General features: G+C 35.0%; 1 protein-coding gene across 1 annotated transcript; it reads right to left on the bottom strand.

Annotated features, from left to right (window-relative positions):
• Window positions 1–19866: 19866 nt before the first annotated feature.
• Window positions 19867–61694, bottom strand: nsmfa (NMDA receptor synaptonuclear signaling and neuronal migration factor a). Its single transcript, XM_084136954.1, has 14 exons — window positions 61262–61694; window positions 46948–47006; window positions 45875–46714; window positions 44121–44187; window positions 38274–38326; window positions 37824–37913; window positions 34181–34308; window positions 32850–32933; window positions 32380–32413; window positions 30613–30683; window positions 30286–30365; window positions 30085–30187; window positions 28193–28268; window positions 19867–26028 (listed from the first exon to the last, which is right to left on the bottom strand). Exons 1-14 carry the CDS (start codon window positions 61330–61332, stop codon window positions 25931–25933), a joined length of 1854 nt encoding a protein of 617 aa, XP_083993080.1. The 5' UTR covers window positions 61333–61694; the 3' UTR covers window positions 19867–25930.
• Window positions 61695–72089: the final 10395 nt, after the last annotated feature.

The raw sequence follows: 72089 nt of genomic DNA, 5'->3' as shown, positions 1-72089 counted from the left end.
CCACTGCAACCAGAATCATCCACTGACTGACATTACTACTTTCTTTTCAAGGACCTTGACAGAAATGTAGTGGAGTAAAAAGTACAATATTTGTCTTTCAAATTTAGTGAAGTTAAAGTAAATTGTTTCCAGAAAAAATAATACTCAAGTAAAAAACAGATACTCAAAAAGTGTACTTAAGTACAGTACTCAAGTAAATGTACTTTGTTACGGTCCACCTCTGATTTTATGATTGTGCTCATATTTTTTTCACAACTAATATATCGTTATTAGTTGATAAAATTATGAGCAGATAAAAAAATATTAATCTCACATAGCCCACGTGACCTTGAACTTATTTTTACGTTTTTCTTAGTTTTTCTCTTAGTGTGGCGTGCTCACCCTGTCCTCTGGGTGGCGTTACAGTCGAGCCTTCCATCAGACGGATTATTACTGAGCAGGACAGCTCTCAGATCTGGATAAGATAAAATAATGGACACAGGACTGTCTCATCTAGGTCAGTGTATGATGGAAGAGAAAACACATATATTACCACTAGTGTCACAGCTGAAGGTTTTACTGGCTCGTATGGCTGTATGGATTGATGTTCTCTGTGCAAGGCCAGTCTGTCCACTGCATCATTCTCAAGGTTCATGTGTGCTTTCACATAAACGAAGGCTTTTCCACACAATTTTACAGTAATTTAAACTTTTTCTTATTGCATAGGCCTTGGCTAGTTGTCACACTCTATATTTATTTATTTGATGTAGGCCTATCTTTAAAGTCTTGGCATTGACCCAACCCACTGTGCAATGTGACGTCGGAGTGACATCTTTTCTATGTAATTTTTGGACTTCCAATTTCGGTCCACTGAAGGGGTTGTTTTGTAATGCCAGGCGACGTCTTTTTTCGACGTCTACCGCACGTCTAATGTTGACGTCCGTGGGACCTCCGCGTAAGGGAGTGGTCGGTTGTGGACGTATTTTCAACATCAAATTTAGACTAATTTTAGACGTCGTTTTTATACACTTCTGTAACTGTAGTAAATAAAAAAATATTACATATTAATCATGTAAATTTCCTGCACCTGTCATAGACGTCCAAAAAAATTACCCAGTTCAAAAGTCAAATGTTGAACGTCAATATGACGTCATTTAGTTCACATTCAGGAAGTGTACAGTTTGCTAGAAAAGGGAGCGATAGAACCGGTTCCCCCGAGCGAACGGGAAAACGGCTTCTACAGCCGCTACTTTGTAGTGCTGAAGAAAGGAGAAGGTCTCCGCCCAATCCTGGACCTGAGACCCGTGAACAGGGCGCTTCACAAGCGCGCTTTCAAGATGACGACACTGAAACAGATCCTGGCACAAATTCGTCCCGGGGACTGGTTCGCTTCAGTGGACTTAAAGGACGTGTTATTATACATTTATTACAATGTAATAATACATTGTGTAATTATACCTTTATTACAGTGTAATAATACATTGTGTTATTACACATTTATTACAATGTAATAATACATTGTGTAATTATACCTTTATTACAGTGTAATAATACATTGTGTAATTATACCTTTATTACAGTGTAATAATACATTGTGTTATTATACATTTATTACAATGTAATAATACATTGTGTTATTATACATTTATTACAGTGTAATAATACATTGTGTTATACATTTATTACAATGTAATAATACATTGTGTTATACATTTATTACAATGTAATAATACATTGTGTAATTATACCTTTATTACAGTGTAATAATACATTGTGTAATTATACCTTTATTACAGTGTAATAATACATTGTGTTATTATACATTTATTACAATGTAATAATACATTGTGTAATTATACCTTTATTACAGTGTAATAATACATTGTGTAATTATACCTTTATTACAGTGTAATAATACATTGTTATTATACATTTATTACAGTGTAATAATACATTGTGTTATACATTTATTACAATGTAATAATACATTGTGTTATTATACATTTATTACAGTGTAATAATACATTGTGTTATACATTTATTACAATGTAATACTACATTGTGTTATTATACATTTATTACAGTGTAATAATACATTGTGTTATACCTTTATTACAGTGTAATAATACATTGTGTTATTATACATTTATTACAATGTATTAATACATTGTGTTATTATACATTTATTACAGTGTAATAATACATTGTGTTATTATACATTTATTACAATATAATAATACATTGTGTAATTATACCTTTATTACAGTGTAATAATACATTGTGTCATTATACCTTTATTACAGTGTAATAATACATTGTGTTATTATACATTTATTACAGTATAATAATACATTGTGTAATTATACCTTTATTACAGTGTAATAATACATTGTGTTATTATACATTTATTACATTGTGTTATTATACATTGTGTTATTATACATTACAGTATAATAATACATTGTGTTATTATACATTTATTACAGTGTAATAATACATTGTGTTATTATACATTTATTACATTGTGTTATTATACATTACAATGTATTAATACATTGTGTAATTATACCTTTATTACAGTGTAATAATACATTGTGTTATTATACATGTATTTCAGTATAATAATACATTGTGTTATTATACATTTATTACAGTGTAATAATACATTGTGTTATTATACATTTATTACATTGTGTTATTATACATTTATTACAATGTATTAATACATTGTGTAATTATACCTTTATTACAGTGTAATAATACATTGTGTTATTATACATTTATTATAGTATAATAATACATTGTGTTATTATACCTTATTACATTGTGTTATTATACATTTATTACAATGTATTAATACATTGTGTAATTATACCTTTATTACAGTGTAATAATACATTGTGTTATTATACATTTATTATAGTGTAATAATACATTGTGTTATTATACATTTATTACAATGTATTAATACATTGTGTAATTATACCTTTATTGCAGTGTAATAATAATTTGTGTTATTATACATTTATTATAGTGTAATAATACATTGTGTTATTATACATTTATTACAATGTATTAATACATTGTGTAATTATACCTTTATTACAGTGCAATAATACATTGTGTTATTATACATTTATTACAGTGCAATAATACATTGTGTTATTATACATTTATTACAGTATAATAATACATTGTGTTATTATACTTTTATTACATTGTGTTATTATACATTTATTACAGTGCAATACTACATTGTGTTATTATACATTTATTACAATGTAATAATACATTGTGTTATTATACATTTATTATAGTGTAATAATAAATTGTGTAATTATACCTTTATTACAGTGTAATAATAAATTGTGTAATAATACATTGTGTTATTATACATTTATTACAGTGTAATAATACATTGTGTAATTATACCTTTATTACAGTGTAATAATACATTGTGTTATTATACATTTATTATAGTGTAATAATACATTGTGTAATTATACCTTTATTACAGTGTAATAATACATTGTGTAATTATACCTTTATTACAGTGTAATAATACATTTTGTTATTATACATTTATTATAGTGTAATAATACATTGTTATTATACCTTTATTACAGTGTAATAATACATTGTGTTATTATACATTTATTATAGTGTAATAATACATTGTGTAATTATACCTTTATTACAGTGTAATAATACATTGTGTAATTATACCTTTATTACAGTGTAATAATACATTGTGTTATTATACATTTATTATAGTGTAATAATACATTGTGTTATTATACATTTATTACAGTATAATAATACATTGTGTTATTATACCTTTATTACATTGTGTTATTATACATTTATTACAATGTATTAATACATTGTGTATTATACCTTTATTAGTGTAATAATACATTGTGTTATTATACCTTTATTACAGTGTAATAATACATTGTGTTATTATACCTTTATTACATTGTGTTATTATACATTACAATGTATTAATACATTGTGTATTATACCTTTATTAGTGTAATAATACATTGTGTTATTATACCTTTATTATAGTGTAATAATACATTGTGTAATTATACCTTTATTACAGTGTAATAATACATTGTGTAATTATACCTTTATTACAGTGTAATAATACATTGTGTTATTATACATTTATTATAGTGTAATAATACATTGTGTTATTATACATTTATTACAGTATAATAATACATTGTGTTATTATACCTTTATTACATTGTGTTATTATACATTTATTACAATGTATTAATACATTGTGTATTATACCTTTATTAGTGTAATAATACATTGTGTTATTATACATTTATTACAATGTAATAATACATTGTGTTATTATACATTTATTACAGTATAATAATACATTGTGTTATTATACCTTTATTACAGTGTAATAATACATTGTGTTATTATACCTTTATTACATTGTGTTATTATACATTTATTACAATGTATTAATACATTGTGTAATTATACCTTTATTACAGTGTAATAATACATTGTGTTATTATACATTTATTACAGTGTAATAATACATTGTGCTATTATACATTTATTACAATGTATTAATACATTGTGTTATTATACCTTTATTATAGTGTAATAATACATTGTGTTATTATACATTTATTACAGTGTAATAATACATTGTGTTATTATACATTTATTACAATGTAATAATACATTGTGTAATTATACCTTTATTACAGTGTAATAATACGTTGTGTTATTATACATTTATTACAATGTAATAATACATTGTGTAATTATACCTTTATTAGTGTAATAATACATTGTGTTATTATACATTTATTATAGTGTAATAATACATTGTGTAATTATACCTTTATTACAGTGTAATAATACATTGTGTAATTATACCTTTATTACAGTGTAATAATACATTTTGTTATTATACATTTATTATAGTGTAATAATACATTGTTATTATACCTTTATTACAGTGTAATAATACATTGTGTTATTATACATTTATTATAGTGTAATAATACATTGTGTAATTATACCTTTATTACAGTGTAATAATACATTGTGTAAGTATACCTTTATTACAGTGTAATAATACATTGTGTTATTATACATTTATTATAGTGTAATAATACATTGTGTTATTATACATTTATTACAGTATAATAATACATTGTGTTATTATACCTTTATTACATTGTGTTATTATACATTTATTACAATGTATTAATACATTGTGTATTATACCTTTATTAGTGTAATAATACATTGTGTTATTATACCTTTATTACAGTGTAATAATACATTATGTTATTATACCTTTATTACAGTGTAATAATACATTGTGTTATTATACATTTATTACAATGTAATAATACATTGTGTTATTATACATTTATTACAGTATAATAATACATTGTGTTATTATACCTTTATTACAGTGTAATAATACATTGTGTTATTATACCTTTATTACATTGTGTTATTATACATTTATTACAATGTATTAATACATTGTGTAATTATACCTTTATTACAGTGTAATAATACATTGTGTTATTATACATTTATTACAGTGTAATAATACATTGTGCTATTATACATTTATTACAATGTATTAATACATTGTGTTATTATACCTTTATTATAGTGTAATAATACATTGTTATTATACATTTATTACAGTGTAATAATACATTGTGTTATTATACATTTATTACAATGTAATAATACATTGTGTAATTATACCTTTATTACAGTGTATTAATACGTTGTGTTATTATACATTTATTACAATGTAATAATACATTGTGTAATTATACCTTTATTACAGTGTAATAATACATTGTGTAATTATACCTTTATTACAGTGTAATAATACATTGTGTTATTATACATTTATTACAGTGTAATAATACATTGTGTAATTATACCTTTATTAGGCTACCGTGTAATAATACATTGTGTAATTATACCTTTATTACAGTGTAATAATACATTGTGTTATTATACATTTATTACAGTGTAATAATACATTGTGTTATTATACATTTATTACAATGTAATAATACATTGTGTAATTATACCTTTATTACAATGTAATAATACATTGTGTAATTATACATTTATTACAGTGTAATAATACATTGTGTTATTATACATTTATTACAATGTAATAATACATTGTGTAATTATACCTTTATTACAGTGTAATAATACATTGTGTTATTATACATTTATTACAGTGTAATAATACATTGTGTAATTATACCTTTATTACAGCGTAATAATACATTGTGTTATTATACATTTATTACAGTGTAATAATACATTGTGTTATTATACATTTATTACAATGTAATAATACATTGTGTAATTATAACTTTATTACAGTGTAATAATACATTGTGTTATTATACATTTATTACAATGTAATAATACATTGTGTAATTATAACTTTATTACAGTGTAATAATACATTGTGTCAATATATAACTTATTACAGTGTAATAATACATTGTGTTATTATACATTTATTACAGTATAATAATACATTGTGTAATTATACCTTTATTACAGTGTAATAATACATTGTGTTATTATACATTTATTACATTGTGTTATTATACATTGTGTTATTATACATTTATTACAGTATAATAATACATTGTGTTATTATACATTTATTACAGTGTAATAATACATTGTGTTATTATACATTTATTACATTGTGTTATTATACATTACAATGTATTAATACATTGTGTAATTATACCTTTATTACAGTGTAATAATACATTGTGTTATTATACATGTATTACAGTATAATAATACATTGTGTTATTATACATTTATTACAGTGTAATAATACATTGTGTTATTATACATTTATTACATTGTGTTATTATACATTTATTACAATGTATTAATACATTGTGTAATTATACCTTTATTACAGTGTAATAATACATTGTGTTATTATACATTTATTATAGTATAATAATACATTGTGTTATTATACCTTATTACATTGTGTTATTATACATTTATTACAATGTATTAATACATTGTGTAATTATACCTTTATTACAGTGTAATAATACATTGTGTTATTATACATTTATTATAGTGTAATAATACATTGTGTTATTATACATTTATTACAATGTATTAATACATTGTGTAATTATACCTTTATTGCAGTGTAATAATAATTTGTGTTATTATACATTTATTATAGTGTAATAATACATTGTGTTATTATACATTTATTACAATGTATTAATACATTGTGTAATTATACCTTTATTACAGTGCAATAATACATTGTGTTATTATACATTTATTACAGTGCAATAATACATTGTGTTATTATACATTTATTACAGTATAATAATACATTGTGTTATTATACTTTTATTACATTGTGTTATTATACATTTATTACAATGTAATAATACATTGTGTTATTATACATTTATTATAGTGTAATAATAAATTGTGTAATTATACCTTTATTACAGTGTAATAATACATTGTGTATTATTATACATTTATTACAGTGTAATAATACATTGTGTTATTATACATTTATTACAGTGTAATAATACATTGTGTTATTATACATTTATTACAGTGTAATAATACATTGTGTTATTATACATTTATTACAGTGTAATACATTGTGTTATTATACATTTATTACAGTGTAATAATTCATTGTGTTATTATACATTTATTACAGTGTAATAATTTATTGTGTTATTATACATTTATTACAGTGTAATAATTCATTGTGTTATTATATATTTATTACAGTGTAATAATACATTGTGTTATTATACATTTATTACAGTGTAATAATACATTGTGTTATTATACCTTTATTACAGTGTAATAATACATTGTGTTATTATACATTTATTAAAGTGTAATAATACATTGTGTTATTATACATTTATTACAGTGTAATAATACATTGTGTAATTATACCTTTATTACAGTGTAATAATACATTGTGTTATTATACATTTATTACAGTGTAATAATACATTGTGTTATTATACATTTATTACAATGTAATAATACATTGTGTAATTATACCTTTATTACAATGTAATAATACATTGTGTAATTATACCTTTATTACAGTGTAATAATACATTGTATTATACATTTATTACAGTGTAATAATACATTGTGTTATTATACATTTATTACAGTGTAATAATACATTGTGTAATTATACCTTTATTACAGTGTAATAATACATTGTGTTATTATACATTTATTACAGTGTAATAATACATTGTGTAATTATACCTTTATTACAGTGTAATAATACATTGTGTTATTATACATTTATTACAGTGTAATAATACATTGTGTTATTATACATTTATTACAATGTAATAATACATTGTGTAATTATACCTTTATTACAATGTAATAATACATTGTGTAATTATACCTTTATTACAGTGTAATAATACATTGTATTATACATTTATTACAGTGTAATAATACATTGTGTTATTATACATTTATTACAGTGTAATAATACATTGTGTAATTATACCTTTATTACAGTGTAATAATACATTGTGTAATTATACATTTATTACAGTGTAATAATACATTGTGTTATTATACATTTATTACAATGTAATAATACATTGTGTAATTATACCTTTATTACAGTGTAATAATACATTGTGTTATTATACATTTATTACAGTGTAATAATACATTGTGTAATTATACCTTTATTACAGCGTAATAATACATTGTGTTATTATACATTTATTACAGTGTAATAATACATTGTGTTATTATACATTTATTACAATGTAATAATACATTGTGTAATTATAACTTTATTACAGTGTAATAATACATTGTGTTATTATACATTTATTACAATGTAATAATACATTGTGTAATTATAACTTTATTACAGTGTAATAATACATTGTGTTATACCTTTATTACAGTGTAATAATACATTGTGTTATTATACATTTATTACAATGTATTAATACATTGTGTTATTATACATTTATTACAGTGTAATAATACATTGTGTTATTATACATTTATTACAATATAATAATACATTGTGTAATTATACCTTTATTACAGTGTAATAATACATTGTGTCATTATACCTTTATTACAGTGTAATAATACATTGTGTTATTATACATTTATTACAGTATAATAATACATTGTGTAATTATACCTTTATTACAGTGTAATAATACATTGTGTTATTATACATTTATTACATTGTGTTATTATACATTGTGTTATTATACATTTATTACAGTATAATAATACATTGTGTTATTATACATTTATTACAGTGTGTTATTATACATTGTGTTATTATACATTTATTACAGTATAATAATACATTGTGTAATTATACCTTTATTACAGTGTAATAATACATTGTGTTATTATACATTTATTACAGTATAATAATACATTGTGTAATTATACCTTTATTACAGTGTAATAATACATTGTGTTATTATACATTTATTACATTGTGTTATTATACATTGTGTTATTATACATTTATTACAGTATAATAATACATTGTGTTATTATACATTTATTACATTGTGTTATTATACATTGTGTTATTATACATTTATTACAGTGTAATAATACATTGTGTTATTATACATTTATTACATTGTGTTATTATACATTACAATGTATTAATACATTGTGTAATTATACCTTTATTACAGTGTAATAATACATTGTGTTATTATACATTTATTATAGTATAATAATACATTGTGTTATTATACCTTATTACATTGTGTTATTATACATTTATTACAATGTATTAATACATTGTGTAATTATACCTTTATTACAGTGTAATAATACATTGTGTTATTATACATTTATTATAGTGTAATAATACATTGTGTTATTATACATTTATTACAATGTATTAATACATTGTGTAATTATACCTTTATTGCAGTGTAATAATAATTTGTGTTATTATACATTTATTATAGTGTAATAATACATTGTGTTATTATACATTTATTACAATGTATTAATACATTGTGTAATTATACCTTTATTACAGTGCAATAATACATTGTGTTATTATACATTTATTACAGTGCAATAATACATTGTGTTATTATACATTTATTACAGTATAATAATACATTGTGTTATTATACTTTTATTACATTGTGTTATTATACATTTATTACAGTGCAATACTACATTGTGTTATTATACATTTATTACAATGTAATAATACATTGTGTTATTATACATTTATTATAGTGTAATAATAAATTGTGTAATTATACCTTTATTACAGTGTAATAATACATTGTGTATTATTATACATTTATTACAGTGTAATAATACATTGTGTTATTATACATTTATTACAGTGTAATAATACATTGTGTTATTATACATTTATTACAGTGTAATAATACATTGTGTTATTATACATTTATTACAGTGTAATAATACATTGTGTAATTATACATTTATTACAGTGTAATAATACATTGTGTTATTATACATTTATTACAGTGTAATAATACATTGTGTAATTATACCTTTATTACAGTGTAATACATTGTGTTATTATACATTTATTACAGTGTAATAATTCATTGTGTTATTATACATTTATTACAGTGTAATAATTTATTGTGTTATTATACATTTATTACAGTGTAATAATTCATTGTGTTATTATATATTTATTACAGTGTAATAATACATTGTGTTATTATACATTTATTACAGTGTAATAATACATTGTGTTATTATACCTTTATTACAGTGTAATAATACATTGTGTTATTATACATTTATTACAGTGTAATAATACATTGTGTAATTATACCTTTATTACAGTGTAATAATACATTGTGTTATTATACCTTTATTACAGTGTAATAATACATTGTGTTATTATACATTTATTACAGTGTAATAATACATTGTGTAATTATACCTTTATTACAGTGTAATAATACATTGTGTTATTATACATTTATTACAGTGTAATAATACATTGTGTTATTATACATTTATTACAATGTAATAATACATTGTGTAATTATACCTTTATTACAATGTAATAATACATTGTGTAATTATACCTTTATTACAGTGTAATAATACATTGTATTATACATTTATTACAGTGTAATAATACATTGTGTTATTATACATTTATTACAGTGTAATAATACATTGTGTAATTATACCTTTATTACAGTGTAATAATACATTGTGTTATTATACATTTATTACAGTGTAATAATATATTGTGTTATTATACCTTTATTACAGTGTAATAATATATTGTGTTATTATACATTTATTACAGTGTAATATACATTGTGTTATTATACCTTTATTACAGTGTAATAATACATTGCGTTATTATACCTTTATTACAGTGTAATAATACATTGTGTTATTATACATTTATTACAATGTAATAATACATTGTGTTATTATACCTTTATTACAGTGTAATAATACATTGTGTTATTATACCTTTATTACAGTGTAATAATACATTGTGTTATTATACCTTTATTAGTGTAATATACATTGTGTTATTATACCTTTATTACAGTGTAATAATACATTGTGTTATTATACATTTATTACAATGTAATAATACATTGTGTAATTATACCTTTATTACAGTGTAATAATACATTGTGTAATTATACCTTTATTACAGTGTAATAATACATTGTGTTATTATACATTTATTACAGTGTAATAATACATTGTGTTATTATACATTTATTACAGTGTAATAATACATTGTGTACTTATACCTTTATTACAGTGTAATAATACATTGTGTTATTATACATTTATTACAATGTAATAATACATTGTGTAATTATACCTTTATTACAGTGTAATAATACATTGTGTAATTATACCTTTATTACAGTGTAATAATACATTGTGTTATTATACCTTTATTACAATGTAATAATACATTGTGTAATTATACCTTTATTACAGTGTAATAATACATTGTGTTATTATACCTTTATTACAATGTAATACATTGTGTAATAATACATTGTGTTATTATACCTTTATTACAATGTAATAATACATTGTGTAATTATACCTTTATTACAATGTAATAATACATTGTGTAATTATACCTTTATTACAATGTAATACATTGTGTAATTATACCTTTATTACAATGTAATAATACATTGTGTTATTATACCTTTATTACAATGTAATAATACATTGTGTAATTATACCTTTATTACAATGTAATAATACATTGTGTTATTATACCTTTATACCTTTATTACAATGTAATAATACATTGTGTAATTATACCTTTATTACAGTGTAATAATACATTGTGTTATTATACCTTTATTACAATGTAATAATACATTGTGTAATTATACCTTTATTACAATGTAATAATACATTGTGTTATTATACCTTTATACCTTTATTACAATGTAATAATACATTGTGTAATTATACCTTTATTACAGTGTAATAATACATAGTGTAATTATACCTTTATTACAGTGTAATAATACATTGTGTTATACATTTATTACAGTGTAATAATACATTGTGTAATTATACCTTTATTAGGCTACAGTGTAATAATACATTGTGCAATTATACCTTTATTACAGTGTGTTATTATACCTTTATTACAGTGTGTTATTATACCTTTATTACAGTGTAATAATACATTGTGTTATTATACATTTATTACAGTGTAATAATACATTGTGTAATTATACCTTTATTAGGCTACAGTGTAATAATACATTGTGCAATTATACCTTTATTACAGTGTGTTATTATACCTTTATTACAGTGTGTTATTATACCTTTATTACAGTGTAATAATACATTGTGTATTTATACATTTATTACAGTATAATAATACATTGAGTTATTATACCTTTATTACAGTATAATAGTGTTTTTATACATTTATTACAGTGCAATAATACATTGTGTAATTATACATTTATTACAGTGCAATAATACATTGTGTTATTATACATTTATTACAGTGCAATAATACATTGTGTAATTATACCTTTATTACAGTGCAATAATACATTGTGTTATTATACATTTATTACAGTGCAATAATACATTGTGTAATTATACCTTTATTACAGTGCAATAATACATTGTGTTATTATACATTTATTACAGTGCAATAATACATTGTGTAATTATACCTTTATTACAGTGTAATAATACATTGTGTTATTATACATTTATTACAGTTTAATAATACATTGAGTTATTATACCTTTATTACAGTGTGTTATTATACCTTTATTACAGTGTGTTATTATACCTTTATTACAGTGCAATAATACATTGTGTTATTATACATTTATTACAGTGCAATAATACATTGTGTAATTATACCTTTATTACAGTGTAATAATACATTGTGTATTTATACATTTATTACAGTGTTATTATACCTTTATTACAGTGTGTTATTATACCTTTATTACAGTGTGTTATTATACCTTTATTACAGTGTAATAATACATTGTGTATTTATACATTTATTACAGTATAATAATACATTGAGTTATTATACCTTTATTACAGTATAATAATACAGTGTTTTTATACATTTATTACAGTGCAATAATACATTGTGTTATTATACATTTATTACAGTGCAATAATACATTGTGTTATTATACCTTTATTACAGTGTAATAATACATTGTGTTATTATACATTTATTACAATGTAATAATACATAGTGTAATTATACCTTTATTACAGTGTAATAATACATTGTGAAATTATATTTTTATTACAATGTAATAATACACTGTGTTATTATACCTTGAAATTATACCTTTATTATAATGTAATAATACATTGTTATTATACCTTTATTACAGTGTAATAATACATTGTGAAATTATACCTTTATTACAATGTAATAATACATGTGTAATTATACCTTTATTACAGTGTTAGTATACCTTTATTATATACCTTTATTACAGTGTTATTATACCTTTATTACAGTGTTATAATACATTGTGCAAGTATACCTTTATTACAGTGTTTTAAATACATTTATTTCAGTGTAATAATGCATTGTGTAATTATAGCTTTATTGCAGTGTAATAATACATTGTGTTATTATTAGTGCTGTCAAAGTTAGCGCGTTAATAACGCGTTAACGCAAAATCATATTAACGGCACAAATTTTTTTAACAGCCGATTAAGGTATTATTAAAAGGTATTTTCTGTTTGACCCGTGGCCCAACCCCTAGTTGGAGAAATGGAGATACACAGTGTTGCCAACTTAGCGACATTGCAGACCCCTTTAGCCATTTTTTTCCATCAAAAAAGCGCCCAAACCTTATTTAGTTTCTGAGAATCGCCGGTACTGCTCTCCCAGCACGCGCGCGCACCCCTCTCTCTCTCTCTCTCTCTCTCTCTCTCTGGTTATGTTTATTGGGTCGCATTTTAGTCACTATTTCAAATTCATTCCGTTGTTTGACAAAAGAAACAGTAAAATATACCAATGAAAACAGTTTTATTCAGAATTTAGCTTCATTAAAATGGGCACAGAGAGAGACAGACTAATGTAATAATAAATAATAAATGTACATTTAGCATTTTCAGAAGAGCTGCCCTGTCATGCAAAAATCTAAGCATGTTTGTGTTAATAAATTGCTCAGTGCAAAGAAAGAGAATGAGAATCTGGTATTTTTTTGTTCTTTCTACATGTGTCTAATAGACATGAACAAGTTCTTTGAAAAACATCTATGACCTTTGAAACATGTCTCGTCTTCATGCTCTATGTTGACTATGGTTTCAATAATAAACATACATTTGCATAAAGCATCCATATTTATCCATGCCCATGTTGATTTAGAGTATTACAAACTTGAAAAGTTTTCATTTAAGGTACATTTAGAACAAATAAAAAATGTGCGATGAATTGCGATTAATCGCGAGTTAACTCATGACAATCATGCGATTAATCGCGATTAAATTTTTTAATCGATTGACAGCCCTAGTTATTATACCTTTATTACAATGTAATACATTGTGTAATTATACCTTTATTACAGTGTAATATAAATGTGTAATTATACCTTTATTAAAGTGTGATAATATCTTTATTACAGTGAAATTATACATTGATCACCACATTTCTCAACACATTAAGTAATTTTACGATGCGATAAGGGCTCCCCCTCCCTACAAAAGCCAGTTTAACCACTGGTACGCATGGTAACTCGGCAACTACGCATGATTTGTTGTAGTATGATTGCGTAAAGGGAACAGGAATTCCGATAGGGAACAGAATCGACTGCTTCACCGGCAGCGTAATATTCTGTGTGATTAATGTTAATCCAACAACAAAAGAAAATAGACAGTCACCCAATGCTTGAATGAATAAATTTAATCTATTTATGTCACGGTGTGGGTTGTGTCTTGTTCTTGTCTGTCATGTGTTCCCCTGTCTTTGCATGTTTAGCTGTCTCCTGTTATGTTGATTAGTCTTCCCAGGTGTTTCTTATTTACCACACCCCCTTGTTATCTTGTTTAGCTTGGTTGTCTGTGTATTTAAGCCCTGTGTGTTAGTTCAGTCATTGTGAGTTATTGATGTTGTGAGGTTGCATGTTCTTTGTTCTGTTCTGAAGTCTGAGTTTATGTCAAAGTTCTAGTTAATTTAATAAAAACACCGTTGCACTTGGATCCTGCTTCTTGCTTCCTGCTCTGCATCGTAACAGAATAACTCACCAAGAAATGGATCCAGCAACTGTGAGCAACCAGGCCCTAAGGAGTTTCCTTGCTACTTTATTTCAAGATGGCCAGCCCATTGAAAGGTATGTGAAGGACTTCTGGGCTTGCTGCCATTTAGCGTCACTAGATGACGTTCAGCTCATGGATCTGTTCTGGAGCGGTCTGGACGAGGATATCGCTCAAATGATGCCAGAGGACTATACCGGCTGGACGCTAGAAAGGTATATCGACCTGGCCCTTTTCCTGGGTAATTCGTCGTTTGCTGTGGGTGTGGAGGAGACGCTTCGTGGACCCGCAGTGTCCCTTCAGCCTGTTCTTCACGTCACGCCAGCCATCAAGCTAGTCACCGGATCGGTCTATTATCGTCCAGGACTGGTATCCAGTGTGGCCGATTCCCCGCTGAGGTCAGTACGTGTTGCCATAAGGGCCATTGTGCAGGAGTCTTGTCCCGCCGAGACTATCCTGCATAAATCATGTTTCACCGAGACCTTCCTGCCTGAGTATCTTCCTGCCGAGCCTGCACTTCACGCCAGTCCAGCCGAGCCTGCACTTCACGCCAGTCCAGAGCTGTGTTCACCGCTGGTCCTGCCCAGCACAAAGCCTTCACCGCTGGTCCTGCCCAGCACAAAGCCTTCACCGCTGGTCCTGCCCAGCACAAAGCCTTCACCGCTGGTCCTGCCGCCCAGCACAGAGCCCTCTTCGTCGCTGGTCCTGCCCAGCTCAAAGCCTTCTTCGCCGCTGGTCCTGCCCAGCCCAAAGCCCTCTTCGCCGCTGGTCCTGCCCAGCTCAAAGCCCTCTTCATCGCTGGTCTTAACCAGCTCAGAGTCCTCTTCGCCGCTGGTCCTACCCAGCTCAAAGCCCTCGCTGCCGCTGGTCCCGTCAAGCTCAGAGCGCGCTGATCCTGATCCAGAGCCAGAGCTTCACGTCAGTCCTGCCGAGCCAGAGCCAGAGTTTCACGTCAGTCCTGCCGAGCCAGAGCCAGAGCTTCACGTCAGTCCTGCCGAGCCAGAGCCAGAGCTTCACGTCAGTCCTGCCGAGCCAGAGCCAGAGCTTCACGTCACGTCCGCCCGTCCAGAGTCTCGTCCCGCCGAGACTGAATCTGATCCTGAGCCTGAATCTGTTCCTCTTCCTCTTTCTGCGCCTGTGTCTTCGGACAAGATGGCCGACTCCACGCCTGTGTCTTCGGACAAGATGGCCGGCTCCACGCCTGTGTCTTCGGACAAGATGGCCGACTCCACGCCTGTGTCTCCGGACAAGATGGCCGAAACCACGCCTGTGTCTCAGGACAAGATGGTCTCCGCCGAGCCAGTGTCTTCGGACAAGATGGCCGCCGCTGAGCCGGTTCCTGTCCCTGAGCCGGTGTCTGTTCCTGTCCCTGAGCCGGTGTCTGTTCCTGTCTCTGTGTCTGTTCCTGTTCCTGAGCCAGTGTCTGTTCCTGTGCCATGGTCACCTCCGTGGCCGCCTGAAGGGTCGTCTCCTCCCTGGCCTCCCGAAGGGTCGTCGCCTCCCGAAGGGTCGTCGCCTCCCAAGTGGTCGTCGCCTCCCTGGCCGCCTGAAGGGTCGTCTCCGCCCTGGCCGCCTGCACAGCCTGCTCCGCCCTGGCCGCCTGCACAGCCTGCTCCGCCCTGGCCGCCTGCACAGCCTGCTCTGCCCTTGGCCGCCTGCATGTCCTGCTCCACCCTTGTCGCCCACGCTCCACGGCCCAGGCCCGCCTTGCCTATATCCTGTTCCCAGTGCGGGCCTGGCCCTCAGGCCCTCCCCCAAGACCGCCTCCGCTTCACCGCCCTCCTGAACTTTTTGTTTTTATGGGCGTCGGGAGCCGCCCATGGGGGGGGGGCTATGTCACGGTGTGGGTTGTGTCTTGTTCTTGTCTGTCATGTGTTCCCCTGTCTTTGCATGTTTAGCTGTCTCCTGTTATGTTGATTAGTCTTCCCAGGTGTTTCTTATTTACCACACCCCCTTGTTATCTTGTTTAGCTTGGTTGTCTGTGTATTTAAGCCCTGTGTGTTAGTTCAGTCATTGTGAGTTATTGATGTTGTGAGGTTGCATGTTCTTTGTTCTGTTCTGAAGTCTGAGTTTATGTCAAAGTTCTAGTTAATTTAATAAAAACACCGTTGCACTTGGATCCTGCTTCTTGCTTCCTGCTCTGCATCGTAACAATTTATTAAGAATCAGTCTATAGTTAATTTATAGAGTGAAGACCTTGTTTCAGCTACAGAAGGTCTATAGCTTTCAAAAAAGAAATTAAGCACTGTTTATTTTATTTGTATCTTATAGTATTTGTCATATTGTTTGTAATTTGCTTTTTTGCTTATTTTTAATTACAAAGATACAATTAAATTATATATCTATATTATAATTATAAAATTACATTTAAAAAATATGAAATGACTCGTATCATGAAATAAGATTTTGGTCATCCCAATCTGTTCAGAGTTGTGAAAGGTTTGTAAATGTTAGCATGATTGATAATAATGTGAATGTTGCAAACATCTTGGTAAGGACGTTCACACTGACATGTAATTATTATTATTTTTAATTAAGGGGAGGGAATGGTCATAAAGCAGGGCAGGATCATACTGGTCATGTGAGTTTTTAGCTTTTTAAAATTAATTTATAAAACAATGATTAAGTTCTGTCATATTTTTCAATTACTTTTACTGTTTTAGTTTTTTTGCCGTGGTATCGATTCAGTATCGGTATTGAGGTATTTTGGTCTGTTATCGTATCGAAGTCAAAATTTTGGTATCGTGACGACACTAGAATAAAGTGATAAATAGGGAGAGAGGAGAGTTCCAAACCTCTCGCGGTCCACTGCCATGCAGACACACACGGTATAAATGATAAGTCTCAAGACGCATGTTGTGTTCTGACAGGCCATCTCCGTCCTCACCTCAGCCTTGAGCTCAGCAAGGTCAGTAGACCAAGGCCCTCTCTTCTCATGATCCTGTCCGCTCTCACCTCGCCTGTCCAGATGGCCTTCTGGGGAAGAGTAAACATGGTGCACTGTATATTTAGTGTTGAATAAACAAAAGATTTTCTTTCAGAGAAAAAGTTTAATCATCCCAACTAACAGGGAACTCGCTCAGAACTTTGATTAACGTTGTGGCAAAGTTATCTGGTCATCAAATTATCATCGTTCATAGAACATAGAACACACTGGCACTCTGAAACCGGTTTTCAAAAGGTTGAGTTTCCAGGCCCCCAAACCACTGTTGTTGTGTAAATGAAAGACCAAAATACATAAAAAAAATTCAGTTTTTAGTTGAAAAATATAGTGTAAACAGCCCATTAGTTTCCTCTTTTAATATTTATTGTTCACTTCCAACAATTCCTGTTTCCACATATCAAAATATTAAATCTTTCAAATATTTTTCATTCAAGAATAATCAAGATTTTAAAATCAAACATAGGGACACTTTTTGCCATTGAGATGACTTGGAAAAAGTGTCAGAATCATCCTGAATTCACGCCTATTACAAACATAATACATATTCATTTGTCATTCCTAATTGTAAATGATTCATCCGTGCACAGTACAACAAATAATATTTTCCAAATTGTTTGTTTTTATAATTTTTAATCAAAATGTAGTAACTTGCTATTTCTATGAAATTACTTTCCTTTTTTACAGACGTCTTATATCAGCCATGGAAGCTAGTTGTGTTCAGAGGAAGAGGAAAATGAAGGTTAGAAAATATTGATTTTCATTTTAGGGAACACTATCCATTTAATGAATTAAACTAACAAAACGACATTTGTAATATTAATAATATTTAATGTTATTAATTAATTGTAGTATTTTTGTATGATGCAAAAGGTATGTTACCATGGCAATACCATCATAACCCCATTGTACTTGTTGCCTAACAATTCTCATACTTTATTGCTTAAGCATATAAACCTTTAATTGTTGCCTCATGCACTCCAATGCAAAATGCAATCAAATTAAAAAGGAAGAAAAGGGAATAGCATTCATTTATTCAGAAAACAATTTTAGGAACAAAGGAAAGGGTCCACAAAGACTGGTCGAAACAACATTTTATTAGAAAAGAAAAGCATTAGAAACACTTTGCACCCGTTCAGTGCCAGCATGTTGGAATATCTCGTATTTAAGACGCTGCGGGCCCAGCGACCGCATGAGTTTCATCTCCAGCACAATGATTCAGTTACACCATGAAATGCACAAGACACAAATCTGCAGATGTAGATATCTCAATGACATAATCAACACCAGATATATCTGTTATGTAATTTATATCTACAATATCTACCTCATACAAAAAATAGCATGTCATCATTATTCACGGGAGCATCAAAAAAAACAAATCAATTATCATCGATGGTGCGCGCTCTCCACCTCTCCAGTGGCACAGAGAACATTTTCATTCTCTTTACTGAATAACGGACGATAAAGGATGTATTTTTGCTGAATATTCATTCTCTTTAATTATAAAACACAATCTCATATGATGTGAAGAGGGTTGGAGTGTAATGCTCTGAAAACCAAACCATCCATCAAGTCTCTCATAAAGCTAATGAGCTCTTGTGCACCTGCGCTCCAGCTCACGTGAACGGGACGTGGTGAAAGAGACAAAACGTGAGCGGGTGAAAGTTTATGGAGAGATTGTGAGATAATTATGCTACTCAAGAGCATTTAGAGTGAGCTGAAAGGCCGGTCTGCAACTGCACCCTCACTTGAAATTAATTCGGTACATCGTCGACCAGAGAACCATTAAACTTCGTTAATAAGCATATTGCATGATCACAAAGGGTTTAAATATATGCACAAGATATAAAATAATACTGTTTATACCATATCTCATTATACACCAATGGTTTTCATTTTTATTTGTGCTCTCACTGGAAGCACCAGCTTGATTTGGTCATTGTAGCCGACCAATGCAAGATTTATGTGTGTAAATACTGTACTCAAGAGGTCAGGGTTAAGCTAGTTGGCATGACCAGGTTAGTTCTAGATGGTAGATGCTATTTCATTCCATAATTTTTTAGCGTAGCGATGAATGGAAATGCTAACAGACAGCTTTCTCAAGGTAGATTTACTTGACTGTAATGCCTGATAAAGGCTACTAATATTGTGAATAAAAACAAATACCAACATACTGTTGTCCATAAAGTCTCATAAAAATACCTTGTATGTTTGAATAAATAAATCATTTATCTAAAAAAAAAAAAAAAAAAAAAAAAAAATCACAGCACCACTCCTTTAATACTTTTTTTTTTTTTTTACACATAATTAGTTTAGGCCCAACAACAAAGGGAATACATTAGATGGCTAAACACTGTTAAAGCTGAGGGAATCTTCTGATCATGTAGAGCGACGGCTGAAACCGCACATTCATGCACGTCAAACATTGTCAACAAACAATGCTGATTTAAACATATGCAAATTCTGTTGGTTAGCTGGTTTAGAATCAAACTCTACAACCAATTTTTTAGGGGTTGGGTCATAGTTGACATTTGGGCGGGAGTTTTTTCTCGTCAGCCTTCGATCAGCCATCTCTGTTTACATCAAGTACAAGCAAGCTGGCATTAAATGTGATCGGTAACACTTTACAATAAGGCTGAATTTATTAACATTACTATAGTTAATGCAGGCCCTATTATGAAAGTAAGATCAAGCGTAGGACAGTTTCTTCGAAACATTTCATAAATGAACCCTTTATGCCAAAAAGCTTGTATATAAGAAGAAATTCTTAAATGATTGCATATTTTCATGTTTAACAGGCTATTCCAGTTTTTCCTACTGATACAGTATGTTTACGAGCTGCATTGTATTTAATTTAAAATGTATTAAAATTAATATAATTAAGCTAGATTTATAACAAGGTTTTTAATGTTATCTAAACCTATTAAAATCATTTTCATTCATTAAAAAAAGTTTAAATAAAATATAAATATTACGCCTAGATGAAAACAAAATGTTAAAATGGCTAATGTCATGTTGCGTTGGCAAATAACTGAAAAAGGGGCATTAAATGAAGCTAAAACTGAAAAAAATAAAATACAAAACAAAAAATACAAAATCTTAAACTAAAATGAAAACGAAATATACAAATATTAATAAATACTAAAATAATATATAAATAATACTGAAATAACACTGATTAATAAATGCTGTAAAAATGTTGTTTATTGTGCATATTGCATTAACTAATGTTAACAAATTTACCCTTTTCATAAAGTGTTACTTGTAGATCATTTTTGAGGCTAATATAATACAAAGATCAATTTAAAGACATTGCCAAAGCTTTGTGTTCAGAAGAAGCTGAGATTCTTCCATAATTAAAAGAAAGCTTTGCACAAACTGCTATTACTGTCCAGCACAAGTACAAAATAAATAGCATAAATATATAATAAATATAATAAATTAGTAAAAAGATCAAAACATTAACATTTACATCATAGAGGAGTTACATATATTGCTACATTGACAAACCGTTTTAAAACACTATTTATTAAAAGTAAATTAATAAATGTGCAAAGATTCTTACAGGACGGTGGTTATAAGTGATACGAGTGATACATGTGATATGACTGCCCTCCATTTGATGCATTCTGTTCATATTGGACATCCCAAGACGACATTCACTCTCGCCACCAAATGTTCCCGTTAACGTGATGTTGGCGTCTGTAGAATAGTGAATGTGGATTCGTTCTCGTTCCCTCTGACATGCCAGGCTCTCTGACACCTACTGCGAGTCACAGATGGCCCCATAATGACTGGAATTGCTAGAGGATCAGTCCAATTCATTTGCAGCCTATTTTCTGGCTGGGGTGCAAACCTTTAGGGGAAATGGTCTGCTTATCTGACTGCACCAACCACCGGCAATGTCCCCTATGATAAGACAACCCCACTCTATTCTATATCCAGACACACACCAGTGGAAGTGGAAACTTTGAAGACTATTTAAAGGTTTTTGTGTATGTCCGCCATATTGGATCACTTTATGTGCCTTTAAAACTGGGGTATGAATGGATATATATCTTGATAGTACATGTACGTTTCCAAGATGTCCATTCAATGTGTGCATTTTCATCTAAGGTTACGTTTACACGATAACGATGTACAACAACGTTCCCAATACCCATTGACGAAAACGAAAAAAAGCGCTGCATTATGCTGTCAGGCCAGTAGTTGACAATGTCACTTTGTAAAGAAACACTACACGCCATAGACTGAACACGTTATATGCATGAGCATGAAGGCATCGTTTTCACAAATTCACGTTTTTTGTAGTTTACACGGAGACAATAACGGTATAGTTTTCAAAAAATTGCACTCTGAAACCCGTTTTCAAAAGTTTGCGTTGTCAGGTCCCCAAAACACTGTTGTCGTGTAAATGAACGACCAAAATGTTCTTTCTTTTCTCCATTACGGTTTTAGTTGAAAACGGTGTTGTGTGAACGGCCCCTCAGATGCAAAATAAATGTTTTAACATTTAAATATGTTGCTAAAATTTTCCCTGTCAGATGCTAAAATATTTTGCAACATTTGTGATTAAGAATGTATCCTACATGACCAAAAGTATGTCGACAACACTTTCTAATTCCCTCCATTTGGCAAGGCCCAAACTGATTAGTCCCGCCCCCAACCCCAACAGTGTTTACACTTTTCTAGGAAATAAACCTTATTTTTAGTTGTGTCACCACATTAAATTATAGTAAGAGAAGGCATTTTAACATTAAACACCCTTTAATCACCTCTAAATTTGAATGTCATGCATTCCAGATGATGCACATCTTGGCAAGGTAACGTTCTAATAGCATGATGGAGTTCCTTTCCTCTCATTCTCATATCTTGCACAGAGTACTGACTGCTTCACTTATTTCCATGGGGCAAGACCTCATTCTGTCTATCAGTTAAGTTAAAGATTGCCTGAACAACACCAAAGGAGTTGCCAATTAGCATTGTGGATGATGCTATAAGCAAGACAATAGAAGATTCCATCACTCAACTAGCTGGAAGTTCATCATGAGTGCCTGAAGCCATCCACATCAAAGAGCCATCAGTCTGAGCAGCTTGCTAAAGAGTGTATGGCTTATTAGCTGAGTACAATAGAACATTCATAAAGATACACATGAAAATCAACTCCCGAGTTGCTCAAAACCTTTGAAAGCTACTAATGGAAGAAGAAGAATGCATAGAGTTTACACCTGCAAGCTGCCATAAAACGGTCTAAATCGCTCTATTATCCAGGTATGGCCATCAAATACCATCCCGCCCCATAAGGCAATAGTGACCTTCAGAATAATGCCTGTTCCTGACCCACTACACCAATGGCTTCAGACTAAATGTAGAGGAAAAAATAAGGCTATTTTCACACAAGAGCTGATGATGTGAACCCAAGTCCATTTGCTTGGATCTTGGAATTAAGTTTCTGACATCATGAAAACACAGAAGTAAAAAAAAAAATGGGTCACATGCAGTCAAGTGTGATTCAGATTTGCTCTAAAAGCAACCTAGCCTCATTTGTAGATTCGAACAGCTATCCTTTACATATTATTTAGTAAACATAAACTACCATTCAAAAATGTGGGGTCGGTAAGATTCTTTAATGTATCTGAAAGAAATTTCTTATGCTCACGAGGCTGCATTTATTTGATCAAAAATACAGTTAAAAAAGTGAAATATTATTACAATTTAAAAGAACAGTTTTCTATTTTCAAATATTTTCAAATGAAATTTATTCCTGTGATGGCAAAGCTGAATTTTCAGCAGTCTTCAATACTTCAGTCTTCAGTGTCACATGATCCTTCAGAAATCATTATAATTTGGTGCTCATGAAACGTCTTACATCAATCAATCAACATTGATCAAACATCAATGTTGTGCTACTTAAGATTTATTTGTAGAAACTGTGGTATTTTTTTGTCTTTACTGTCACTTTTGATCGATTTAAAGTGTTAATTTCTTTAAAGAAAATCGTATTGACCCAAACCTTGTAATGGTAGTGTATCTTTAATACAGAAGAAAGTGGCACAAAAAATTTGGTGCTAAAACCAAAACATGAGTAAAAAAAGTGAACTAGACATCAATTTTCCTTTTTTTGACAGCTACCGCATGTACTGTACTAATGGAGGTACACGATGATGGCTTAAGTATACTGCCATTTGGAGGCAAATAATATGTTTAAAGACTGACAGGTTCAGACTTAGCAATCAAACCGAGCATGAAAACAGCTTAATTGTTATGAACACATTGACACAAGCGCTTATTATTGTTGTTATTATTATAGTGTTTTGCAATGAGTCTATATTTTCAATGGAGGGACAGATACTAGCATATAATGAGGAGACACAAGTTATGCCGAAAACGAAAAGTGATGAAAGATTCCTTAACCCTATGAAACAAGCACATATAAATATGTTGGCAGAATGTACATTCTTTCCACCTAAATGACTTCCACACATCTGGATAGGGGAGTAATTAACATATTCGTAAAGGCTAAAACCTGAGTTATTCAGAATAGTTCATTAGAAAGACCACAACAATAAACACTGAAAAAGTAATTTGTGTACCATTGACATTTAGATTATTTGCATGACTATTATAGCTACTCTATTTACTCATGAGATGTATCCTGTATGTATATTAATATATTAGCTGTTATTTCATATATAACAATTTTTGTGTTCTGGTAGGTAAGTTTCAGCGCGGCTTGATATCGCACACTGTCATAAGCACAACTGTCTCGGCTAGTGATTGATAGCATTTGGCGATATGTTAGTTAAAAAAAAAAGAAAACAGTCGACAACTTGTTTGTCAACCAGAGAAACCACTTTTCTCCATTAGAGAACCGAAACATCCATGTATCCGGATTTCTCTTGCATTCTGAACCATTTGCTATTTGTTTTTGCCCCTTGTGTGTTACCGTTCGGGGGTGGTTGAAGTCCGCAGAGACGAGCTGAAATAAACAATACTCGACACGCAGCGATGCCAGAGAAGTGGCTGTGACCGTCTCCACTCGTTTACCTCTTCCTCCTGTTCTCCGAAATGAAAGCTGGTAGAATGGAGTTTTACAGTGGGACGTCCTGCCCGCAATGCTACAGGCTGACCCGCGCGGGGTCACAAGAGATCTTCGTAGTCGAGGAGTTTTGAGTGCTGCCTGGTTTTCCAAAGTCGAAACAGACGGAAGTCGAAGTACATCTCAATCATCTCTTTGCCTAAAGGAGTGGAATAGAGAGGAAATATGATTCTGGAATACATTGGCGAATTCGATGTGAGCATGTCTCTCTATGATGAACAGACACTTCCATATAGATTCTCTCAGGCAGTAATTGGAAAACAGCGTGCAGAGAGAAACAATATAGATAAAGAGAGATGACAGAGAAGTGGTAGAGAATGAAGAGTGGAAATTGAGAGCATGATTCCATCCACCTATTTTTATGTGGATTTGAGATATCACATAAAAAACGCTGGATGGAAACACCAAGACGCGCATTCATTCTAAAAATGTGCATGAAAATGCGCTCAATTGAGTCGGATAATTTTCTGATAACAAAACATGCGCATAAACTATAATGGAAACACATTTGCAGAATAAATTCCCAAATGTGCATCAAAAAAGTTGTGTGACTGAGCGATGGGACGGCATGAATTAACTAGCGGACCGATCTCGTTGCACAGCATCTGAAATGCGGTTTTGGTCATTCTGAAATGCCTGAGCAAAGTCTGTCGTTAAAATGGTTCGGTATAATGACCTCCCAGAACTGTGTTCCCAAACAGCAGGCATCCCAGACAACAACATAGTGTCGGCCCAGATCCGGGCCACATCTGGTACATGTGGATTCAACACAGATGTGGGCCGGATCTGGGCCGACACTATGTTGCTGTTTGGGATCTGAAAGCAAGATAACATGACCACCTTTATTGCATTCCGTCTGCACACTCTGACGCTAAAGTAATTTTATATATATATATAGTGTTATATACAGTGGCTTCTCCTACTTTTCTTAGTGATATTTAGCGCCAGTTTAATAGGAAGTGTCGTTTTCTTCGACTCATTGGATGGAAACGTTGCTTTTTTCGCAAATGTTTTATGCGATATTCCAATTTTGCACATAAGTTAAATTCGCAACTTTGGATGGAAACATAGCTATTGAAAGAGAGGGGTGGCGTGGCCAGCCCAGGACAGGTAAAAAAAAAAGACCTGTAAACTTATTTTTTTATGAAAGGCATGCCAGTGAAGATAAACATTAAAGACACACAGTTCACCCAAAAAGGGAAAATCTGTCATCATGCCATTCCAAACCTTTCATACAGGTAATCTACAACATGAGGGTGAGTAAATGACAAAATAGCTATACAATAGTTTTTATATGAAAAAAAGAACAGTGTACAAGTTTCGACAGACATGAAGATTTCGCATTTTTGGGTGAAAAATCCCTTTAAATAACATGCAGTGCATCTATATCAGTATACCTGTATGTTTCCTCCATTAAAGGGATTGTTCACCCAAAAATTAAAATTATCCCATGATTTACTCACCCCGAAGCCATCCTAGGTGTATATGACATTCTTTTTTAGACGAATACAATTGGAGTTATATTAAAAAATGTCCTCCTGGCTCTTCCAAGCTTTGTAATGGCAGTGAATGGGCACCTTTTTTTTGAAGTCCATTCAAGTGCATCTATCCACCATAAAAGTGTCCCAAACGGTTAATAAAGGCCTTCTGAAGCGAAGTCATGCGTTCTTGTAAGAAAAATGTCCATATTCAAAACTTTATCGACTAAAATAACTAGCTTCCGACAGACGGTCGTTCGCAAGTCGACTTACTCCAAAAGAGTAACACTTGACGATGTATGACGTAGGATGTAGGAGTAGTGTAAGCTTTGACGCCTCTCGCGGTTCAAACACACAGGGCTGGTCAACCGCGTTCGTCATTACGTTGTGCGTCAAGTTCAAGTCTTTTGCCGGAAATTGTTGCGTATGGCCGTCTGCCGGAAAGCTAGTTATTTTAGTCGATAAAGTTTTAAATATGGGTATTTTGCCTTTATTAACCCCTCGGAGCCGTTTGGGACACTTTTATGATGGATAGATGCACTTGTATGGACTTCAAAAAAATGGTGCCCATTCACTCCCATTATAAAGCTTGGAAGAGCCAGGACATTTTTTTAAATAACTCAGATTGTATTCGTCTGAAAGAAGAATGTCATATACACCTAGGATGACTTCAGGGTGAGTAAATCATTTCAGTTTTGGGTGAACTATCCCTTTAACAACCACTAGATTTCAAATCATGCCAGAAAGAGTCTGTTTGTGTGCGTTTATCCGTGTAGGAGTGTGAGCATAAGCACATTTCAGCAGTTTCATGCAAACGGGTCTCACCCTGAGCAGAGAGCTCCAGCGGTGACTCAAACTTGACAGAATAAGGCCTCATCAGGTTCTTCAGTTTCTGGAACAGCTGTTGGCACATGATAAGCCAAGACATTAATAATCCCCTTTTTTTCCTCCCCCTCACACAGCTCTCTCACTCTCTCCTTCACTCGCTCTTTGACTCGAGGAGGTTAGTTAGGGATAATGGCAGTCTCTGTCTTTATGGCCCTGGATAAATCTCACACGAGCGACAGGAAGGGCAAACAGGAACCTTCAAAAGAACCCAGTTAAGATCTTAAGATCCATGCACTGCTCCGAGAGGCTTCAGAGCCCAGACAGAGATTAAAGATGAATTTACAGATGCAGATTTTCTCTTCTGGCTCACCCCGAGAAGGAAGCCAGTGCCTTACAGAGCGAATAAAGATAAGAACGTGACCACAACGCTAAGGAGGATGCCATAAACAAATGGTGCAAGATTCAGAGAGTTCTCGTTTGGGATCAACATACATAGATATGCTCTTGCCAAGACCACATTCTGTTGGCAGATAACCCAGCATGCATTCACGGACTCACACAAGTCAATCACCCGTGTGTCAATCACAAGCACGCGCAAACGCAATTCTCAGGAACGGTGGCGCCTTTTGCCCAATGACGCATGGCGAATGAGATTTAGAACCCGTCTCCATAGAAACGCATTTGTACATTAGGTTCCAAGGGTGACATGAATGTGTCATTGGGGCGTAATCTCCGGGCTCCTGTCATATAACACCAAACAGACGGAATGAGCTGAAAGTCAAGGCCGGCACTAAAGGAAAGACGCAGACTTGCGTTCAAATCACAACTCCAAGAGTGTTTCAGATCAGATGTTAGTGATCACAGCAACTAGTCTGCGTGATACATGTACTATCGTTTAAAAGTTTGGAGTTGGTAAGATAGTCTCTTACACTCATCAAGGCTGCATTTATTTGATCAATTATACAGTAATATTGTTTTTCTATTTTAATATATTTTAAAATATAATTTATTCCTGTGACGTCAAGGCAATGATCCTTCAGAAATCATTCTAATATGCTGATTTGGTGCTCAAGAAATATTTCTTATTATAATCAGTGTTATTTTAGTATCATTGATATACTATTACAGTTTTTATTAATAATATTGAATTGTTTTTATTTTTATATTTTCAGTTTTCATTTCATTTTAGTTACAGTTTTAGTAATTTTGTAATTAAAAAAAAAAGTCTGTATAGTTCTTATTCATTTTTGTTTTAGTTTTAGTTATTTTAGTTATTTTATTAAACTAAAAGAAAATGAGAAATGAGGGCTTGACAACTAGCTCAAAAGAACAGCATTTATTTGATATAGAAAACTTTTGCAATATTATTAAAGTCTTTACTGTCACTTTTGACCAATTTAATAGGTCCTTCCTGAATAAAAGTTTTATTAAAAAAATAAAAACCTAACCTGACAGATAACAAACTTTTCAACATTCAAAATTGGGTTTATTCATTCCATTGCAGAAGATAAAATGAAGTGTTTCCAGAAACGAAAGTGTATTTAGCCAGAAATAGTAAAAACACTGTCAATGTATTGTAATTTATGTAAATTACAGACTGTTAATGCTTAAACATAGCTCTAGATCTTTAAAAGATACTGGACAGGAAAGAGTTATTTTAAGTTACATAACTGAGGGGAAAAGGCTGTCAGGCATGATGGTGACAGACGGAGAGGTGTTATATAGAAAAATGGAGAGATGGAGTTGGTGCATGTGTGTGTCTTAAGAGATGAGAGCTGGAACCTGGCCACGACAGGCCCCAGAGGGACCATTTCTAAATATAATGCAGAAACTCAAGGCACAAGCATTAAGTCAACACTACGAACTTGCTGCTTCAGAACTTGACGCACCTTCTCTCCGTTCGGATTGCCCAGGACATAGCAGCCCATGATGTGGATCAGGTTTGGCTCTGGATTCACTTTACTCATAAACCGGCTCAGTCGTTTCCAAAACCTGCATGTACACCACAAACACACAAGCAAATCCCTCTGATGATAGTTCTGTCATTGAAGGAATATTGTGACAGAAATAAAAGTGTGGATCTCACTAACTGGCTCATGTCTTCTTCTTTCTCGACCTTGGCAAAAGTGGCCACTTTATTCTTCAGCAGGTACAGGTGTCCTGGGCCACCCTGAGACAGAAAATGACACATTTGAAACCTTACATAACATCAAACTCAAAGAAACAGGAGATCAGTACTGCCCTCTGAACTGAGAGAGAGAAACCTGTGAATTCCTGTCCATCTGAACACACAACATCAAACTGAAGAGGCAGTAGTGCAGTATTATTCCTCCAGACACTGCTGATTCGCTCGGGTGCACTTGCAGTCTCATTTCTTGTCATTTTGTCTATGTTTGTTGGCCTTGTTTTTCTCTTACCTGACAGAAGATCATCATCCGCCAGATCTTTGAGCCCTTCCTATAGGCTGTCAGTCTCTTCTCAATCTCCTCTGCACAAAAAACAAACACACTATCAGGATGACCAGCACTGCTAGTCACATTTACATGCATGATCATAAGCTGACAATGTCTAAGGCCTTAAAAATGTTCTCTTATTGGGGAAAGGTCATGGCAATTTAAACGAAACCAGATCTAACCCTAAGATTTGACTATTACCCTGGGTTTACTTTAAATGTAAAAGTCACCGTTCTGTCATCTTATTCAATATATAACAGCTTCGACATCAAGACTGAAGAAAATTAGCAAAATCTCATGTAACCACAATTTTCTTGCAAACCCTTAAATTAAAATGATCAAGTCAAGAATGGACACTTTCAAACATTTTTTGTTCAAAAAACTTATTTCGTCTGGCTTTTGGCGTTTGATTAGGTCTGATAAATGTGAGTGATTTGTTGTAAGATGGATGACTTGATTGTTGTTGTGATTTATTATTTTATGTTTGAAATCATTTTAGAGTTCTATGCTATTTATTTAAAGCACGTTGGGCCATTCTTATGGTTTTGAAAGTGCTTTATGAATAAAATTTGAGTTGAGTCGATTATTTTAATGATTTATTTTATTCCCGAGGTTCACATTTTTATTATATTATATTACATTATATTACATCATATTATATTATATTCCCTTTCATCTTAAATATTAGTTTACAATAAGGTTCCATTTGTTAACATAAGGTAAAAATAACTTACAATGAAAAACATTTCTAACACATTTATTAACCTTAGTTCGTTTTAATTTCAAAATTTACCAATACATTATTAAAATCAAAAGTTGTATCTGTTAATATTATTAAATGGACCTGAGCTAACACAAACTAACAATGTATTTTTATTAAATAATATTAACAAAGATTATTATATGGCTTGGTTGAATTCTAATGTAGAATGCGGTCTGTTATTTCTTGATAACAGACCACTGCGAAGTATATCACACAGTTGCCATGAAAAACAGAGCGTTGCTATGGACGCAGGATTCTAACCGTAGAGACGGAACGGACTATTTTCTTTAGCGGAAGCAATACAATCGTTTTTAAATCAATAAACTCTTTTTTAAATCAATATTTTGTGTCAAATTATTGATTCATTTGGTAGGTAGCCATGTAATAAGCGGGATAATGTAGAGCGAGGCGGTTGTTATGGCGAATACAACCCCTTCAGGCTGATTCAAGACCCCTCCGCGACTGTCGGGGTTGTATTCGCTATAACAACCGCCTCGCTCTACATTATCCCTTACTTAATAAATACTGTAAAAATAACTAACAATGAGCGATACATTTGTTAGTTAATGCATTAAATGACGTTAACCAATGGGACCTTAAGTTTTTTTTTAATAATGAGCAAATTTTTTATATATGTTGCATGCACAAACAAATAGACAAAGATCAACAATATAATTAACATAATTATTCACTTTCACAGTTTGATTTATGATTCATTATATGACTTTATGTGACTTGAAAACTTGATCCCTACACTGTTATAAAACAGTCACTAAAAAATATTGCTGCTTCTCTGATCCAGTGTCATTTATCAGGAATCCAATTGTTTTTGTGTTCCTCATGCTGGCCGGTGCAAAAATCAATACAGAACCCACCGTCATTCCACACTGAAACCACCAGGCAAGGGGTAAAGTGCTCAAATACACAAAAAAGTACACAACAAACAATACACACATGAAGCTACATACCCAGAATATCATCAAATGTGGCATGCTCGTGATCCTGGAGATAAAAATAATAAAAGCAATCAATACAAATGCACAGATAAGGCTTAACGACATTGCAGGACTAATTGTAAAGGGAAAATGTTCTTTGTATAATGCTTAATTTCACTAATCTCTAATATGCACTCGTCCGGTCTAGATAACATTACTGGCTCCTGCTTTTCTTTGTGCAGTTGAGGACGTGTTGTCGTTTGCTCTTCACTTGTTTGTCTAAACCTCCGGACAGTATTTTGCGACGTGTCCAGCTATATCTCATCCTACACAGTACCTTGTCTTTATTGCACAGGGCATTATCCATATGTTTCAAGTGCGAAAATCCGTAACCTTTAAATTGATATCTAGTGTTTGACATAAAAACTTGATGTTACCTGTAATATTTGGATGATGTGTCATGTCATACTAAGTGATGCAGCGTAAAAACAGGTTTGACTTACATAGAGTATGGGTATAATAGAAGGATCCTCCTTTCGAATAATATTGGGAACATATTCTGCTTTGGGCACTTTTGATGAGATCAGCTAAAAGATACAAAATCACAGAAATTAAAATGATCAATTACATGAAGGATTTTTAATTAAATGTAATTAAAGGAATAGTTCAGCCAAAAATGAAAATTTCCAGATTATTTAATTCAAGACCATCCAAGATGTACATGACTTTCTTTCCTCAGCCAAAGAGATATTAAGGTTTTGAAGGAAAACATTCCAGGATTTAATGCAAGTGAACGGTGCTCAACGCAGATCATTTTTGGCAGGCCAAAATCCATATTTAGGCAGCTTCAAAGGGCTCCACATGACCCCAGTGAAGAATAAAGTGAAATGATGAGTCATTTTCGGTGTTGGGGAAAGTTACGTTTAAAAGTAATGTTACAATTTTGCATTACTCCCTAAAAAGGTTACTAGTTGCATTACTTAATTACTTTTTATGTAAAGTAATGTTACATTACTTTTCCATTACTTTTTCTCACCTGGGCTAATCTTGCTTGTTTGTTTTTTAATAACAAAAAAAGCTATATTTTCAGCAAATGTAAAGGCCATTTCAGACCAAAAGTGTAATGAATAAGCCTCAGGTCGAAGGAAATGTAAATTCACACCTGTACAGTAGAGGGCGCAGCTCAAACAAAACTTTCAGCTGTGCTGCCATTCTGGATTGAAGAAGAATAGGACGCAGGAGAAAGTTTAAAACTCTTACTTCAGCAATGAAAAATGAAATAAAAAATAAAAGGAAAAAAGGAAACAAATGTGATGTTGATCTAATAAAGTCAGATTAAAAACACAATATATTTGTGATATTCAACATTTAAATATTGTAGGTTTGAGTTTGCATTTCACTGTTTTTCATTCATTTGGAGGAATACTAACTCTGCTTTTGTGCAAGTGAGATGAGCCTAGAACTACAATAGCCATCCGGTTTAAACAGCGCACACAACGCCTCAGCACTTAAACAAGAGTTTCTCAAAAAACAAATTTCTCTCAACATGTGGACAGGAGAACTGTCAGTCAATAAATGGGAAAACAAAGTAACTAGCATTACTTATTTGAGAAGTAATGCAAGTTACAAGAAGATATTTTGTTGTAAATTTTTAAGTAATGAGTTACTTTACAAGTTCATATACATCTTGGATGGTCTTGAGGTGAGTAAATAATCAGGATATTTTCATTTTTGGGAAACTATTCCTTTAAGTTAAATTAAGTAAAAATAAAAACTATAATACTTTTAATAAAAACTAAACTACAATAAAACATTTAAAAACAATAATGTATACCATAATTTTAGGAGGGATGAAGTCGTCCCCCTCACATGCCAGTCTCTCCATCTCTCTCTCCTCCTCCCAGTCCATGTCTTCACATCCTCCCTCGTCCGGAGTACAGCAGGTGGTCTGCAGATCCCCACCTGTGGCACCACACAACACAGCAGAGATGGACAGTTCAATGATGGACACAGGCAAAGCAGAATAAACACAAAGAGGAGAAATGAACGAAATGACAAGAGAGGAATGAGAAGATGATAATAGTGGTGGAGAAAGAGAAAGGTTGAGATAAAGAGACAAAGATAAGATAGATACAGTAAATATATATATATATATATATTACATGGACTGCAGTAATTGAGAAGTGAACTTTCACTCTTAGTTTTGTTTCCATGTTAGGAGTCATATTCTGTTAAAGAAAAAGTTCACCCAAAAATGTTATTCCAAACCTTTATACTGTTATATTTTTATGTGGAACATATAAAGAGAATTTTTGAGGACATCCCACAGAAGGATAATAGTGAACACTGCTGTCAAGCTCCAAAAAAACATCAAAAACAAACCCCACAAAAAGTATTTTTTACTTTTACATCATAAAAGTAGTTCATGTGACATTATCTACATTTCATATTGCTTAATATTTCAAGTCAAGTAAAATTTCAAGTAAAATATTGAAAATCATTTTTGCTAATTGAAATGAAATAAGACAAATATTAGATGAAAAAAAAACTTTACAAACTTAAACAAAACAAAATAAGTTTAAATAAAACTTAAACTGTATTAATAAATAGAAATGTACTGGAAAGCTGTATGTAGAAATAAATTTAAGACAAAAAAAAAAAATACATATACATATACATAAATACATTTAATTGCAATTAAAAAGGTAATTCAAATGAAAATAAAAACTGAAAATATAAAAATAAAAGCCAATTCAAAATATTGATGAATACTATAATAGTAAATAATACTAAAATAACTCTGGTCTGAATTCATATGATAACTTTGTGTGAACAGATCAAAATTCCTTAATTTTCCACCAAAAAATTAACAAATTGTGGGTTTGAAATGACATGAGGGTGAGAAAATGATGACAGTATTTTCATTTTTGGGTGAACTATTCCTTTAACAGCCAAAAAGGCAAGAAGGTAAGATGCTTTTCATGAATTTACTGTGAAAGCCTCTTCACACTAAGTATGATTAAAAACATAAAAAAATTAAATCCTGAATCACTTGTTTGACTGCAGTCCATTTAAATATACAGTACACCTAATTAGAGTTACAAATATAAAACTGTAAATGACTGACAGTAATGTCAGAAGTATGAAAGACAGTAAAAGGGAGAGAAAAAAAAAACTCCATTAGAAAACCAGCACCACAGAAAACCAGGCAGCTATAGAGAGAGAAAATGGACAGAGAAAAGCAAACATACAAATATTACAACTTTAAGTCAAATGTTTGCAATCGTTCATCAGGCTCCCCAAAGACACAGGTGTAAAGAAAAAAATAAGTCCAAAGACAAACTACACACAGAGTTAACATGCTAACACAGAATTCTAGTGTGCACACACATACATCTCCAGAGTTCAGACGCTCCAGGCAGGACATATACTCACAGAGAGAGAAAGAGAGGAGCACATATTCGGGACAGAACCACGCTCAAGGGAAGACAGACAAACAGGATCAGCATCAAGAGCAGGGGAGGCACGTCACTGCGAGACTGTGTATGTGAGGGTTATAGAAGTGTTCCATAGGGTCTGCAAGAACTTCCAAGAAGGCTTCTGAGGATTTTTTGTGCACTAACATTCAAAAGTTTGGTGTCAGTAAGATTGATTTTAAGAAATAATACCTTTATTCAGCAAGTATGCATTAAATAGATCAAAAGTGACGGTAAAAGATGTTTGCAGTGCAACAAAAAATTATATTTCAAATAAAAGCTGTTTTTTTGTACTTTCCATTCATCCAAAAATCCTGAAAAAATGATCATGGTTTCCATAAAAATATTAAGCAGCACGACCATTTGCAACATTGATAATAATAAGAAATGTGCATAGGATGATTTCTGAAGGATCATGGGACACTGAAGACTGGAGTAATGATGCTGAAAAATCAGCTTTGCCATCACAGGAATAAAGTACATTTTAAAATATATAACACAGAAAACTTAAAAAATTTAAAATTGTAATAATATTTTAGAATATTAGTATAATTTACGGTGGCCGAGAGAGCTCAACGCGCTGCAACTGAAGAAAACACATGCAAATAGAAAAACACCTGCAAATTAAGAAAACATCTTCATCAGTTTCACAACACATGTGTGCTCCAAATACTCACAACACAACCAAATACAGAAACGCGCTGCAAAAGTTCACAACACAAACAAATACAGAAACGCGCTGCAAATAGGACAGAACACAACGGAAATGTTTCTGGGGAACCCAATAAGTGACGGACCCGGCTGGGACGTGCTTACAGCTGTCTACTTTTATTATTATTTAAATTTTTTTGCAAAACATACAGAGATGACACGTTTATGACATACAACTTTGTATACAATATACAAAATGTATTTACAATATGTTCAATGTCATAAGAATACTAAAAAGAACAATGAAATTGAAGACTAAAATAAATAAATAAATAAAGATAGAGAAAAAGAACATGAGGGAAAGACATTAATCTATACATCAGTTACATTGTACACATTTTGTCATGTTATGTTAAAATAAGTTTCATAAGAAATGTTAGAATGCAGCTAGGGTCCAAATATGACACGGCAAGTTTTAAAGTTGAGACACTCACAGATATAACGCATATTTTAAAAACTTTGTTGTATAAAATCATTTTTATTAAAATGTATATTTATTTGCAACAGTTATGTTAACAGCAATAATACTATATTTCTGGTAAGAACAGCTATTCAGCTGATGGACACGGGCTGCGTTGTCATGGGAACATCCCAGGTGAAAATAATGAGGAAATTACGTTGTCTTTCGTTGCTTAGACATTCTCTGGTTGCTCCCTTCATCAACATGGCGCACAAGTGCCCTGCTCCCTCCAAAGTGCCCAATTCAAGGGCTCTGCCGTCTGCCCTTTTGAGAGAGTAGGGTCAAAGAATTACTTCTATACTCTTTGGTAGGGTATAGGTAAAGCTCACGAGCAATAAGCACGTCCCAGCCGTCCGTCCGTCACTTATTGGGTTCCCCGGAAACATTTCCGTTGTGTTCTGTCCTATTTGCAGCGCGTTTCTGTATTTGGTTGTGTTGTGAACTTTTGCAGAGCGTTTCTGTATTTGGTTGTGTTGTGAGTATTTGGAGCACACATGTGTTGTGAAACTGATGAAGATGTGTTCTTAATTTGCGGGTGTTTTTTTCTATTTGCATGTGTTTTCTTCAGTTGCAGCGCGTTGAGCTCTCTCGGCCACCGTAATAATTACTGTATTTTTGATCAAATAAATGCAGCCTTTGTGAGAATAAAAGACTTCTTTCAAAAACATAAAAAAAAAATCTTACTGACGCCAAGCTTTTGAACGGTAATATAAGTATTCACTGGTTCTGTCAATCATTTTATATAGTGATCTTGACATATGGGAACGCTAAGTGTGTCAAAGTGGCATGTAGGTGTCCGTGTGTGTTTGTGTGTGTACAGGTGGACTCACTGTCTTTTGAGTCGTGTAGGGAGTCTGGTTTGACAGGGGTCGGATCGCTCCAGGATCGGTTGAAACTCTTCGCCCTGCGCTCTGCAAATGCTAGTGAAGTGGAGAGATGGTCACACGCACACGCACGCAACGCCCCATGATCCTCACACGCTGTGGGCCGCAGCACATTCAGTACACTCAAACACACCAACAACCATTTGTCCTTTGCTGCACTTGAATCACACACACAGAAGCAAAATCGACCAATCCTCAATTGTTGTTTTATTGGTTACAATGACGCACAACTGTCAATCATCCTCCATACAAACACACAAGCATTCCCAATATACACATGCACATGCTAACCTACATTCGCAAAGCAATCTATCACATGCGCAAACAAAAACACATGAAACAAACACAAATGGAGCTGTGCGTTCATTCATACTGCATATTCACACATAGACTCACTTTGTGCTTTCATTCTTCTGCTGCCCACCATTCTTAAATGCTTCCGGAAATTCCTAGAAATTAGTCGAAGACAGAAAAAAGTGGAAGAAGGATAAATCAGGTCATCAAGACCACATGAAAACATCAACAGCATGTGTGTGACATTACACCAAAACCCTTCGTCAGTCAATAAATCATATCATATCCGCGCTTGAAGACGTGAAGAGATTTCCCTGGGGTTATTTAAAAGAGCAAACATATTTTGAAGGCCATATGAAACCCTAGCGCTTCGCTAAATATTTGCACCACGTAGGCTGACGCAGACTCGAGCAGACGTCCTTGCTTGTGTGCACTACTGTGCAATATTGAACCAGCAAGCGTGTATTTCTTTGAGCCATTTGGCATCTCTCCAGCTGACTAAGAAAGCAGACAGGGAAAAATGCCACTGCAGTAGAGTCTGTCCCACACCTCCAACATGTCTGTTACTCCATGACAACTGTACGTCTATACCCATGACAACTCTACACAACTGTACACAACTACACACACATGTACTGCTATACCCATGACAACTGTACACTTAATTGTAATGGTTGAAACACTAGTGGACAACAGGGACAGAGACAACGACAGACAGAAGACAGAAGCATTATAAACTGCCTTCAAACACATTTCAGAACATTTCCATTTACACATGAATTCAAGCACTTGCGTTCATTGCGTATTTATGCACTATTCTAAGCAATTTTGTAGTATAAACAGTGTAAGTAGTGTGTTCACACTGAAAATTCCAACAAGAAAAAGGGCACTTTATACCGGTTGATGCACTTATTTAACTGAACAAAAAATGAATTGTGAAATGTTGGACCTCATGCACTCAACAGTTGCAGCATTAAATAGCCAAATGGGAAGGGCTTACCTATCAGACTCCGATGGATGACAAAGTAACCTTTTATACCACATATATACAGTAAGTGCATAGTACGTCATTTGGGACGCAACTTAAAATTTGGGCCTTATAGTCCTTGTTCAAACAAAAACAACACTCTTGGCAGAAATGCAATTCTACACATGGCTAGCGCACTGGGGAAGCAGATCCTCATTAGCCAGTGCATTGTGTTGGAAAATGTAATTTTATTGAGTCTGTTCTGTTTTTATCAAAGTGTCCTGTTTTGTGACATAATTACACTGTAGATCATCACTAATTGGAAGGGAAGTAATGAGAGGACAGGAAGAGTGAAGCAGAAACAGGAGAGGAAGAGAGCTCTGTTTACACATGTGACAGAGCTGTGCCCACCTGTGAGAGGAGGGAGATATGGAGAAATCTCCTTTTCTGTCTGTCTTACGGCTTATTTACACCCACGTGCATTAGAGAGAGAGAGAGAGAGAAACCTCCCTCGCCCCCGCAGCTGAGGATGAGTCAGAGCCTTTCTTCACCATTGTCTCTTTTCATTCTCTCACTCTCTCTGTCCCATGTCTGCAATCACTGCTCCTCTATTAGCTCTTTAATTTCATCACCCCCTCTCTCACGCTGTTAAATAATTATATTTCCTCAATCATGCCCATTTTATTTTTTTAAAGAAATATTTCACCAAAAATGAAAATTCTGTCATCATTTCCTCACCCTCTTGTTGTTCCAAACCCATATGACTTTCTTTTTGGAGAGGCTGCTCAATGCAAAGCCAATGAGTGGAGCTTGACGTCCAGCTTCCTCTTGCTGGATGTGATGGGTGGAGCTAAATTGTCCAACTACACCATAACCCTATCCATAACCTTATCGCTAAACATAACTCCACTCATTAGGTCAACTACACCCTAACCCTATCCATAACCTTATCGCTAAATATAACTTCACCCATTAAGTCAACTACACCCTAACCCTATCCATAACCTTATCGCTAAACATAACTCCACTCATTAGGTCAGCTACACCCTATCCATAACCTTATCGCTAAACATAACTCCACCCATTATGTCAACTACACCCTAACCCTATCCATAACATTATCGCTAAACATAACTCCACCCATTAGGTCCAGAGAGGTGGAGCTGGACGTTATTTGGATCTGCAATGAGCACCGCTTGTTATTTTGTGGATCATAGAAAGTAATATTTCGCTATTTAAACCAATATTAGGATTTATTTAAATACATTTAAATTTATTGTATTATTATCATCTTGGGTGCTCTTCTATATACTCTATAATGGAGCGATCGCACTTCAAAAATCATAAAAAGCACCATAAATTTGCCATAAAGTTGTCCTCTGGTATAAAATATATTTAAAGAATTGAAATATAGTGAGAAAGTTTCATGAGTTAATTTTATTGTGCTTTCCATTTTTGGAGCTTGACAGCTCTAGTCCCCATTCACTTTTATAGAATGAAAACGAGCAGCTGGACATTCCGCAAAGTATTTTTATTTAAGTTCTACGGAAGTAAGTCATTCAGGTTTCGAATGACATGAGGACATAAGGTTATTGATGACAAATTTCAATTTCACGTGAACGATGTGTTTTTTCTGGTCACCTCAGCTTTCAGCTATTACTTCCATACCACATTGTCTTTCCCCTACAGCAGCTGTGCATTGTGGGAGACATCTGGCTGGCTGCTCTAGACTGCTGTTCAATATGACCTTTCCGGCTCCTATTCGTCCCCACCCACAGGAGCAATTCTGATTATATAATCGTATGCTAGCCTTGTCTTCCACTCATTTAGATTCTCACTCTCCTCCTTTCATCTCTCTCCCTTTCATTATCTCTCTGTCCTTCCCTCCTTCTCCTGAATGTATGATTGCAGTCTATCATTTGTCTCATAGGGTTGACTTTCCAGAGACGCATCACACCACCCCTGTCCAACAATATACTCCTGAATCATCTGTTACTGTGATACTATGACCATCTGGTCCTGTTTCAATTATCCCTGATCCTTAGAGAGGACTTTGAATGAAACATAGTGGCTAAAAAACAAAGGCCACATAATCTATTTAAAAAAAACAACAACAACTTTATTGATTATATGAAGAATATGCTAATAGATCAGATCAATATACTTTATGATAATCTGTACTATTATGCAATATATGCCGTTTTCCCTGTGGCTTTAAAGAGGCTTAGAAATGATAAAATGTGTGTGTGGATGGGATTATAAACCTTATCAGCATGGCTCATGAATATTAATTAGTTGACGTAATGCTCATCCAGTAGTCATAACCGATTTGCTGAAAACCAGGTAACAAGCCAAATTAGGATTACAGTTTACTAATTCAATTGAATGCTGATATAACCGGTTGGCAGAAGCTGCACTATGGTGTAGTTCGAAAAACATTTTAAAAAGGGAACATCAATAATCACTGTAAAAAAAACTTTTTGTACATTTATTTGCACTTTAACATGTTTATTTCAATTCCATTTGTTTTACTGAATTAACCTGAACATCAGAGACATTGTTTAGTATTGGGAATGTCTATTATATCTCTTGTGGTCATGTTCATAGTGGCTTGGTTATTTTTAATAACCCCCTATTTCTGAGATTAAAGCAGCTGCATTTTCCTTTCAACTTGCATTATTCAGTCAACACCTCAGTTACACAACACTAAAAAGGTGGTTTATGACTGCGAAACAAAAAGCAATGCTAAGGTTTGTTGTAACCATTCGAATCTGAGTCTCATCTCAACCCAACAACACAGCAAATTAGGGGCTAGAGTGCTTAAGGTGGTTCTCGCCAAAGAATAAGGAAAGAAAGAAGATGGATGAATGGATGGATGGATGAACACCTCCTTTTATGTAATGGATGGATGGATGAACACCTCCTTTTATGTAATGGATGGATGGATGATGGATGGATAAAAACCTCCTTTTATGTAATGGATGGATGGATGGATGAATGATGGATGGATAAACAACTCTTTTTATGTAATGGATGGGTGGATGGATGAATAAACACCTCCTTTTATGTAATGGATAGATGGATGGATAAACACCTCCTTTTATGTAATGGCTGGATGGATGGATGATGGATGGATAAACATCTCCTTTTATGTAATGGATGGATGGGTGGATGGATAAATAAACACCTCCTTTTATGTAATGGATGGGTGGATGGATGGATAAACACCTCCTTTTATGTAATGGATGGATGGATGATGGATGGATAAAAACCTCCTTTTATGTAATGGATGGATGGGTGGATGGATGAATAAACACCTCCTTTTATGTAATGGATGGATGGGCGGATGGATGAATAAACACCTTTTATGTAATGGATGGATGGATGGATGGATGGATGGAGATAGATAGATAGATAGATAGATAGATAGATAGATAGATAGATAGATAGATAGATAGATAGATAGATAGATAGATAGATAGATAGATAGATAGATAGGGCTGTACTGCCAAAGCTCTTTCTCTGTCTGACAGGAATAAAGGCAGCGATAAATGACAGGGCTTCAACAAAGTACCTCTGGATGGTGGCGGCTGACTCCACCTCACTCTTTCTCCTCTTTCTCTCTGCTAGACTCCGGAAAACCCTGGCAGGAGGTGACACAGCTTTAATGGCAGAAGGCAAGGCTCGCTTGAGTGCGGTTAGAGGTTAGAGCCATGCTCATGAAGGGGCAGTGTTAGCCTGGGGTTAATCAGGAAGAGCTCCTTCTGGGCAAATAAATCCACGAGCGGAGCCTCGGATTGGATTAAAGTATAAATGAACGGGACTCTTGTCGACACAGGCTTGCACAGAAAATCAAAAGACTGAGTATTTATTGTTGATGTGTTGATAAGAAAATATCTTGACCTTCTTCCTGATAACATAACTAACTGCATCACCTACGGATTGAAATTCAATCCAGAGCCTCAATTTCTCCTTAAAATTAAATAAAAGATGTAATTAAGAAAACGAAATATAAGCAAATAAATAAATTTCACACACCTGCAATCCAACATGCTGTTTTATGATTCACAAAACCAAATTATCCCGTGGGGCACTTAACATTTCTAGATTATCAACTCAAGTCAAAAGATGATCGGCATCAGCATCTGTCAGCATTTCTAAACCATCCAAGACAACCACATCTCTGTCTCTTACCTCTTGCTGAGGTAATCAGAATTATCCAGACCAGCCTATCAAATGTTTCTCGCAGCTATTTCCTGAATCAAAATGCATCGCTGCATCACACACCACTAAAGCAACATCATCAATCATTCCCTCAGGTTTTCAAACCAAGCGCGATGTAATTCTTTCATACATCAAGGTAAAATCATTTTACTTCAGTTTCATCATATTGACGGCACTGAAATGGCAGTTTCCTCTGAGCTACCCTGAGAAGATTCAATATATGTTTGTTTCATAGACGTAATGTGTGATTTTAAACAGGTTGGTGTTTTTCTCACACAATTTGAAATTATAGAGCGATTACAGAAAAAAATACCTCAGAGATCCTCAGAAAAATCGAATCCTGTTCAGATAGAAATGCTTCTTTTCATTTATTTCAAAGATTGAGAATTGTAAATAAAGCTGAAGAGGTGGGACTGGAGGGATGGTGGTGCAGAAGCTAGCGTTTGATATCACACACTGTCATTTTGTGACATTTAAAGGGTACAAAAGGGATACTCACGAAATCCTGTAGAGCAGAGTGGCGAGGCAGACAAAAAGGAGAGAGAAAGACAGACAGAATGCTTAGATAACAACCACATTTGAAGAAAGTGTGTGTGGTCATCGCGTACTTGTCGGCTCTCTGAGTCAGTTTGACAGTAAATGTCACAAATGAATGAGTGTTAGTGGCGATACACCTGTTGTGCCATCTGTACTTGAGGTCAATATGGGCTTCAAACTTCAGTGTGTGTGTGTGTGTGTGCACTGAAGTGAGTACTCACGCCTGCATGGTCGTGGTAGCAGTCTGAAAGCTGAACATGTTGTCTTTAGGGAACCAACTGTTATCGTCTGGTTAGAAACAGACATATAGGGACCACATTAGTATGGTTGAAATGATGCATCTGAATGTATGAATTGTGTCAAACTGAACAAACATATGCAGTGGCCCCAGAAAGTATTTGGATGCGTAAGCCACACTCACTCAGTAGGAATGTAGGAATTTCACTGCACTAGACAACACAATATCAAAGCAAATTAGCACCCAAATTATGCTAGCTTTACTATTCTCAGCTATTTTTGTTATTAAATTTAACTATATAATAGTATATATAAATATATAAAGTGACACTGTGCTACTTTACAAAAAAAATAATGTCACTTGGTTTGATAATTTTGTCATCTAATGACACTTCTATATTTTTAAATAAACGTTTTCAAAACAAGCTCAATTCAGTCGATTAGAACAGAAAATCATGTTGACTTGCAATAGAAATAATAGTGCCAGTAAAAGATGTGAAGCTCCAATTTTTAACAGATCTACAAAATTGTGTTTTATTCGAGCTGTAAAGCTGTCTAAATTGTCATTTTTGTGATATGTCTGCTGTTCTAGACTACTGAACTTCTAGTTATTCATCCACGATTCATCTGTGGGTTGTTGCCAGTACATCAAGAGCAAGTCATCCAGGTAAAGACAGACAGTAGCAGATGACTTGTTTGTGTCAGGTTTTCAATTGTCAGACCTTGTACAATGTACGCAAACAAGAAAGAGACGTTTATGTCTATCTGCTGATTCAAGGCTATTGGAAAACTACCTGCTTAAGTGGAAGATGAAAGTTTCTGACTTTGCTCAAAGTTGGTAAGCGATTCCTTCACATAGTCTCATGTTAACATGTATAATATTTAAGTAGCATGGCCGTACCATTGAGGTATTTTTAAGTGTATATAATAAGATGCATATAATAAAGGATGTGAAATAATTGCCTAATATTAACTCTACTTTGGTGCTGCAAGAATATTGCACAATGCCACGATAACCAAATCAAATAGCTCTTATCAGTGTAAAAATGTTTGAGATGACTAATCAAATTAGGCAGGTTTTATGTTCACAGAAGCTGCTGTGCTAAGAGTGAATTCCAGCACGACGCTTCAGTTAATGGACATAAAGATGAAATTAGCTAAAACTAAACATTCCATTTCACCATTTTGAATTGAAAAGCTGTTTTCATCATACTTGAGACAGAAAGAGATAGAAAGACAAAAAGTGATGGAGATGAGAGAGGAAGAGCAGGAATTGACAAATAATTTATGCTACTGCCCACTGACATGGTTTTAGAGCTATTATTATCCTATTTTTTGACCTTGAAATGTCTTAAAATGGGTGGCATGTCCCCGAACCCCATTGTCAAGCTCAATTTTGGGACCTCTGTATTTATAAAACTCTGCATTCAAACATTCATTTAAGTGTAGTTTAAGTGTCCAAATACTTTTTGGGGCCACTGTGTGCAGATTCACCAGCAACAACATACACACACACACACACACACACACACACACACACACACATGGTCCACTCCACAGAGGGAGAGAGCACAAAAGAGACACACAGGAGAGAGGAGAGAGACACAGGAGAGTGGGAAAAATACAGACCACGGCACATCGAACACATCGACGCCCCCCGTTGTTGGCTGAAACCCACCCCTTCCCCTCGGCCAGAGCCTCTCTCTCTTTCTCTCTCCTGCCTTTCTCCCCCTCTCACCTCTCTCCAGCCCAGTCACGCGGTCCACACTGCACATCCGCTCTAGTGGTGGCCGGCGCTGCTTGCCTGCCTCTCGGGTGCTGCTTTCCAGGTCCAGGGAGCCCTGGCTGCGTGAAGGAGCCCCGGGACAGGACTCACACGCCAGGCCACAGTCCTTTCCCTCCCCCCAGCCGCGAATATTGTGCGCGCTGACTGAGCTCTGCAGAGGCTGGGAAAGGTGGTGGTGGTGATGGGATGCCCCGTGTTGATGGTGCGACGTTCCTGCACCAGAGATGTGCTGGTGGGGGCTGCTTCCACTAGTCCCGCCATTTCCACCATGTTGGTGGTTGCCATGATGGTGGTTGCCGTGATGGTGGTTTCCGCTTCCGCTTCCGCTTCCACTTCCACTTCCACTTCCGCCTCCGCTTCCATGGTGGTGGTGGCGCTGAGTCGGAGATGACGAGTTGGAGGACGTAGAGGGCTGGGCAAGTACTTGGGCATGACACGCCTCCCGCCCCTCTTTCAAGACCTCAAGCTCCAGGTTCTCCTTGCTTCCCCGGTTGGTTCCCAGCATGCCGCTCTCTCCAGTGATAGTATAGACCCGGGCAGGCTGCAGGGAGCACTCCACACACTTCTGCTGGTCCTCCTCTGCCGAGAAGCTGCGCTCTAGGGAGAGTCGGCTCTTGGAGGAAGTCGTCGGAGGTGGCGGTTCCAGGAGGCCCACGGCGGGGTTGATCAAGCTGGGGTCGTCGCTGATGGAGGAGCCCTGGAGGGTGCAGCTGTGGAAGTTGTTGTTCTGTGCACACAGGCAGTCTGGGAAATCAGAGTCGTGGCCAACGAGGGTGTCAGACAGTAAGTGATCTTCAAATCAAACATTAGGACAGATGCAGAGAGAAATAAAGAGGGACAAGTGAGAAACAGCAAGAGATGCACAGAGAAAAAGACAGATGCGACAACACAAACTACATCAAGAAGTGGCTCATGAAACATGAACGAGCCTGGAGTCTGAGAACACCACAGGCTCTAAATGGACCAGATAAAAAAGAACAGTTGAGAGAAACCGCAAGAAAGAAAGAGGAATGGAGATATCTGACCTGATCCGTTGCGGTTCTCAGGATGGGTGTGAAGGTACTCTCCAAATGCACGAGCTGCTCTGCAAAAAAACACACATGCATTGGTCATTGGCAGGCCCACATTGTGAATACAGTCACAGCTGAAGGATGGTGTTAGGCACGACGTACTGCGAAGTCACGAGCAAATAACCCGTTCTATTAATGAATCGTTCAAAAAGACTCCAAAACCAAGTACAGGATTAAATCAGTCTGAAGAATCTTCCAACAAATGAACTCACTAAATCAGACAGAAGAGTTTTGAGTACTTGAAGGGATAGTTCACCCCAAAAAAGAAGGTTCAGTCAACATTTACTTACTAGATATGATATTTTGAAGAATGCTGTTAGCCAAACAGTTATGGTGCCCATTGACTTCCATTGCATGAGCAAAAAAATTATCAAAATATCCTATTTTATCCACAGAAAGACAAAAAAAAAGTCTGTACATGTTTGGAATGATATGAGGCGACTTAGTAAAGTCTGTTATCATTTTAGGGTTTGGGTAAACTATCCCTTTAGGGTTTCTGAAACTTTAGTTAGTATCATTACTGACTGACAATGTATAGGTAAAATTACACATTTGAAAAAAAAAAAAACTGTAGAAAAATCTAGTACTCTCAGCTCTATTTAACACATTTCACCATATTCAATCCATTCAACAAAATTCCACAGATTTTCTCCCAAAATCAGCTTAGTCATCATCGGGATACAAAACCACTAAAGCATCACCAGTGTAATCCAGCACACCATAATCCAGTGACCCTGTCAGCATCTGATCATATTTAGCATTTACTGCAATCCTTTCAGTACTTAAATCCTAAATTAATTGAGCCCATTGTGATGTCTCTTTTACAAGAGAACTTCAGAGCATACCAGCAAGCATTAAAGTCAACATGCAGACAGCTGCATATTCTACATGTTAACATTATATCACAATATTTATCCTTTTATTTTGAAGTAATTATTATTTTAACCAGGTTTTTTTTTGTGTTAAAACAATCATAATTTAGTTTTTCATGAACATGACCGTGAGAGGCAATCACACTGACACTAATAAGAGTTTACTTGCTGCTGTGCCTTTAAGACTTTATGTAAAATAATATCCTTTTCACATGTGTTCTGACTGCACTTTTCTCAGCTCACATCTGGCACATTAAACTCGTTTATGTACAAAAGAGCAAATAAATTAGATTTCTGATGATATGACTCCATTTTCCCACAAATGAACATGTGAAAGCCCTTCTAGATACAGTCTAGATGGACGATGGTTCCTTGCGTGTTGTAACTCCTCCTGCTTCCGGATCCAGCTGTCAGTGTCTCTCACTTCTTTTTCAATTTGAGAAATGACAGGCCCAGTGAGGACTACTCTTAGCCTCTTAATGTCACCTACTAAGCTGACACCAGCCTCGGGTATAAAAGGCTTTTCATAAGGATATGAGTAATGCTCTGCATGCGGCAGCTGTCTGCATCGGGAGGTTTGAAAGCTGGACTCTTCAAACTTGAGAATGTGGCTCAGCTTCTTCAGTGTGAAGGCTGAAATGAGGGGCAGGCATGTGGAAACGCATGTGACAGTGAAAAAGAGGGCATATGGCAGAAAGAAAGGTGGGAAAACAAGACTGGGGGAGAGGAAGGGAGAAAGAGAGAGGAGGAGGACGAGGAGGAGGAAGAACAGAGACACACTCTCTGTGTAAATGTAATTGGTTGCTTTGTATTTCAGTGCCACCCACAGATTCAGATGTAGCGTTTTTATCTTTCCATTCCGGGAAGAAGAATGTGGGAGAATGATGGATTTAAGGGTGAAAAAGGGACAAATAGAAATATGGAATGAGGATGGAAAAAGAGAAATGAGAAAGGCACAATAGAAAAGATATCAACAAAAAGAAATACATGTGTACATATACATACATACATACATACATACATACATAACATACATATACATATATATATATTTTTTTGTACATACATACACATATATACATATATATATTTTTTTTTTTTTTGACAAAACTTCAGCGGAACATGTAATACTATTTTATTATTTATTGTTTTATGTACTTAAAGTATTTATAATTATTATACATGCAGTTGTATGGCCTCATAACTGCAAAAAAGGTGATTCAAAATGGTTGAAGTAGTGCTTACCAGTCATGTTTTTTATTTATTTAAAAAAATAAATTTTATGAAAAAATATATGAAAAAAATATATATATATGTATGTATGTATGTATGTATGTATGTACGTATGTATGTATGTGTATATATATATATATATATATATGTATATATGTATATATATATATATATATATATGTATATGTATATATATATATATATATATATATATATATATATATATATATATATATATATGTATATATATATATATATATATATATATATTTTTTTTTTTTTTATAAAAAAAAAAACATGACTGGTAAGCACTACTTCAACCATTTTGAATCACCTGTTTTGCAGTTATGAGGCCATACAACTGCATGTATAATAATTATAAATACTTTAAGTACATAAAACAATAAACAATAAAATAGTATTACATGTTCCGCTGAAGTTTTGTCAACTACTACAATAAAATAAATAATTTTAATGAGTAAAATTGTTTAAAATGAGTATCGCATGTCATACTGCATGTCATGACAACTACCCAGGTCTGCATGTGTTTTTATTAAATATAATGGAAATGATCTCCATTAGAATATGAAAACAGCTTGCATTTGCTCGAATTACAGACTCACGAATAACAGTGATGCAAATCATCGGCTCGATAACCTCAAGAGATCATCAAAACCTCATTCATACCAGAGCATCAAAGTAAGCACTAATTTGGCACTTAATTCACAGGCGGCTATAAAGAGAGTGTCAGAGACAGAGAGAGCGAGAAGACGCATAAAAACTGCGAAACGAACGTCATGACGCTTCCCACGGGAAATATTTGTCACCACTGGCCCATCGTAAACAGCAGGAATCAAAGAGACAGAAAGAGAAACACTAATTAGTTTGGGCCTGAGGGGGTATCATCAGTAACAATCGATAACACCAACTGAGAATCATGGGAAATGACTTAACCAATCAGAACAGCCGATTAAGATTTGAATAAATAATGAGGCCAGTATAACCAAAGAGACTGGCGGTTCACTTTTCATAAGCGCATTTTGACGCCTCGATAATAAACGAACAACAGCTTATTCTGTTTCGCATACGGTGGCTTTGGCACTCGCAACTGTGTAAATCTCAGGGTGAGTCACTGCTTTTCGGGAAGCTGATTCAGTCTTGAAGGAGACATGATGGATGACTCCTTAATACGCTGCGGCTGAACCTGTTTTCGCCACACAGACAAATATTTGCAGTCACCAACACATGCATTCGTACCTTAAATGTATCTAATAACCCTACACAATATATAGCCCACGCATAATCACATACAATCCCCACGCACAGAAAACCCACTCCGATCTCAATATTGCAACCTCCTCCACAGAAGCTGTCACACGACCAGGGATCGTTCCACAGGAATCCCTGGTGGCTTGCAGTCGCCCTCAGCTTTTCCTGACGTAACGTACAACAACATGACACTTGTGACAGCACTTTAAATTATTCAGTTTCACCATTAGCAGGTCGTGTTGAACCGGGTCCGTAACAAGCATCCTCCAATGCAAGAGGGTTAATTGGAGTGCCAGTTCAGTTTGAAGAGCCACATACTTGACCTGAAGAGTGTGGGGGGGGATGCAGAAACGAACAAGGGGTAAATTATACTTTACCTGACGGTGTATAAATAGCTAACGACATAGTCAGTGCTTAATTTGTAAATTAATAATTGCTGGATCAAAAACAGCAATTAAAAGGTGTGACAGACGCTGACCATACAACTTCAGTTTTCCCAGAAACATACAATGGCAACTACAAGAGCATCATTTACAAGTTTCTGCACAGCTCTAACTACAGCCTATTATTCGGTCATGTATATAGCCATGTTGAGACAAAATATCATTCAGCTGATCAGTGATAGTCTCTCTCACCGACGACATTGTTGCCTCTTTCATTAGCTACATTGATTTCTGACTGATCTAAAAGTCGTTGCTTGTGTCTCCTGCTATCCTGATTTGTATTAGCAGAATTGTCCAGGGGTGCAGTTCCATCTTCTCAGGATCTCTTTTGATCAGAAACACCATCAGCTTTACTCGTGGATATAAAAAATGAAAATATGCTTGACTGTCTTATGCGATATTAATATTAGTTATAAACACTCTCTCCAAACTTTCCGCAGCTTCATCAGGATCTGCCTCAAATTAAGCACTGGACATGGTGCTTCTGTCATTACAAATGCCCTTGCTTTACATATCATTATAGTTCTGCTCTTTATATATATATATATATATATATATATATATATATAGTGTATAAATTAAAATAACATTAAAATAAAATGCAAGGTAATTATCCATACGCTCAGGCACACAAAACTTTAACACTGCTTCCTTTTTTTCTGTTAGGTCTTTGATTAACATCAGCTTGACGTCCCAAGCTGGGGGAATTATCATATTAATAAAATATCAGAAGAAATACAGGAAGATAAGAAGGAAGGAAAGGGAGCAAAAGAGAGTGAGGGGTAGAAAATGGGTAATGGGTAAAGAAAAAAAAAGAAAAAAAGAGGAGCCACTAAGTGAGGATGAAATAATAAAAGGAAGTCAGCATGCTTCAAGACATGTGACTGAAAATGAAGGTGAGCAAGAAGAGGAAAAACTACAGCATGTAAATGTGTGTGTTTTTAAGCTGGAGTGAGGGAATGCATCATGTGAGTCCAAGGGGTTGGAGAAACAAGGTAGGTGAAAAAAAAAGATCTGAGAGAAACATTAAAAATGAAAGCGTATGAAATGCGGTCAGAGAGATGCAGGGAACTGGTGGAATTCATTTAGTCATTTCCAGTGCCAGAAACACAATCATTCTTTTAACCAATTAAAGACATTGTAAAGACATTAACATTTACATTACATTTCTATTTCATTTTTATATTTCTATTTCTATCTATTTATCAAATAATTATAAAATAAATGTATCACGGTTTCCACAAAAATATTACACAGCACAATTCTTGAGCACTAAGTCAGCATATTAGAATGATTTCTGAAGGGTCATGTGACACTGAAGACTGGAGTAATGATGCTGAAAATTCAGCTTTGACATCACATGAATAAATTACATTTTAAAATATATTGAAATAGAAAACAGATATTTTAAATTGTAAATAAATTGAAATTGAACTGTATTTTTGCTTAAATAAATACAGTCTTAGAGTGCATTAGAAGCATTATATATATATATATTTATTAAAGACAAATCTTACCAACCCAAAACTTTTGAACAGTATTGTACGGTATTTTTCTTTTCCCATTAAAGAAAATGCATCACTTACTCACTGTTATGTCATTCCAAACCTGTTTTTGTCTATAAAATAAAAGTCACCGAGGGTTCAAAATAACACTTAACCTTAAGTACTTTCATTCTATCCAAAAAGGAAAGCAAGTCATAAGGTTTGGTAAAAAAAAAAAGGATCATCTAGAGCACTGCTCTTTCTTTCTCTTTGCTTTCAGCAGTGTTACTCTACAAAAGCAGCACATAAAAGCATGGACACAGTAGGAGAGAATGAAATCCATGACACAGTACTCATACATTTCCACACATTCACACACACAGCAGGCATTTATGCATGAAACATGCACACACTAGAAAATGCACACTCTCAAACACAGTAACTGTACAATTGGTGTTAAATGCCATAAATTCCATGTGATTAATTCTTAACAATGCTGCATTTTTTGTTTACACAAAATGCAATATAATTTAAATTAATCACATGGCATTTACGGCATTTAACACCAGTTGTTTAGAACTAAATGTGTGTGAGCAAATATGCCAGGTTTCAAATCGTCCACGTCAAACAACTACCATTGATATGAAAGCTAACAGATAGTTTTCTCTAGGTATTATATTATAATTAAATTTGAAATGATTTAGGTAAACTGATTGTGTAGACTACAACATCTTTTTAAGACACTTCTCCAAGGCAAACACTTCACTGGCATTTTTCCCAGAGAAAATCCGTATGCGTTTAATTCAGGCAGGTCCTTGAGAACTAATATAAGGTGAGTGGATAACATGCATTTAATATGAGCCTGGGGACAAGCAAACAATCAAGCATTGCTGATACCTCTGACTTGTTTCTTTGACACATGTTCCTCTGTTATATTCTGAGCTAGTAAAAACATCAGCACAGCTAATGGCATGTTCTTGTAGTGCATGTTTGCACTGCATATGGGACCTGCGCTTCAGCACAGACCACAGATTAAAATGTCACCCTCCTCCCTCTTCCACGGTTTGAGAGCCAGGCTTAATGATGCCTGGAACCCTCCTTCGCCCAGAGCACACCCTCTCTTCAACTCTCGCTCTACCCTCTTCTCTCTCTCTACCATAACAGCAGAGACAACAATGTCAAAGGCGTAATCGCAGTGTCAGAGTCATCCTAAGATCTGCATTATCTCAAACGGTCAGACTAATTACAGGACACAGTCTCATCTCCGCTACCAGATAATAAATAGAGCAGGAAATGAAGGGGGGAGATGAAGCATCCAACTGACTTCAAGTATATAAGAAGTGGAGTCTCCTCCTCACAAAGATGTACAATTAATGATGTTAAAACTGCAAGACAGACGATTTAATGGTTTTGCATAGTAGGAGGTACAGTATTATCAAGGATTTGTTCTTCTGGCATTTGGATTAAATTGGATTAGTTAAATTTTACCTACTGAAAAAAGGGATAGTTCAACCAAAAACAACAAGAACAAAAATCTGTCGTTCAAAATCAGTACGCTGTTATTTTTTCATTACGCACATTACTCCGACCTGCAGATACCCACACTTGGAAATTTTGAGGGATCTTAATGCAGGGTTTTTTTTTCTATACAATGATTATATGAAAAAAGCTGCACATTTTTTGTGAATAATTGGTTCAATTTTAATCTGTTTCTCACAGAAAACAATCAAATGAACATTTTTATACAGCAATGAACGGTTTCCACAAAAATAAGTGAAGTGATATGAAGGCCAAGTATGGTGAACCATCCTTAGAATTTGTCCTCTGCATTTTAACCCATCCAACTTGCACATACATTAGGAGTAGTGAGTAGTGAACACACACACACACACTGCAAACTGTGGACACACACACCCTGAGCAGTGGGCAGCCATTCACTGCGGCACCCAGGGAGCGATTGGGGGTTAGGTGTCTTGCTTAAGGGGACCTCAGTCGTGGGTATTAAGGGTGGAAAAGAGAGCTGTTCATTGACTCTCCAAACTACATTTTCCTGCCGTTATTGAGAACTGAACCCACAAGTCTCACTCTCTAACCATTAGGCCACAACTGCCCCCAGAGCAGAACAACTGTTTTCAACACTGATAATAATATTAAAACTGTTTCTTGAGCAGCAAATCATGTTACACTAAAGACTGGAGTAATGGCTGCTGGAAATTCAGCTTTGCCAGGAATAAAGTACTTTATAACTATATAGAAATACTGTTTTACTGTATTTTTGATCAAATAAATGCAGTCTTTGTGAGTTTAAGAGACTTAATGTTACATTAATGTTACAATTCAATGGAATGAATAATTATTTTATTATACAATATATAAAAAACCCATTTACAAAGCTGTCAGAAATCGACAACAGCTATCCTTCCATTCCATCCACCTAATTTTATGCGCATTTTGGGATATTGCATAAAAAACGCTGGATGGAAATGCCAAGATGCGCATAAATTCTGCTGAAAAATGCACGAGTCATTTATCAAGTAGGATAAAAGAGCCACAGTCTCTTCCCTGATTGCAACTTCCATTTTTATTACTGATATTTTGTGGCAATTTCCCAGGAATTGACCATTTTGTCCTCTTGAACACATGGGAGGGAAAGGCTGCTTTATTCGCAAAGGTTTTATGCGACATTCCGATTTTGTGCATAAATTAAATTTGCGACTTTGGATGGAAACGTAGCTAATGATAAGGTAGGGAGATAAACACTGCTGATAAGCAGCCAAGTGGATTTGGTTATTGACTGATGGTAATAATATCAAATCTGACAAATATTGTCTTATATATTGGTCAGTTGTTAGTATGAACTACTTTTATAGACTACCAAACTTTGTTTTTGGAACTTGACTGTCATATGAAAAATTAAAAATGTATTTTTTTAAGTGTGTTATTGTTGAAAGCAGACCAGTTTTAACCAGGGTAGATATATGATGGGTTTCTAGCCAAAATCAGCATGTCCGCAATATACCTTATACTAATAACTAGCCATTTTTTCATTTAAGATGGTCACCAGCTGATCCAAATTAGCTGGTCTAGGCGGGTGTTCCAGCAGGGTTTAAAAATTATTCAAATGTCGACCCAATGTCTCATGTGGCCAGTGCCACAAAAAACAAAAAAACAAAGCTATGTATGAAAATCTTCATAAATTCCCTGCTTTGATATTTAATATGAATATACAAGCTATTTTTAATATGCTGAAAGGAGGGTGACAACAGGGTTATGGATTTAGATCTTTGCTGGGAAACTATAAGCGAAATGCCAGCATTCTGCAGATTTATCCGGGGCCCAAAGATCAATGAGTCAGATCTCATCAGCCTGCAGTGTGCTGGATCAAAACACACTGAAAAGAGCCTCACTTCCCACTCGATGTCTCAGACTAGGCTTAAAGAAAGGCAGACTCTCTTCAGATACTGCAGGCATGAGAGAATATCTGGGATGCTTCCTTAAAAGGTCCCACATAGGTCAATGATTTTCTGTGTCTGTTTTAAGTGCCACAGAGATTATGTTGCACTGGACTTATGCAATATTGCCTCTTTTTGCTTCTTAGATGTTTTGTTGGAAAACGAGATGAAAATACAGATGTAAAATGTTTTTTTGCAGTGTAATAACTTAACCCTTAAATGCATGAATGTTTCGTAAATCATTTTAACATATTCGGGTCTTTATCTAACATGGATGGATCTCTACCTGTCGTGATAATAAAAAAATGTCCTAATATTAGAGTAACAATTGCAGAAGAATAAAATAAAGCATATTTTGTTACCTTTTGGAGGTTGTAAGGGTTCAGTTTGAGCAGATGTGTTTTACTATCAGCAAATGAGTTCAGCATCTGGCTCATATTCACAATCTCATTTATCATATCGTTTTCAACATCTTCAAAATCAATAGTTTGATTGCTGACAGCTGAGCGGAGCCACTTCAAGTTTTGCTGATGATACTTTCTATTCTTTTGTTTTCTGCCTGCAGTAACTATGAGTGAAACGTCACTTCATCATTGTGTATCAGACATTCCCACCTTGTGGAATAAAGGTGAATTGCACTTATTCAATCATCAGATTCAATTATTGATGTGCAGAAAAAAATATAATTACACTGTTACACACCTCAGGTCGTTAGCAACCCTATTTAATTTTTACAAAAAAATAATGGGAAAACAGGCTTTCATTTATAATTTTATTGTTTTTTTCTTGTTATATTGTTTATAGTGAAATTATTGAGGAATACTAAGAAGGCTTATGTGTAACTTTAAAAAATGAATGAGGAAGAGGGTAGTGAATGACTTCACGGTTCACTAAAGACCAGAGCGTTTGCGTTTAAGGGTTAAGGCTAATTCACTCCACACCGCCAGACGCTGACAATCACCAGATTACATTATGTCACTTTTCAGACATTCCACAACCCGACAAGCGCCGATTCAACGTGTTCAATCGGTGAAAACTAGCTCCGGCAGACGCCGACAGGGGTAACACACTAATCTGATGAAAACCCCATGAACTGTCAGTTGCCGTCTGTCGGTGCGGTCTGTGATGTGAATAGGCTTTTACAATGTGGAGGTTTTAAAAGTTTTCACACCACAGTTTAGTTTGGCAATGATTTTAAGACACGTCTGACTGCTTATTCCTCAATGATATTCTCATCTAATTCTGCTAACCCTATTTTCCATCTTGATGTTAAGGTTTCACACTACAAACAGCAAAGGAATAACAGCTGGATCTCTGTATGTTGTGGAACATTTAAAGTACGTGTTGACAAAAGACTCTAAAGATTCACAAAATAGAAATATGCATGTATTTGTCTATATGAGACGGCGTGATAGCATAGCCAGTGACTCAGCCTTTCAGCTCATGAATCAGAGTAAATAAATCATACAAACACTGTACAGACCAGGCTCTCCATGCTGACCCACTGGCCCTGAAAGCATTCAGCCTAAAATGACTCAGACAAACTGTAATAAAAAAGAACAAAAATGAAAAAGACCATCAGGAAGAACCCATTGCATAAGCCATGTGAAGTGATTCTAGGTAGAATTTTTCGAACATTAGTTCGAACCTGAGAATGCCGGAGAAAACAACTATAAATGCACGACATGGCCAAGCTGAGAAGAATTTAAGAGTAGTGCAGGTTGAGAGCAGGATACTTCCTTTTCTTTAGCGTGTCAGAGTGGGCAGGGGGACTACAGATCCTGTGTGTATTCACAGAACATGGACCACCTACAGATTTTGGTTTTGAACAGCTCGGTTGTCATTAGGCACGGCGCCAGGATTCCAGTTTTGGATGGGCCAGACCAATTGTGGGTGGGCCTTAAATTAAAAACGTTATCAAATCACTGTTTAACCTAATAAAAATGCCTAATATACTGTTATATTATCTGTGCTTACATAATAGAGATTTTAATAGCTTGATGCTCTTTAAATATTTAGTTGCATTTTAAAAAGTTTCGGTGCATTGGACGGGCCTATCCACGACCGCTCTCCTTGGTTCTGACCAAAGAAGAGCGCTTTGGAATCAATCATACCTTTAACGCATCTCTCTATAGACCTAAGGCCTATAGACTGTAAAAGTGGTCAGGAATCTAATATTTCCCAAAAACAGCCCAATATTTCATAATTCTGTTTAATTGTTTTAAGTTTTCAACAATACAGATCAACAACACTGCCCGACAGTTTCAATCAAATCCGGTCATAAGTGGCAATAGACCTATTGACGATTTCATACAACATTCATTTCTTTTGATTTCATTAACAACAGACTGAGCTTGGCTTATTATACAAAGAAGATGCATTAAAATGTAGCCTATAGGCTACTACGAGATAATAACTAATAGAGAATAGGTTACCGCCAATTCATGGTCATCCACGAAGATTAACATCTACATCCGATCCCGAACCTCACTGTCTGCTGAACTAGCGCAGAAACATCAAAATAGACATAACCAGCTTTTTAAAGTTGTTTTGAAAACTAGGTGATGTCACCTCGCCCCATAGGATCCACAATGAGCCGTAATTAGAGCTTGATTAAATAAATTCTTTGTTTATAGGGAGGACATCTTAAGCTATGAAACTTTGAAAACTAAACATTTAGACTATTTTAGCACAAATTATGAGCTTATTTGCCAAATTTGAATAATTCTTGACAAAATTAAAATATATTAAAAGTTTTGGGTGGGCCTGTTGAAAAGTGGGTGGTCCTAGGCCCGTCAGGCCCATAACCAGGCCCACCGTGCCTGGTGGCCATGATCCAGTGTCTGGAGAAAGAGCAGATTACCAGAGACTGCCTTCACGTAGTCCAATAGATGTTCAACAGTAAGTCAGCACAAAGCGTGTGTGTTGTTCCAATCTGTGTTGAAAATGACTAGCTTATGACATAAAAGCCATTTCTCTGTCAGGCGTCTAATCATAAAGTGACAGGGTTTTAAATTTGGCTTCGGCTGATAATTACTCTATAGCACAACACCTCTTTCTTTGCTCAAAATCACTATAATTTACAGCCTATAATAACAGTAACAACTGCCCCAAGCCAATGACTAATTCCTTTGCAAATGTGCGGTTTCTTCCTGCAGGGCACAGGTTCCACGTCTGAAGTCTGAATGCTTTCTGATTACTCCATTGAAACTTGCTTTCATTTCATTCAAGGCAGTTTTATGGCCCCTTTATTTTGCTTAGAGCAGTGGCTCTCAATTTTTTTTTGGACTCCAAGACCCTCTATTGACAGACAACATTTGAAGACCATTTTGAAAAACATTTTTATTACATGACTTTTCTAGTTTGTAATTACCGTCCAAGATAATGAGAACCGCGGTTCGTAAATAAAAATTCCCGCTGTTAAGGGAACTATTAAAATAAGAAATATGATTTCAAGTTACACCTTGATTGTTAGCTGTTTTAGCTCATTTTAAACCTTGTTTTAAACCTTTTGTCTTATTTTAAATTATTTGAAGCCACCTTGCGGCCTCCGTAGAAGTGTGCTGAGGCCCCCTAGTGGTTCCCGGTCCCCTGGTTGAGAAACACTGCCCTACAGCTAATCACCTAGAGACTTTCACCAATTAATTTATCATAATTAATCAAAAAATTCATATTTTCAGCATTCAGTAGATTACATTTATATTGTTTATATTGGATTACTCATCCTATTCATGCCATTAACATGTTGTGTCTGTTTAGAATGCTGTCTACCGTTCTCTGTTACATCGGTCATTTCTGCTAAGCATTCAAAGCCGTTTGCACAAATATACCTGCCCTGCATACTGAACAGCCGCTCGTTCAGGCTTATGACACACACACAAACACTTAAACGCACTGAGGTAAAGGAATGCCATCCCATTCACCACCTCAATTCATGCCTAAATGCTGTATGTCTACAGCAGGATTTAGCCGACAAGGTCATTTCAATGTCATCTATCTACAAGGAATGACTGTGCCAGAGTTTATCTGTTCGAATGCAACAATCACAATCCATTCTGCATGTGAACATTAAGAATGTAATGACTCACAGCATCCCTGAGGAACCAGGCCCAGACGAGAAGGTGAACCACCTGCCATCTTGTGAATTATGACAGACGTGATACACATGAGAGCTAAACACACACTAGTTATGTAAGAATGGGTCTATAGGCAAGACTAGAGGTCAATAAGGGGTTTTCATGAATAATAGTGAAAACGTGCTGCTAAGTTGTCTTAAAATAACATGTTGATTTAATGCTTGTGGTGACTATATCATTCTCTAGGTTACAATGCTGCAAGTCGGTTTTCCTATGACAATATAATTCACTGTGACACAGAAACACCAGGCGCAGCACGAGTCAGTCACGGATAATTGACAGATAGAGTCAGTCTTGTGCCTACTTGCCATGTTGCAAGCGGTGAAGGACGCTGTCAGTGCTTTGATCTACAGTTGGGACAAGCAAGAAGATTACTTTAATAGGCAGCCCTGCTAGAAAATCCATCTTAAACTGGTAGCTGGTCCAACAGCATGGGCTAGACCATCTTAGACCAGCAACAAAACAGCTTAAGGCAGTCAAGCAGACTTTTGGAATAAAATGGAAGTTTAAAATGGATTTTGCAACAGCATTCTCACATCTATGCATATTATTAGAGTTCATTTAGGGACGAAAAAAAGTTTCTTCTACACTCAAGTGTAAATAATAAAATTAATTACTGAATAAATATATGAATTAAGTAGTGGGACCCTTTATTTAAAGGGGTAGCTCACCCAAAAATCTAAATTCTGTTTTTCAAAACCTGTATGATTTTCTTTTCTAGCTGAACACACAAAAAAATAAAAAAAAAATAAAAATAAAAATTCTTAAGATTTTCTTTGCCTGTCTTGGTAACTGAATATGTCAATAAACAATAAACAAAATTATTATACACTATAAATATTTACAAAGATGTAGACTTTAGAGCCATAAAAGTAGGAATGATTAAATGGAATGATTCAACACAAACGAATCTTTCATGAATTCTTCTATGCTCTAGAAGACTTTTATTATTCTTTTATGAACATATGATTTTTTTATGAGGCTAGACATATTCAGTCAGCAGCCTTTGCATTTAAAGACATACTTCAGATGTTTTCCCCCTGTGAAATATGGTCATACGGGTCTGGAACAACATGAGGGAAAGTAAATAATGACAGAAACGTCATTTTGGGTGAATTAGCCTACCATTCAATGTTCACATGGTAACATTAACAAATACACTCGTATTCGTAACATCTATCTTCAAAATGACCCGTCTGCTCAAACAAATATAACGGCTGACATTTCTTTTCGCACATGAATGAGAATCCAGATCCCCGTTTTGTAAGTTCAGTGGCAGTGCGCGCAGAGCTCTGAATACACACGTACGAATGCAGAGCTGAGCTGATGGGCTTCATGCAGTGCATGACCCAAAACGAGTTGACAAAAGCAGACACTCACCTAACTTTGGCTGCCACCGAAGAAATCGCATCATTTCTCAGATTCTTCCTTTTGGACGCTGCAGTTCCCATGCTGGCATGGAAACAACGCTTGCAAGAAAACAGCACATTCCAGATGTCAAAGCATTGAAGAAAACGCGTGGAAAACGGGATGGAACAGGTTGCTTTAAGAATGCGGATCCTTTGGCGTTCACATAAAGGACTGTTTATATCATAACGCAAAATTTGAAGATGATACGGGACAGAGGATGCTGCCGTCTCCTCTTGCTGGGGTCAACTAGTTAAAGAAAAAACACACGCACGAGCACGTCCCTCCCCTCCTCTCTCTCTCTCTCCCTCTCCTCATTGAAATGAGAAAGACACGATGGCTTGAAGAGTGTTTATGGTAGTGTGTGAGGGTCCAGGCAGGAAACCCAGTGGGACCATATATGGAGCGACCACTCCTCCAATTCCACCCACACGTCCAGCGCTAAATGCCAGGTACAGAATGAGCTGGAATACCGCACTTCTCATATAATGTTACCTGAATCATAACGCTTTAAGGGCATTGCTGTATAGTTAAATAATGGTGCAATTCTTACTGTGTGTAACAATCTTTATCTATGGAACATTTCAATGTCCGTCCATATCTATCTATCTACTTAAGGTGAAAGGTTGATTGGGACAATTTTTGCCATTGAGATGACTGGAAAAAAGTGTCCCAATCAACCTGAATTCATCCTATCTATCTATCTATCTATCTATCTATCTATCTATCTATCTATCTATCTATCTATCTATCTATCTATCTATCTATCTATCTATCTATCTATCTAATATTCCCGTCTGTCCGTCCATATCTATCTATCAAACATTCCTCTGTCCATCCATATCTACTATTTCTATCTGTGCATCCATATCCATCCATCCATCCATCCATCAATATGTTTGTCAGACAACCTAAAATGCTTCATGTGCTAGCATCTAAATTTTGTTTCTAAAAAAAAATCTTATTCAATATTATTGTATTAGGTTACGCATAGAAATAGATAATTGATTATCCAATTCTTAAAAAAAACGTTTGCATATGTATATGCATACCTTATAATGGTTTCAGACCTTATGAATGTGACTGTAGCGCCATTCACACTCACACAGGCACATGCACAAACAGGTCTGGAGTGCAGCAGTGTGCCCTTGCTCCACAATAGCATGCTAACCGTCTGCTGTAGCTTCACTGTAACAGACAACAAACAAATCATCCCTCTGCTGTAGGATGGCTACACAAGCAAGTGCATAAAAACACGGGCTTTAGTGTAGCAGCATCAGTAGAATGAAGATCCAAACTAAATATGCATTAGTGACACTACTGTATAACTCGGTCAAGTCATCTGAAGAGGTCACAAAACCTGATTCTTCTGTTTCATGTTTCTGTCCTAGGCAAACACATGGAGTATCTATCGGTGTCATACAGGGAGACAGAAGTCAGATGGATTTAAGAACAATATATTACAGAGCTTCTGGGTTTTTCCCGTGGCCAATGCCGTTTTTTAAAGCAAATAATCCGTAGCTCTGGGCTGCGAGTGTGCGTGGTGGGACTGCCGATGAAGGGAGGAAAAGCAGAAATGAAAATGACAAAATGCCCTTTCTTTAACACAGCACCAAGAAGTGCAGCACTGTGTACAACATGTTCTGGCGATAAAGCCGATAGAATTTGTTAATTATCCCCACACAGACGGCACTGGATGTTCACATCATGCACAGCTAACCGTTACAGATTAATTATTTAGAAAATGTTTTAAGAACAATTCCCCACCTCTGCATAATAGACTAATTTTCCAACTAAATGAAACACATTGGCAACATTGTGAATGCTGAAGTTATGGTAAGAAATGTCCTCTGAGAAGACAAATATTAAATGAAGTGTAAAAAAAAAAAAAAAAAACAGTCAGCACCTGATGCTCGCACACAAAATGAGCTCGACATTGCATTTGAGCTTTTGTGTCTTATTCTTCTAGATGATGATGATGATTAAGAGGGAATGGTGAAACATTATGTTCTTCCGGACAGGATGCCCTCATCCGTTTGAACTCGGGACAAAGTCTCTATTTTTCTCTCGCACACACACCTGGATCATTTCTGGAGGGGGGCACTGCTGTTCCCATCACTCACTGTTTGTTCCAACACAAATAACCTAACAAGGTCAGCCAAAACACTCGCATTCCATTACTCCACTGGCTCATTGTGTGCCAGAGCTCCTGCAACACATTTGTGTTTTCGCTAATAATGGCATGTGAAATCTCATAAACTCCCACTGACACAAGCAAGAAGAGCCATCCTTAAAACTCGTTATGAAAATTGCAACAGGGAGACCCTTAATCTATGCCACTTAACATAATTTGAAACTTAATTTGAATAATGCAATAATTGGTAATCATGTAGGTACACCAGACAAGTGTGTATGAGAAAATGTCCTAGAGAAATAAGTACATATCTGATGGAATTATACATTATTTCCACATAGTACACAATTTTTGCTCAAGTCGTTTAAAGAATTTTAATGTAAAATTGACATGTGTAACACAAAACACAAATATTTACACTATTATCCCATAGAAAATGACATCCTGCATTGGTTTCACAGTAAAAGCCTGCATGCATTATTGCACAATGTGTCAATTACAATAAAAATGTATTTTCACCTTATTTCACTCAGATGTATTGCCACTTTATTTTCTCTCCTTTTCTATGGCCAAATCTGCACACTTTGAATTCCATTTCAGTAAAAACAGAAGATGTCAACAATATGCGTGTTAATATTACTTTAATTTGAATAAATGGCTTACTAACCTTTTCTGTGTAAAGCTTCATCTAATTTTACATCTTCGTTTGCCATGACAATTGTAATTCCTAAAACAACCTTAACAATTACAACTTTACAGCTAAAATAATATACAAGTTTTGACAGAAGAATCAATGTTTATTTATAAAATTATAACAATCTTCCAAAAGTTGCCCCATTTACTTTCATGGTAAGTGCTTGATCTTAAACTTCATTTTTTCATCTTTTTTTTTTTTTTTACTTTTAAGAAAACAGGGAAAGAGTCAAAATTATATTTGTGGTAATAAACATTATACCACATTATGGGCTTAACTTCAGCTTAACAACCTGCTAAATGAACAAATGTAAATGTGAGAGACTACATTTAGGCCCTATCCCAAATGGCACACTTCATACGCACTTACGGTCTAGTGGACTAAGGTTTCAGAAGGGTGCTTTTGATGCCCCCTTTGCGGTTGATGTGCCCACTTTCGCCGAGCCTGCACTGAAGCGACCCGACAAAGCGGCATTACGTCACAAAAGTGCTGACTTGTAAGAAGATCACGAGTGTTTAGGGTGCTATTTGGGACAGAGCCTTACAAATTGGGTCTGCAGTAGTATGGGGAGAGACAATGAAACACTGATAAGTCTGGGTAGCAATGTAGGTCAGCTCACATTGCTTTAGATTCAACATTACTCCTAGCCCTGCCAGTAATGAAAAGGTAATGATGCAGAAGATTTTTTTTTTAAACAAATCCTTTTACTGTAAAGTAAGTGATTATTTTGAGACAGGAAAGTCACACATGCTGTATCATCCTCCAGATGACACCACTGTGAGGAGGCAGCGGTGTTGATTTATTTAGAAACCCTGGATGTACACATCATTAAACAGATAATTACAGCGCAGATCCCCCCGGATACCTTTTGAGTCATACGCACACACCCCCAGACTCTCCACCTCTCCTCTGAAACCTGTCACTACAGACCATCTTTAGTCACAAGGGATGACGAAAACGGAAGGACCACAAATTTTAACAACATCATGCCATGGCTTTGCAAACATCTTAATGGATCATTACAACACGGTTGTTATTTATGGTTTAGTGTTGTTTGCTTGCAGTTATTTATAACCCTATTAAAAGTAATGGCTGACCCCAAAATAAAACTGTCGTCACTAACTGCTGTTCCTACCCTGTACTATTTTCTGTCGTCCTTGAAACACAAAGGTTATGCAGAATTTCAAAGCTGCTTTTGTCCATTCAGTTAAAAACTGAATGATGATGTTCACCGCATGAATAAGTTTCCGCCACAGAATAAAAAATAAAAAAGTAAGTGCAGCTTTTTATCTCACAATTACATTTTTAATTGCGAGTTATAGATTCAGAATTGTGGGATATAAACTCTATAACTACAAAAATTGTAATATAAATAAATATAAACTATAAAAACTGATTGATCAAGAGGTTTCTATGAATTTAAGGTCTGGACTCAGAAATGCCAATTCATGTGTGGAAATGATTCTTTATGCTCCCTCCCAACCATTCTTTCACAATTTGAGCCTGATGAATCTTGACATTGTCATCCTGGAATATGGCCAAGATTTGTCTTCCTACATGGTTGTTTAAGAAATGAAAAGCTACACACTCCATCAATTAGGGTTAGAAGAACTGTTGCCAAACATATAACATGCTAGAAACATAATAATCACTGCAATAATGATCCAATCATAGAGTCTTAAGCATTTGCCTATTTAAATCCAGACCTTTTTTTTTTGGCCTGACAGTGTATATATGCTTATATTGAAAAAGCAATCAAAGCTGTATCTACAGATATATATTTTCACTTGAAAAATATCAAGACTTGAGGATAGGCTCTTTTAATAAACTAGCAACCACGTAAAAATGGCCTAGGACAACGGCCACCCAGTACACCCTACCAACCACTTAATATGGTCAAGCAATCTCTTGCATTTTTCTAGAAAAGTGTGAAAATACAAGATTTAAAATTGTTCTTTATTAAGCATAGTAATCAGGTGACCGTTTAGAAAACTTTACCATAACAACTTCATGCCCTTTTGCTAAGTAGTGAGCCGTATGGAGAATGAAAACAAAGAACCTTCCAGACAGCAGTACGATGACTACTTCAGAGAAGGTCAAACGCTCACATTTACAAAACTCCACCAGGCTGATTCAGACTGACAAACGAACAAAAGCCAATAACGTAAATGCTCACATACTCGCACACATACCCCAGCTACAACAGCCCCGTCCAGTCAATATCATCAAGAATATTGCTACAGTTATGGGGATTTTTTTTTATACAGGTCAGTTATGCTAAATGACCAAATTGCCACTGTCATTCTCCTTGGCCACAGAGGGCGAACATGACTTCTCTGCTGGCATGCCTTCTCTTTTCTTTCAGAACACACTTATAGTGGTCCCAAAAAGTATTTGAACACTTTAGCCAAACTTAAAATCTATGAACATAAAAAGTTTTAAGGGAAGTCAGTGTTACGTTAAATATAAGCCCTGTCAGGCTAAGGTCAAAGTTTAAAATGTTTACCTTAGGCATGAGAAGTGACAACAATGACCAATCCTGAAAACAAAATTGAAATCCAATCCACAATCTACAACAATACACAAACATGCCAAAATGTACCTCGTTTTTCACTTCCATGATTGGTTATAGTATCAGTACCCAGCAGTCAGATCCCACTACCCAGTACCAATTTATTTCAACACGAGTCCCTGTTTCAAATGGTACCCTCAGCCTTCATAGTCCTCCTCCAAACCTAGACAATGTGGCAAGGACTGTTGGGTTACAGTTCGCTGTGAATTTTGAACTAATCTTGGATCAGCAAAAAGCAATGCATAAAATTCTTGTGGACTGAGCAATGGCTACAAGACCTTCATGACAACACACAACACTTTCCCTTAACAATGCTTTCTTCCTTTCAAAATGAATGTCTGTATTCTTCTTTTCAAAAGCAGGTAGACAGGGTACACCCCACACAGTTCTTACAATAACTATTCCCATCATTGCCAAACATGTCCAGTATTGTATGTGTTAATCTTCACAAGTGTCTGAGGCTCATGGCCTCTTCTGAACAACTCGAGCAATGTCATCAGTGCTGCAGCACCGGGACGGGCACCATTAGTGCCTGCCGGATTATCCTGCCAGAGAGAGGGAGCCCTCGCACTGTACGTGAGACTCATGCCTATCAGCTCCTTGTTTCACCTTGGCACATACTGCAGTACTGAGCACTATAGTAGGGTGACGAACAGTGTCATGATTTGAGCGTTTGATTCACATGTGAATATTCGCACTGGCTGCTGCCTGTATCTCACCCTGACATGAGGGTCTGAGAGAATGATGCATGTTGCAGGGAGATTATTGCTTTACACTCTCTCACCCTTGCCTGCTGTTGGCTGTGACCACGTGGCCTGATTCCTACCATGGAGGGAGGGAAATGGGAAGGAACAGCTGGGAGGGAGAGAGGGAACAATAGAACAGAGGTGGATACATGAGAGTATGTGGGAGACAGATGGAGAGGGGTACAGGCAAGGTGTTCAATACTAATGTACATGTATTGTAATTGCATACAGTTTTATGAATTATGCATTCTCTGCTGTAATAATTATATATAAAAGCCAGGTAGTAATAATGGGACTAATGACTAATTGGCTCATCCTCAGAAGTCCACACACTCGTGGTCCGACAGATAAATAGTGCATGCAAGCACGGGAACAGGTGCACTACTTTAAGCACTTCAGAGGAAGATCTAGTTGCTTGATTTGAGAGGTTTGGTCCATGGCATCAAATATTTGAAAGATTTTTAAACATTTTGAAATATCCTGGAACACAACCATATTCTGTTATGTCTGATTTGATAGTTACCCGGAGCTGAATCATGGAGCAAACCAGAGTGATTAGTGCCCTGGAGCCTTGGACTGCCTGAGGCCTCCCAAACCTCAGGGCACAGGAGATTTACAAGACTTCCAAAACAAGGTGGATACCAAGATTCCTGGCACATACACTTTCATGACCTCCAAAAATGTGTACCAAAGGGTCTTGTGGAACCATGATCTTGTCCTGGAAAAGAAGGAAAACTGCAGAGTTTACATCCAGTCCTAGTTAAACACCTGAACCAACTAATCAAGATTTTAGGATCACTTAAGCCGTTTACACCTAGTATTAAGAAGCATTTTTGTCAATCCAATCACAAGTGGACGATGTAAAATACAGGTGTAAATGGGGTCTAAAAATTTTTGAGCAACCAATTCCAGAGGTAGTTGAAAACGCGTTCAACTGGATTGCTTTCATTGAGTAGACACTCATGTGGTCGTATGCATTTGAACAACCACAAGAGATGGCCTACTCTCCGCCTACTGACCTTATATGTAAACATTATGGGAAGCGCGCTGATCAGATGGGATTTAAACTTCATCGGCTAAAGACCTACGTTTGGTTTGAAGACGAAAAATGTACCAAGCACAACGTTCTCTCCATTCCTGATTTCGGAAATGTGTCTTCCTTGTCTACCTGTGATCCGATCGACCAAATCGCATCTTATTACCAGGTGTAAACTGGGCCTTAGAAAATTCCAGGCAGGTGTGTTGGGGCAGATTGGAGCTAAACTCTGCAGGAAGTTGGTCCATCGAAAGCTGGATTGGACATCCCTGCACTAGAGTATGTAGAATATGTAGGCTGCTCTGAACTTTGACCTCTCTGTCCTTTAGAGTTCACTATGGCTTTCTAACTCATCTTCAGTCACTATGTCTGCCTCATCTCTTGTTTTACAGTTCCCCATCAGAGCCCTGGAATGGGCTGGCACTCATTTGTCTAAATGTGACTTTGTAGGGCCGGGAGATGAGCATGCTGCCTCAGCCGAGCCCTGGGAACGAATGAAAGCCTGGCAGCTCTCCCGTATGCTGACAGATGAATTATTGAGCTCTGTTTACCAAAACAAGAAGCCTTGGGGTGCTCATTCAGGAGGAGACTGGGGGAAGGCAAAAAACATGCCTCAAAGCAAACAGCTGGATTCTTGCTTGTTATGCTTTTTCACATATACAAAGGCCCCAGAAAGTATCTGGACACTTAAAACACCCTTAAAAATAAATTGCATTGCAAAATATATTGCATTACAAACCCCTAAAGTTTGACAAACATCTATGATGTGTCATTTTTGTAAATAAATGCTATTTGGTTTGATGCATCTTGTTATGTAATGCTGTGTGACGTTCATTTTAAAGGGCAACTTACATGTCCAAATGCTGTTTGGGGCCACTGTATGTGGGTATTGCAGATACTAACAAACACACCTACAGACATCTAGGTACAGTAAGTGAACGTCTCTTTCTAGTTTTCCTGCTCACACAAGGTTTTATGCACATAGAGCCAGCTGGGATCATAGTGTTCTTTTCATGTCCAGTTGTGTGGGTGTCTGTACTGTATGTGCAGAGGGGACTGTTCTCTTATTAAGAACAGTACAGTAGGTTGTGTTTTATGTCCCATGCAGTCTACTGAGAAAGCAAACATTGTGCATCCATGGTGATGACCCGTATCCTTGTTAGGACACCAGAGCAAGAGGAGGGAAAAGATGCTGACAAAGGCCATGATAAACAAATTACATCTGACTTTATGACTCATCTCATAAAAGGGCAGAACTTACTCAACTACTACTTTCTTCATCCAGCCTCTCTGTTCTTTAACATGACTGTAAAATCAGAAGAGTGGTTTGCTAAATAACAATGCTATGCTTTTTACAATGCGGTGCTCAATTTACATGTAAAATACTTGGACACTATCACCCCGCCGCCCAATAGAACGAGGGAATGTATTAATCAATTTGTGGCCACAATAAATATATTTTTTGTATGCATGTCACGTGCAGTAATTTTTCATTTCTCTGTAATTTCTTGTGTGCATGTATTATTTTTTGCACCCCGCGGCTGCCGTAACTACGCCGTCATTTTTTAAATGACGCTGCACTACGTGCAAACGCTGCATCGTAGCGCCAAATGAAAAGGAAAATAGTGTGTGAGAGTATATTTTTGCTTCAGCGGAGCGCTCATTTTTTAAAACTGAAGCTAATAAAAAAAAGTTTGCAGTGCACCATGTCACAGAACAGACTATCTTTTTCATTGGAAATGCACGAAGCCGTGAATTAAACACCAAGGACATCTTGGATGAATTTGCCTAAAGAAAGGTGATAAGTGTTTTTAGATCATAACATAGTATTGTGCAGGGAACGGTATGAAAATAAGTCTTTATTTATCAATAATTTCCCCCGTGTTAATAATTTGTGTGAAAAAGAATGAAAGTTGTTGGTATTTTACTGCCACTAGTGGTCCTTTTAGCTGGAAAGTGCACAGATGTATATATATATATAGCTTATGTGTATATGTGTGTATATGAACACACACAAAAGAAAGCTGAAAACAAGGATTGTACAACCAACATCTTTTTCCTATGTAGTCATTTAGCAGACGTTTTTTCCTAAGCAAATTATAGTACTCCCAGTAGTACTCTTATGGCATTATAAATTATAGTAATTTTATAGTACAGGAATAAATCCCTTAGATCAAATGCCTTGCTCAAGGACAGGGTGATTGTTACTCTTATGGGAATCAAACACCTCGCTTTGCAATTGTCAGCCCTGACCTTTAGCCACTACACTATATAGTGTAGAATAAAAGTGGGTGAATGCATATTCATTTAACATATAAAAAAACCCCAAAACATTGTCTATAGCTGTATTAGTAATATGCAACCGTGGCTAAGTGGTTAGAAATGTGGGCTGTAACCAAAAGTTTGTAGGATTCAACTCTAACAGGAGATTTATGAGCAATCATCACTGTTATGCCCCTGAGGAAGGCATTTAACCTCAGGTTAGTTCAGGGCAATTGCCCCTGTTGTAGGTTACTTACAGTGGTGTAGTCTAGTTTTTTGTAGTGAGTATACTCTAATATAACACCACGAATGAATATGAATATGAATATGGTCCCTGAAGCACAGGTTTTATCAGTTGACAATTTTCAACAATTTTTTTTAAAAACATTATAGGCACAAATACAAATTTACTTTTAGAAATGGTGTTTTTGAAAAAATTTTTATTTTAAAATACCTTACTGTGCAATTTCTATCTAATTAATTTGAGTTAGACCGAACTTTTATTTTGGTGGGTTGTAGACATTTGAGTTTCTGTGTGTTTTAATAAACTATTATTATTATTATTATTATTATTAGGCCTGTTGTATACTCTGTGCAATAGTAATATATTTCTGTTATAATTTCTTCAAGTTATACAGAACTTTTATTTTGACAGGTTGTCGTAAAGACATAACAGTTTCTGTGTGTATATGAAACGAATGAATGGCGATAGTTTTATCAAATGAAATGGTAAAATTCTCATCAAGTGACTCTCATAGCAGCTCTGCGATGAAATGCACATGTGTAGCTTACATCATGTCTCAATACAGTGAAACGCTGAAAACACCACGAGCGTGAGTCACGCGTGCTTCTGTGTGTGTGTGTGTGTGTGTGTAGTGGAGCACACACTGAGCGCTCATTCCCAGAGACGCGTAGAACAATTGCAGTCTCTTTTAGCTTTAATATTCATAGACACTAGTCCAAATCGAGATTTTATTCATTGTACAGCAGCTACTTTTGATTTATTCATTCAAAAATAGCCAAATTCCGTGACGTTCTGCTTTATATAGCAAGTTCCATTTGTGACTGGATTCCTCGATTCGATCCGTCGCTTCGCAAACACAGACGGGGTGAATTTATGAATGAAGTGTGAAAGTTCTGACACAAAACGAAGTTGATACGTATCCTCACGCTTTTTTTAAGTGGGTATACGCAAATCCTTGGCCTTTTCTAGTGGGTATACGGCGTATACCTGCGTATCACGTAGACTACACCACTGGTTACTTACGATAAACAATAGCTAAATGTGATTTTGAATGGTGCTTTGTTCTTAATGTCACAAAATATGCAGTGCAATGACAACAGCATAAGTTCTGCA

The sequence above is a fragment of the Abramis brama genome (assembly GCF_963993115.1).
Source record: "Abramis brama genome assembly, chromosome: 15".
In the NCBI taxonomy this organism is placed as follows: domain Eukaryota; kingdom Metazoa; phylum Chordata; class Actinopteri; order Cypriniformes; family Leuciscidae; genus Abramis; species Abramis brama.
The sequence above is the reverse complement of the archived record's forward strand: the minus strand, read 5'-3'. Positions and strand labels throughout refer to the sequence as shown.

Excerpts from the sequence above, each read along its gene's own strand:
- nsmfa (XM_084136954.1), bottom strand. The coding sequence starts at position 61,332 with ATGGGAACTGCAGCGTCCAAAAGGAAGAATCTGAGAAATGATGCGATT. Across the intron at positions 32,414-32,849 it reads CTATTATACCCATACTCTAT|GATCACGAGCATGCCACATT; the intron begins GTAAGTCAAACC and ends TTTTATCTCCAG. Across the intron at positions 26,029-28,192 it reads GCTGGAGCTCTCTGCTCAGG|GCAAAGAGATGATTGAGATG; the intron begins GTGAGACCCGTT and ends CCACTCCTTTAG.